Source organism: Durio zibethinus, chromosome 11, assembly GCF_047325235.1.
Source record: "Durio zibethinus cultivar Kanyao isolate XHJ-2024 chromosome 11, ASM4732523v1, whole genome shotgun sequence".
Lineage (NCBI taxonomy): Eukaryota > Viridiplantae > Streptophyta > Magnoliopsida > Malvales > Malvaceae > Durio > Durio zibethinus.
The window spans coordinates 16,085,967-16,158,055 of NC_143172.1; the positions used below are offsets into that span (position 1 = coordinate 16,085,967).

The following is a 72,089-nucleotide window of genomic DNA, read 5'->3' on the forward strand; positions in this document are numbered from 1 at the left end:
TAATAAAAAATATATAAATTTAATAAAAATTAAAATATATATTATATTTTTATGTTAATATGAATTATGATATATAATTTTTATATAAAATTTAATATAATTATATAAATTATTAATATTTTATATAATACAAATTTATAAATTATTAAGATTTTAAATAATAAAAAATACAAATTGAATTGGTTACGACAGGAATCAAAACTAAAAAACAATAAGCAAGTAGTAGAAGTAGCAACGGGAAGTAGGCAAGGAATGTGTGCTCCTTTTACGTATCCGGATGTTTGTTTACGTAAGCATCATCTTTGCCTATGGCGGAAGGTCATGTGATTTTACTAGCACAACTTGTCGACTAAGGCCCAAGATGCCTTTACCTGATTTTTTTTTTTTACACTGAATCATATTTTTGGCCCAAATTTCAATCTTTGTCCATCCTACATATATTCAACTACTAATACTTTTCTATCAAAATAATAATAATGATAACAATAAATATATAGACAGAGTATTTTGTGTTTTAGCGTGTATAACTTTAATATTGTACTTAGGAATTAAACTAAAGTCAGTGATCAAAATTTTAAAATTAGACATTTTTTTTAATTTGATTAAAATATTTATTATTCACTGTGATAAGCAATGTGTTTTTCACTATAGGTAAAATATTCGTATCAGATATTTTTATTTTAAATATATTAACAAAATATTTTATGAAATATTCTGTTCTCATTAATTTTGATTAAACAATTGCTAAAAATGAAAGTACAATAATAAAATTCAATAAAATTAATAAATTTATCCTTTCACAAGGTGTTAAGTGTGTTAAGTGGGATAATTTGAAATCACATAGGTATAAGAATAATATAATCGTTTTTCTCTTGATTGAGAAAGATTAATTAAACTTTTAAATTTGCTTGTCTTAAAATAAGTGATTTCAAATTCGAATAATTTTGATGATTCTTAGTGAGCATTAATCTTGAATATAAAAGATATAACATTGTTTAGTATGAATTGATAGATTATCTACTTCAAAATAATAAAAAAAATTTGTGCCGGCATAATTTGGAATATTTGGGCTGTTTTATTTGGGTGAGATGTCTATTTTCTATGATGCTTCTTTGTAATTTATGAAGGATTTTCAATTGTCCTTCAATAATGTGTAGTACACTTTAACATTTTACATTTTCATCCACACCTTATTGTTTTGATCTATTATCAATTACCATGCCACTCACAAAATTCAAGTACTAACCAGTCACATGATGATCACATACTCAAATTATGAAACATTTTTATGAAAAAAATTTTCAATACTTCTCTTTGTTGCATCAAAATCATATGTTTATTTTGGTCTATATTAAATAATTACATCACTTTATTTATTGCCAATTAAGAAATTTTACTTGATAATAATCTTAAACTCCTATAATGATAAAGATTATTGTCTCCTATAATACTATGTTTCTCATTTAAAAAGATAAAATAATTTATCATTACAAAAATTAATTTTAATATGATTTTTAATTAATTTACCATAAATAAACAAACAATTTGAGATCATATGATCATGAGATCAAAATATACTAGTTAAATGCATTTTTATATGGAAATATTAAAGAGCAGAAAATCTGAATCCAAATGGGAACGGAGTATTCTAGTCAACCAAGCATCAAGCAAAACATTATAAAAAATTTAGGAAAAAGAGAGAACTCAAAGCAAAAAGTACGTGTCATTCTAGTAATTCTGGTTTTATCTAGAAATATCCGAAGAAAATATCTAAGGTAGTTATTGATAACCCCACCTTTCCCATCGTGAATCACACGACACCACAAACGTCAAAAACCGGACATGACTGACATTTCTAACTTAACCCTCGTCTAATTGATGATAACAGAAACACCACCCCTAGCATGTGATCTTATTTCGTGCTAACTACTCCACGTGTCGCTTTTTCAATCGCCCTCGTAATTTCCTACTACTAAACTTGATATACCGGAAGAGCCAGTACACAGAAAACATGGGCGGTGTCTGTACAGTTGAGCAGCAGTCGGTAATGTCCCGGTTCCACGTCTACTATTTTGGCGGCAAAAACATGTGGCTAGTTTGTGATGACGTGGCGCCGTGCATGAACATGAGCCGCAGGGCTTACCCTCAAAATTGGTGAAAGAATAGTCGAGTCGCCTCCAATAAGCATAGGTTGGCTCGGCTTGGAAAATTCTGCTCAGGAAAAGTTGTAGAATTGGGTACGCAGCGAAAGATATAGAGGTGGGACCCAGATAGAGTCAGTAGGTCTAGATTTAGGATTAATTAATTAATAAAGGATACTTTTATTATATTTAAGTTCTGTATATTTCGTAAAAAATAACTTTTAAAAAATAATTTTTTATATTTTTAAATATTTATTTGATAAAAAATTAATTAATTAACAAAAAATAATTTATTAATTAATAAAAAATGAAGTATCTTTTAAAAATTATCTTAAGAATTTAAAAATATATTTTTTAAAAAATAATTATTTATGAATAGAATTATTTATGAATATTTTTTAATATAATTTTAATAAATAATATATTAATAAATATTATACTAATATATTAATATTAATAATAATATACTATTAATAAATAATATTAATATACTAATAAATAATATAAAAAATAATAAATAGTTTTATTTTAAATATTTTATATTAATATAATATTTTAATACTAAATATTATTATTAAAATATAATTATTTTTTAATATTAATAATTTTAATTATAAATAATTCAATATATTTTAATCATAAATAATTTTTAATATTTTAATAATAATATTAATATTATTTGAAAAAAATAAAAATTTCAAAATATAATCGAACAATAAAAAATATTTTTTATTAATTTATTTAAATAATAAATTTTTTAATTTAAAAAATATATAATTATTTTTTACGGAATGTTAAAATTTATAGGTATTATTTGAGTGGTGTAAGGTGATTTTTTCTTTTTTTTAAGAAATTGGGATGTGATAATATTGCGTAGAGATCTAGAGATGGACCCCACTAATTGCAGATCTAAGGATGTACCCACCTAGAGAAGGATGGCACGTAATTCTCTCTGTCTCTCTCACTCTCTCTCTTTGTTTTGTCCTCTAAAATTTCATTGAAATTTCGTTGCCGCATCAGATAAGAAAATTTTGGATTCCAACGTCTTAAAAAATGGCATATCCACTAATTATTAAAAATTTAATTATAATTAAGTTTATGAAGTAAAGTACTTATTTTAAATTGTTAAATGAATTTAAAATTTTAATTATTAAAAATAAAGATTGAATTAATATTCAGTAAATTATTATAATATATTTATTCACAAAATATATTTTTAATCAATTTATATTTATTAAAATAAAATAAATATTCTCAAATAAAAAAAATCCTGAAACGAAGTGCCGGACGTTAAAAAAAAATTTAAAGTTATAGAGCTCATCTACATGGGACTTCGATTTTGATCAGTGTGAAACCTCGAACCAACAATTTTTTTTAAAACCCAAACAGGAAAAAAGAAAAAGATAAAGTTAGTAAATTAGAGCAAAAAATGGCAGCCACCTATTAAAACCTTGAATACCCGGTAACAGTATAAAAAGAAAAAAAAATCCCTTGAACAAGAAAAGAAAGAACAAGTCAAAAAATCAAAGCTTAAAAATGGCCGGCAGCTGCAAATTAAAGAAAGAAAAAGGATAGACTGCAAAAACAAGCAAAGCTCACCCCACTATTTCCCACTCCTCCTAATTCAGTGGGCCCCCTCGCAACGGACTTCAAACTCCTAGATTTAAATTTAGTTAATTTGACAGAAAAGCAAACAAACCCCCAAAAATATAAAATAAAAAAAAGAGAAAAACTAATAGCGGGACAAAGAGACAGAAAAAATAATAAAAAAAAGACAGAGTCCCGTGAATGACTCAACAAAGGGAACCTGACCTTTTTTTGCCTCCGCCCAACACGCGCCCATCTTTATCTAGATTAAATAAATAATTTATAATTTCAATCTCATTTTTCTTTCTATAATAAATGTTAAAAAAAGGTAAAATCAAAATTTGCCCTGTATATATACCCATTCCTTATCTCTCTCCCAGTCACCCAGCATCACGCATTTTCTCTCTGTACACTCTCACTCTCTTAAAATTCCCACTATCTCTCCCTTTTGTTCTTTTTAATTTTTATTTTCTCCCTCTTCTTTTATCTATTTTCTCGCTAGCCAAACGCTCTCTAATACTTGAAAATTTTATACCCTTTTGTACCTTATAAAATCCACCTTCTCTCTCTCTTGTTCTGCTCAATCCTACGACAACTTGCTACATTGAACGCTAAGGTTTTTTCTTTTTTTGATGAAACAGTAAGGTTGTTTTTGTTTTGAAACTGAAGACATTTACCAATGGCAATGGAGGATAACAAAGGCAACAAGAAGAGAGCCCGGGTAGACTCTGAGTATTCTGAGTTAGAGGCTGAAGCCGTCTCCAATTTAAAACTCGCTCGAGTCGACTCGGCCCATGCGGGCCCTAACTGGCCCGAGGCTACCCACGTGGAACCCGACCCCAATAACGGGGACGTTCGGTCGCCGGAGGCAAAGTGTATCCAGGAGGATCTGCTGAACATCCTTGATGATTCGGACCCGGTCATTGGACCTGACCCAATTATTCAAGGACTCGACTCGGTCATCAAAAGCTTCGAAGAAGAGATCCTAGTTCCGGCTCAGGTGCCGGTACCGGTAATGACATCGCATTCCGGCGAGTCCCAGCCGGAGCTAGGATTTCTTTTGGAGGCTTCGGATGATGAATTGGGTTTGCCGCCGAGTTTTTCGTCTCTTGAGGAGGAGCAGAAATTTGGTACCGTTAATGTGGAGGAAGGTGGAGGTTCAGGAGCCGCTGGATGTGGGGAAATGTTGGGGTATGAATTCCCGATTCCGAGTTACGAATCGTTTGAGTTGGAAATCGGAGGTGACTCGGGTACCAACAACAATCATACAAATAGCGTTGATTTTGTGGTGTTAGGAGGCTTATTCGAACCGACGGTAGATATTTCGGAGCTGACATGGCGGTCCGAATCGCTTTCCGCATTGTAGAAAAAAATTGACGAAACAATCGAAACGTTTCAGTGCCGTTTCGTAACGTTTCGAATTGTTGAGATGGAGATAGTATGTTGTAAATTTAGGGTAATTATTAAAGTAGGAAGTAAATTGAAAAGAAAATGCAAAGTAATAGATGTGAAAATTTCTGAATGAAACATAGCAGTTGTTATGCTTAACAAAGTTACTAGCAATTTGTTGGATTTATAAATGATACGAAAGATAATTGAAAATAATTGGATTCTTGGATTTATATTTTTCTTCCCTTGTAAAATTGGAGTTAAATCACCCCAATTAAGAGCAAGGATATGCAACCGTGATGATACGCTATATGAACCCAAAATAAAAGTCTTCGGCCAAATAATTCAAGTCTAAGCCGATGATTGTTAGTGTTATATTTTTTTTCATCAAAGAGAAGAGAGATTCAAATTGGATTTAAAAAAAAATTATAATCTCGATTGTTCATATCGGTTATATATTTTTGTATAATATATAATAAAATAAAATAAGGAAATAAATAAAACTATTTATACATAAAATATGATAATTTGAAAATGAAAGGAGGCATTATGTGCAGTAAGATTTTATTTGAATTTTAAATATGCTCATTTATATTAGACAGTTGAACTAAAGTTTGAATTTAAAAAATTAATTTATGAGTTTTATTGATGATTATTTATTGAAGTCATATTAAATATATAATCTATAATTATTTATTTTAAATTATTAGATATGATATATTTTATTTTAATTTTAAAGATTGAATAATTTATTTATTTTTAAATTTTTTTTAAAAAAAAATTTAAAAATTAATCGAACTTTTAATAAACTAAAATATCTGTACTTTAAAGATGATTACAGTTTTCAGAAATACAAGAACTTGGGCTTCAGACTTGAGAGAGCCCATGGAATTATTAGACCCATGCAAAATATTTTTTTTAGAAACAATTAAAATAATACTAAAATCTTGGTACTAACTGCGAACATTCTTATCCTGTTCATCACTCTCCTCCACTGAAATGGCGCTTGCCATGAGCATCAGCCACGGTAGCAGTAGCAGTAGTACTAGTGGCAGTGGAGTCCGAATCCTCTGTGACAACCCGACAAAACAATTCTACACCCTTCTCCCTCCTCGCCGCTACGTCCTCTTCCCCATCATTTCCAGAAGAATCCTCCACTTAACCCCCGCAGCCAAAAAGTTCTCGTCTCGAACCGGAGGACCACTGTCACAACGAAAGAACAAGATGAGGAACAAGAGCAAAAATGGACGACGGAGATTGAAGAAGAAAATGCAGCTGTTGGGGTTGGCTTAAATAACGTTGGTGGGAGTTCGTCTGAGGTTTCGGCTGATGGGAAACCATTTCCGGAACTTCGTGGTCTTCAGCTGGATTTGTGGGAAGGTCCCCAGTGGGATGTTCTTGGTTTCGTTCTTCAGTATTTGTGGGCTTTTGGCGTCGTTTTCGCGGTGTCTCTCAGTACTCTAACCGGTGCCTTTTAGGATTTTTTCCTTTTTATTGTTCGATTTGATTATGACCATGCCCGGAATGATTCGTTTTTGAATTAATATAAGCGTCTGAAGGATTAGAATTAGTTGGTTTCAATAAAAATGACAAAATTTAAGAAAATGATACTGTTGGTGGCAAGGGTAAATTTCTGCCTGTATTGTTTTCGATAGGACATCCAAATGCTTGGAACTTGACTTTGGGTTTGGAGATTTTAGGTTCAAAATTCATTTCTTGAAGAATTTATGAGCTGAGAAGATGTGTCAATAAACTGGAAATTCTGCTCTGATAGAATCAGATAGCTATGTGATGGAGTTACAAATTGTTTGACAAAGGGAAAAATAAAAAAGCATTGTTCATAGTGAGTTGTTTGGTTTTCATGTTGGATTTGCTCAAAATCTCGCGAGTTACTAACACAATTTTAAACCAAAATTAAAAATGACCTGAATTTGGGATAGAGCTCAATCCTACTTAACCTAGGTCCATGGGAGTGAGGCCGCCAACTTGTGCTTCCCGATGTCACATCCCGAGCTTCGAACAGTGACATGCACAGAGAGATGTAGGGAATTGCACTCTACTTTCAAAAACTGAAGTTATGAAGCTTAGTGTGCTGATTTCATATATATATATATATATATATATATATATATATATATAAAGAGGTTAAAATAGGAACCTCCTATAACATGTCAATTAAAATTGATTCATCTCATTATTAATTTAGATATAAAATTAAATCAAAATCATACTTAATTAAAATTATTGACCTAAGTTCGGATTAATTATTTTGTTAGTACACAATATGAGATAATTGCTATATTTCATAAAAAAAAATTTTTATAAAATAAACACTTCACATCAATATATGTCAGTTTCATTCAACTCTTATCATATAATTTAGTTCCTATTACTACAAACTGCATGTTATTTATAAATGGTGAATATTTATTTGAGACCAATAAATGACTTTTGTAATCAATAGTTGAAAATTTTCAAGAACAAGGTTACGTGGCATAATTTGAATGATATACGCTCACGTGCAGTAACTATCTATTTCATAGAATCCTTTCTCTTAGACCTCTAGGAGGGTACTAAAGGAATGAAGAAAAAGTATAGGTAACCACAAAATAGGCACATCCATAGGATTTTGAGAATTATGATTTGAGAGACTAATATGAAAATTTTTGAAGTTGTTGTTTGAATATGGTTGCACAACAAGGTAGCTAGAACGAAATTTGTGATTTTCTTTTCTCAAATTTACGATGGGAATTAGGGAAGTCGGGTGGAGAGCACAGAGCACCTGGACTTAAAAGCCCAGTTTTGTGCCTTTCGCAAGTAAAGACGTGCTTTCCAAGTTTTGTGAACCATGGAATACAAAGTTTGTTTATGGTTTAAAATTTTACATTAGCTTACACGGAAAAGGAAAGAAATGCCCCTTCCACTCTCTGGCCTAGTATGGAAATTTCGCAGAGTGTTACATCATTTCGTAGAAGGGTAATTGGTAGTCCTCATAGTTTCTTCTATGTAAAATCTTTGGCACATGCTCTGGGAAATATTGATGTGACTCAACAGGACTTGACACAATTGAGATCTGACTTAATGAGCTAAAATTGCTGAAGATTGAAAGTTATATGACAACTTTCTAACCTTACAGTTTATCCTTCTCTTTTCGTAACACGTCTAATTAGATTGGCCATTCTTTCATGATCCACATTACTTGAAAGATGCTTTGAGAAGTTAGGTAGGTGATTGATCTAAGTATCTTGTTCATCACCTGTTGCAGATCAAATTATATATTTCTTTGAAGACAATGGTTGAGAAAGGTCTCTTTCATATGGTTCAAAAACTAAAGTCTAGACAATTAGGTGGAGAAAATTTCTGCTAAAAGATTTTGCTAGTTTATCTATTTAAAAGCCCTTTTGAGAAATAGTGGGAGAATCTAGACCACCAATTTATATCTATTTCTATGCTTGTTAGCTTGTGATTGCTGTATTCTTTGATGAATGACAAGAGGAGTCCTGTTTTTCATAACGATGCCGGAAAGTTCTAACCTGTTGGTACATGTGAAATATTCTGCTTGGCTTCTGCTTTTTATCCAAAATTGCTTTGAAAAGACACTGTTTGATGATCCTTCAATCTGAGGTCTTGCATTCTATTTTATCAGTTAATTGCATGTGGGATTGCTGTGGCTACTTACAACGAAGGGGCAACAGATTTTAAGGAGACGCCTGCGCACAAAGAGTCTATCCTTCAATCTGAGGTCTTGCATTCTATTTTATCAGTTAATTGCATGTGGGATTGCTGTGGCTACTTACAACGAAGGGGCAACAGATTTTAAGGAGACGCCTGCGCACAAAGAGTCTATCCAATCTCGAGAGCTTTTAGAAGCACCTCATGCCTATATTCAGATGTATTTGAATCAAACCCTACTGAAGTTGCACCAAGTTTGGAGTAGTTGCTGTAAAATGAACATAAAAGGTCTTTATATCTGGTTTGATAAACAAATCACTTGTGTGGACACCCCATTTGGTCCAGGGATATTTCGAAATTCATTAGACTTCAAATTTTGATTTTGATTGTGTAATTGGGTTTTAATTGAAAAAGTGAATTTTGGGCTCAATGATTAAATCCTAAATTTTATTTGTATTTTAATTTTTTTTAGTTTAATTTTTGTTTTGTTTAGTTAAAAAAGTCCAAGTCAATTGATAAAAAAATAAAAAATGGTAAAAATAAAAAAAGAAAATTTGAGATTTTGCATGAACGATCTTGGATTCAATTTAACCTTTGAATTCTATCTCAGATTATAACTTTAATGGTTGAAAAATTTTGGAAATATTTGAGACTCAATCTATTGAAAAAGAGAAGATTACACAGAAAATAAAATTTAATGAAAAATTTTAAATTTGATTGAATTAATTTCTTTTAAATCGAAAGTGATTCAATCCCTATATAATGATCTTAAATTTGTGATAAAAAAATGAGCTTATTAATAATTCACTTCAAGATCAAATAGAGATAATTGAAACAAGAGAAAATTTAGACAAAGTTTTGAATCAACAAGGAAAAAGCAACAAGCAAAAAAAAAAAAATTACAAGAAGATCCAATTGGAGTTTTTGGAAAAAAAAAGGTTAAGATTTATACTATAAAAGCATCAGCTTTTGAAAGCTGAAAAATTGTTAAAATCCGTGATCCATTGAGGTAATATTTACTTTTTTTGGTGATTTTTGCATAATTATTATAATATTTAATTGCTTACTCTTATTTTTATATTTATTGCATGGTATTTATTTTTGCATGAATTTGTATGATTAATATTATATTTGCATGATAATTTATTTGCCTAATATTTTTGTTTGCATGATTAATATATTTATTTATGTGATTTATTAATATATTTGTATGATTATATTTAATTTGATTGCATGATTATTAATATATTTATTTGCATAATTATATATTTAATTACATGTTTATTTGCATGATTATATATTTATTTGCATATTTTGCATGGTTTATATATTATTATTTACATGATAGCATGATTTTTATATTATTATTTGCATAATTATATATTTAATTGCATGTTTATTTGTACGGTTTATGTATTTTTATTTACATGATTATATATTTAATTGCATATCTATTTGCATGATTATTAAATTATTTATTTGTGTAATTGTATGATTAATAATATATTTATTTCATGATTATATATTTGCATAGTATTTTATATTATTGCATGATAATATATTTGCATGATATTATATATTTACATGATTATTATTATTGCATGATAATTGATATATTTGCATAACATTTTTGCATGAACAGTTTAGCATGATCTAAGCATGATATTATGATGTTTGATATAATTTACAATATATTTGCATGATAATTTTTGTATGGTATGATTTAATATTTATTGCGTGATTGTTGATATTTTGATAGAATTTTTTTGTATGACCATGTTGTGTAAATAAAAAAGGGGATTGGAATTGTTTGATTTGCATGATAAAACCATATTTGCTTATGGTTTAATTTAGATGACACATAATTAATGTGGTATCAATTTTTGGCGTAAAGAAGTGCTAATACTTTCCCTACATGTAACTGACTCTCGAACTTTAGTTTTGATGATGTAGACTAGAACTTATTCTTTTTAGGGTCTCGTAGTTTACACTTAGAACAACCTTAAAAAGGATAGATAAAAAAGATTAGTGGAGACTCCATGATTTTTATGCATAATGGGTAGGTTTCTCAACCTAAACGTTATAATAGTTTGACGACTCCACTGGGGATATTAAAGAGTGAAGCCATTAGTTAGTTATATATTATCTTAAACCTTACTTTGATAGTTTTTATTATATAATTATTTATGTGAACTAACTTATTTGTTTGTGATTTCTTATTTGTTTTTTTTTACAGATATTATTTTTTATTCACACTTATCTATTTGATTACTCGGCATGTCCCTTTACACACATTACACTTGCATTCATGCATAAGCTGTATACTCGAGCTTTATCCATTATTAAGAGAGAGTAAGTACTTACACTCTCATAAGGTGATAACCTTCATGTGAGCTAACGAAAACTCTCACTCAAATTAAAAATTTTTCATTTGAATTTATAATGGTAGGCGAGGATTGGGTTGCCCTACTAATCTATAATGGACGATGATGTAGGGAACAGTTTGGGAGCCTTTAAATCATTAAACCTTTGAACTCAACATATACATGAACCCTAAGGATCCAAACCTAGGCTAGAACCCTACGCTCCTTTTAATTAAAAAAAATTTAAATAGGACATATGATGGGATAGTTATTATTCTTGTAAATTCTTTGTATATATTTTTGCATATTAACCTTTAATATTTTGCTATTCCTTGTATATATTTTATTATGTTAACTAACCTTTTTTTTTTTTTCTACTTTATTGTGCATGCATGCATCATTAGATTTACATAAAGAGTGATTTTTATAAAACAATCTTAACAAAAAAAATCTTAATTACATCCATAGAGAGCCTATCAAAGTTTCTTATGTGCTTAAGAATAAAGTCCGAGAAAGTTCATCTTAAAGGAGGTGATTGTTTGCCAACTAATTATGTAACTACTCTGTCTGTAAAAATCCATCTCAATCCTAAACGAAATGATCTTAGTGATTTGGTTAGTATTTGGAATCAATGGAGTGTAACTATTAAGTAGACTTTCCAAAAAAAGTTTAGGGAGCTTACATTACTTCTTTCAGTCTTTGTTGATGATCAAAATATTAAGGCCATGGTTTAGTTTTGAGACCCTTCATATCATTGCTTTATGTTTAATGAGGTTGACGTGGTGCCAACTATTGAAGAATATTCAACTCTCCTACATTTGGTTCTCCCCAAACCTATTAAGGTATATTGAAAAAATAAAAAGATTAGTTACTAAAAAAAGGTTGCTCAAAAAATGACCGTAGATGTCCAAATTATTGATAATTAGGTAAAAAAAAGGGTGAAAATGTTGGTATTCCTTAGTCCATTGTTCGTGACTTTATATATAAATATTTTGGCATTGAAAAAGAATAGATTTGATGGCATTGGCTTTATATGGGATGATGATATTTGCAAAAGCAATTGGCTATATTAATGTTGCAGTGGTGGATTTCTTTGATCAACTTGGTTACCAAATCAATCTTATTCTTACAATTTTGGTTAAGACTATTAGATCTTTAAATCATTATTGTCAAAATGGACAGGGGTGTTTTACTTGATGTGCTTAATGGTTAACCATTTGGATGAAAAGTCATATTGAAAATAATGATGGTAAATTTCACAAGCCATATTTCATTACAAGCACTCCCATCAAGGAATTGTGTGAAAATGAATGGCTCACACAAAAATCTAAAGAAGCATGGATCTTATTTCTATGCAAGCTCACTAGCCAAGATGTGATATGAAGAGCTTTTTGGATGCCTTATGGATCAGTGTTGTATGGTTGTGAAGATAAGCTTTGAATTCTTCTCTTAAGCATTTAGGGTGTAATGCGTTATTCTTCCATCATGATGCATAGATAATATGGGTATGAATAGTTTGCTCAGTCACTTCTTGACTTAGTGAAATGAAGTTCTCACATGTTGAAATTAATGTATCCATAAAGATAGCTAAAGCCCTGTAAGCTTAGAATTTACCTCAAAAGAAAGATAGAAATAGATGCTCAAATGAGGTTACCTCTGAGTACTTTGTGTGGCACATTAGGTGAGGTAAAGATATTAAAATCCTTGAAGAAACAACTCCCATAGGCCCAGTCAAATCACCACCTCTTGATCCCCTATAGGTAGTGAGAATCGCTAAAAGAAAAGCTCCAAATTGAAAAAAGATGAATTGAAACTTGAAAACAAAAGGCTAAAAGAGAGTTCAAGAAAAGAATTGTCAAAAATGAAAGAATTTTTTTTTTTTTGATTTCAACATCACACAATCATCTAACAATCATAAGTTATCCTAATTATTGAATAAAAATGGACAATTGTAAGCAAAGAAGCAAGAAAAAGATAAAGCACTCACTGAAGCACTCATTGAAACATAAAAAGACATCCAAATGCTCAATGGGTAGTGGCCGAAATTGGAGCACAAATGGCTAGTGTGAATGAAGAATGTGAGCAAGCAAATGAGGCATATATGAGAAAGCATAACTAGTTGAAGTGCTTCCTTGATCAAATTACCATGACTACTTACAAAACTAAGGACATGCTAGAAAAAGTTGAAGAATGAAAGACAAGGGTGCCACTAGTGGAAGCATATGGCCAAGAACTACTAGATTTTCTTAAGGAAAAATAAGGCCAATATCGATAAATTATGGATTATTTTTCACAATAAACTTTAGACTTTTTATGGATATAATATTAGATTTGGTTATAAATAACTTTCAATTCAATAAAGATTTTCTTTGTTAACAATTGTTATGTGGTAAATTCTCATTATTGCATTCATGCATTCATACTTAAACATCTCTCCAAAGTGCATGATAATAAGTCATCCTAATTCTTAAAATTATGGAAAACGAAGGTTCAAGGATAGCTCAATCTTCAAATAATTTGAGGCACTATAACATTATATATCAAGCAAAGATCATGGAAGAAGAAAATATTATTTGCCTTCAAAAGATAAAAAAAAAAACACAAGAAGAATTGAAAGGGTAGGTGGAAACTATTATTGAGTTGCTAAAGAACATGAATAAGGGAAAGAAAATAGTGAAAGAGGCGGTGATACAAAATGAGATTGATACATTATATCGCCTTGGTTTTAGCCCATATTCAATGCATGCATCTCAAGAGGCCCAGCACCAAATGCCATTCACTGTAAATTATCTTTATTTGTAAACTGACATGTCGATAACTATTGTTACTGCTCTCATTACCCTTGTTCTTGACATCAAGATATCTGATCCTACATAAGTTTCAAATCTTAATGATCTTAAGGAATGAAAAAAGCTGAAGATAGGCTTTGTTGAAAATAAAGAAAGCTTTAGTTCTCAAAAGATATATCTCATAAAAGAGAGGCCTAGAGCAATTAAAAGAACAGACTTTTATAAGTCAATGGATGCTATTAGATTATCCTTGGTTCCTGATATTGTGATTCTACTAAAGTTTAAAGTGCTCAAGTTCAAAAAATATGATAGGACCAAATGCTTTATTACATATGTTATGATGTGTTATCGCAAGATGGCTATATATACTCATAATGAAAAGTTGCCCTTCCATGTTTTCCAAGACAATCCTACTAGTTCAGCTGCTAGGTTGTATATGCAATTGGATAGATATCGCATTTATGGATAGAGAGAAATTGTAAGGGCTTTCATTGCACAATACAAATAAATTATAGATCTGACACCATATCGTATGCCTTAAAAACCATGAAAAAGAAGGATACTGAAAATTTCAAAAAATATGCTAAGAGATGGAGAGATATTGCTACCCAAGTTCAACCACTCTCATTGAAAAGAATAGCATAATCTTGTTTGTCAATACTCTCAAGGCTTCTTACTATAAAAGGATGATTGAAAATACCACTAAAAATTTTAATGATATGGTAATTTTAGAGAGATCATTGAAAATGCCATCAAGAATGAAAAAGTTTAAAGGTGGTGATATAAAGAAAGAAGCTGTGCTAAAATAAAAGAAAGAGATACTCAAGCTATAATTCATGAGGGGCAACAGGTTAGAGGCTTCACCCCATATTATCCTTACCTGATGTACCAACCTTATTACCCAACCATCAACAATGTCTCTCTAAGTTTTTATGCTCATTAACCAATCATACAGTCACTTAACTCTTGGCTAGTTGTTTAACCTAAGAATTAGGTAAAAAGAGAATGAGCTCATATCGATCCAATTCCAATGACATACACTAAACTACTCCTTCAATTCATTGAGAACTATTTGATTGCACCAATTTAGTCAAAACCTATGAAGTCTCACTGCCCTAAATGGTATGATACTAATGCTATTATGGACTATCATCTTGGGATTGCTAGCTATTCTACAGAAACTTATATAGCATTAAAGTATAAAGAGTAAAGTTTAGTCAAAAATGGATTGGCGAATTTTGATCAAGAAACAAGGACATGTGTCATCAAGAGCCCTTTGCTTAACTACATTGAAGCATAATTTTGAAAGAATTTTTATAAATGTCTATTACTTTAGGAACTTTAAAAAATAATGCAAGTTTTGAACATTCAAGAGTCTTTTATGTCAATCTTTTATTTATCTTTCTTCATTTCAATAAAGTGACAGATGTATTTTTGTTACATTTTCTCATTTGTTCCATTGCTTTTATAAACTTGCCTTTCATATTTCACCCATTCTATGTTTTAAATAATGAATGTTTAGACAATCATGACAATAATATAGGATTCGATTTTGAAAGCATCATTTATAGTGATGAAATTAATAAGTTGATACTCTTAATCTGTTGGGATTATTAAAATAAAAGAGGACAAGTTTCATGAAATGAAACTAGCATAAGATTTTGCTCATTCATAAACAGAAGTGATGTAATGTGTGATTTTTTGTGATGGTTCACTCACAAGTTTTCTCTTAGTTAATAAATGTTCTTTATTAAGACTATTTATATTTGAAATGAAAAATGATCATTTTTCTTCTACTATTCACACAAAGAGTAAAATTATCCATTTGCTATCCCATTTGAGCCTATTGAATTTTTCTTGAAAGAAACCCTAACTCAAGATCACCTTTCACACTAGGAGGCAAAGTTTGAAAAAGGCTTGATCACAAAGAGATAAACAAAGAAAAAGGAAAATGAAGGTCTCTAATAATTTTAGGGGAAAAAAAACCTTTTTTGTGCTCATATCTTTCTTGAAAAAGAATGAAAACGGTAAATAAAAAAAAGTAAAAAAAAAGAGAATTAATGAAAAATGGGGCAAAAAACCAAGTTGCTCTATATGATAATAAATGATCTTTTGGTTTATAACCCTTCAAATTAATTTTGGACTTACTTTATCCATTTCTTTCATAACCCCTCACTCTAGTCTACATTACATCCCGTAAAAGTCTATTTTTATCGAATGTGAATGCTCGAAGTGGAGAATCATAAATTGAACTAAGACAAGCCTATAATGGGAATATTAGAAATTTTGATCAAAATGTCACTAATAGATTAAGAAAAAAAAAAGAAATTGAAAAGGAAAAGATGTGAATAAGATGTAAAAAAAAATAAAAAAGTAAAAAAGTAAAAAAAAAAGAGGAAGAAGGAAAACTTAAACTAAAAACCCGAAAGAACGGTTTAAGTAACGAAAAGGAAACTTGAAAAAACAGCCTTGATAAGGATCACCAAGAAATAAAGATTATGCTTGAATTGGTGAAAGATTAAAAATATCAATGAAATGAGCTTTTGAAAAAGAATTTAGAATTAATTTATCTAGAATTGTCTGAATATTCATTATCTTAGATGTGTACCATTCCCAATATTTATCCTGATGATTCATCCTGAAATGATTTATTTACCTATTTATTCTTTATCAAACTTATTCTTATAATGAATACCCTTTCTTTGATTTTTCTTATTCTTCACCATTTATTTCTTTTCATGATAAATTAAAGAAATGTGATAGATTACACTTGGTATTAAATTGAAATGATGATGAATGAATAAATTACTATTATGAAAGATCCTTATGTTATTTCAAAGTGATCGAGGTAAATTAAAAATGAAATGTGAAAGATGAAAGAAGTTTAAAATGATGTTGCCCTTATGGCTTACAAATGAAAAGAAACATTCCAAATGTTGAAATTAAATGATAAAGCTAATGAAGAGAAATTTTGGGTCACAAATCAGTTGATACATTTGCTGATTAGTTTCAAAGAAGTTAAAGAAAAATATGATGACAAGCTGAAAAAAAGACATGAAGAAGAGTCTTTAGATCCCATTGAAAGAAAGAAACTTTGGATTTGAATGATATAATGGATGAGATTACTTGATAATGCATGATAGCTCATGTTGAAAACCACAAGTGCTGATAATTTAAAAATAGTGAGAAGATAAATCAAAAGTTTTGAAAACCCTCTGATTTACCACAATTGAAAAAATAAATGAATTGCTTAGCATACATTGCATTCACCACATACATTATGTTCATGCATCATGCTAAGAATATTGCACTCATTCATGGCATTCATCATGTATATTTGTAAAAGAAAAAAATTTTAAAGTTTGAAATTGGGTTGAAATGTTGAAATTTTGCATTCATTGCATTCATGCATTGTATTTACCACATTCATTACATGTTGCATATATCATCACATTTATTGCACTCATGCACTACATGTTTAGCAAAGAAATATCAAAGTTTAAGTTGTGAAATTAGGCTAGAATTTTGAAAAATCTTTGGCTTATGTATTCATCGTATGCATACATTGTATTCATCGTATGCATACATTGTGTTCATCATATTCATCCCATGCATCATGCATATTTAAAAAGAAGAAAAATTAAAGTTTGAATCTTGAAATTGAATTTGAGAATTGTGGAGAATCTTTTCATCCATTGCATGCATTCATTGCATATGTTTGGAAAGCAAAAAGGAAAAACCAGATGAGAAAATAATTTTGAGAAAAGACATTGGAAAGTAATGAATAATGATTCAGATGAGATAAAAAAACTTAATTTAAGGTAATATTTTTGTAAGTTTTAATGTCTTTATTAGGGATGAGCTTTTTCGAAGGTAAGAATGATCTTATTTTATTTTTCAAAAGTTTCAAAGCCTCAGTTGTGGGGGAGCATTTTATTTTTCAAAGTTTTTTAGTTGTGAGGGACATTTTATTTTAAAAGTTTCACAGCCTCAATTGTGGAGGAGCATTTTTCAAAAATTTCAAAGCCTCAATTATGGGGGAGTATTTTAAAAAAAAGTTTCAAAACTCTAAGGCTGAGCCTTTGCAATTTTCTTTTTCGACTTTTTTTAGGTGTCTTTTATCTTTATACAATTTTTGTTTCATAAAAAATGCACAAAGAGGGGCAACTGTAGACACTCCATTTTATCCAAAGATTTTTCAAAATTCATTGGGTTTCAATTTTTTATTTTGATTGTGCAATTGAGTTTTAATTGAAAAAGTGAATTTTAGGCCCAATGATTAAGCCCAAATTTTATTTGTATTTTAACTTTTTTAGTTTAATTTTTTAGTTTAATTTTTATTTTGTTTAGTCAAAAGAGTCAAAGTCAATTGGTAAAAAAAATAAACAAAAGGGTAAAAATAAAAAAAGAAAAAAGGATTTTGGAAAATGTGGTTGAATAAAAAAAAGAAAAAAAAGGGATTTTGTTTAATTGAAAAATGTGAAATTTTTCATGAAAAATCTTAGATTCAATTCAACTCTTGAATTCTATCTCGGATTTTAATTTTAAATTGTTAAATAATATTGGAAAGATTTGGGGCTCAATTTATTGAAAAAAGGAAAAATACATAGAGAATAAAATTTGAAAGAAATCCTAAATTCGATTGAATTAATTTTTTCCAAATAAAAAAGGATTTAATCCTTATATAAGGACCTTGAATCTGTAATAAAAAATAGAGCCTAATAGCAATTTACTTCAAGATAAAATAGAGATAATTGAAAAGAGAGAAAATTTGGACAAAGTTTTAAATCAATAAAGAAGAAGCAATTAAGCAAAAAAATTTTGCAAGAAGATCTAGTTGGAGTTTTTAAAAACAAGGCTAAGATTTATAGTATGAATCATTAGTTTTTGAAAGGTAACAAGTTGTTGGAACTCGTGATCCATTGAGGTAATGTTTGTTTTTTTTGTGATTTTTGCATAACTTTTATAATATTTAATTGCTTACTCTTATTTTTATATTTATTGCATGATATTTATTTTTGCATGAATTTGCATGATTAATATTATATTTCCATGATAATTTCTTTGCCTAATATATTTATTTGTGTTATTTATTAATATATTTGCATGATTATTAATATATTTATTTGTATGATTATATTTAATTTGATTGCATGATTATTAATAAATTTAATTGCTTGATTATTAATATATATATTTACATGATTATATATTTAATTGCATGTTTATTTGCATGATTATATATTTAATTGCATATTTTGCATAGTTTATATATATTATTATTTACATGATAGCATGATATATTTATTATTATTTGCATGATTATATATTTAATTACATGTCTATTTGCATTATTATTAATTTATTTATTTCTGTGATTGTATAATTATTAATATATTTATTTGCATGGTTATTTATTTAGTTATTATCATTATTGCATGATTTTATATTTATTACATGATATGATATTGTTTGATTAATATTATATTTGAATGATATTTGATTGCATGTTTCTATATTTATTGTGTGCATAATTGCATGATTATATTTAATTACATAATATATTTGTGTGATTATATTTGATTTCATGATTATATATTTGCATGGTATTTTATATTATTGCATGATAATTGATATATTTGAATCACATTCTTGCATGAATACTTTAGCATAATCCAGGCCTAATATTATTATATGATATTTGGTATGATTTTTAATATATTTGCATGATAATTTTTGTATGATATGATTTAATATTTATTGCATGATTGTTGATATTTTGATAGATTTTTTTTGTATGACCATGTGGTGTAAATAAAAAAAGGGATTGGAATTGTTTGATTTGTATGATAAAATCATCTTTGGTTAAGGTTTAATTTATAGATAATAGATAATTAATTTAGTATCAATTTTAGGTGTAAAGAGGTGCTAATACTTTCTCTGCACATAACCGGCTTTCAAACCTTAGTTTTGATTATGTAAACCAAAACTTATTTTTTTTAGGAATCTTTAGTTTACACTTAAAATAATCTTAAAAAAAATAGATTCATACAGGTGATCAATCACATCTAAGTAACAAATATTGATGGCGACTTCATGATTTTTGTATCTAATGGGCAGGTTTTTTAACCTAAACGTTATGATAACTTGAAGTTATTTCTTTTTCCTTGATTTCTAAGCTAATGTATATAATTTAAATTTTGAAAATATTGTATCTTAATGACTTTGAGATGATGTTTCAAATATAGATTTGGGGGCACAGTTGAGACTTCCGTCATAGTCATGCTTTTTCTGAAATAGTTATTCTTACCAAGGTCTTTAGAATTGGGTTTGGGACAACAATTACGTGGTTTGGTGGTATAATGTTGGATTCTTAGTTTTGATAATAAGATTCAATTATGATAACCTCAAATAAAAAAAGGTTTTTAGAGTAACATTTCCCTTTAATGGTAATAGACTTGCTTGGGGCATAGTAGACCCTATTTTTTTTTCAAACATGAAAGTTTAGGATCAAATATCAAAGGATAAGGTTTCGCAGTTTAAGGATTTGAGAGAAGATTTGAAACAACTTCAATTTATGACGAAAAGTTTGTTTCTCACGCTCCAAAGTCCAAATGTGCGAAGCCGGTACACTTTTTTGAAGCAGGCACCCACTGGCCCACTCCCTTCTCTCCCATTGTCTCCTCCAGTCCACCTGTAGCTCTTATGAGTATTATAGAACATTTATATAATCATCTATAAGTTTTCATTATATAAGAATTGCTACTTAGTAATAATGTAAATACCTGGATTAAGGAATCTGATGCAGTGCCATATAGACAACAAAGGTTGTAGAACAAAGTGACAGAAGTGTGGTTTGCTATTTGAAAATTATGATAGTGTATAGATTTAGGTGCACATTCTCCTTTAAATATAGATACTATATTTTCTTTTTCATTTTTTATTTTGCTCAATGACTTACTGATAGAGGATGGCATGTCAAAGCTGCGCAAGGCATATTAAATAGAGAAATTATTTGATACAAGGTTAGTGAAGTTTTTAAACTTCACAAGTAATATTAAGAAATTGACACATATTCTTTTTTAATTAATTTTTTTAATTTTTTAATATATCATAACGGGTATGTATCATCCTACTAACTTTGCTTATGAAGTCTAAGAACTTCAATGTCAGTGTATTTGATGATTTCTCGATTTAAGCCGCTTAATGTTACAATTGTTCTGTTATGCTTGCATCAAACAAACATTAACAATTAAGAAGTTACTGCATATATATCATTCCAAAATAGACAAATATTGTTTGTCTCAATAAATTCTACATGGATGTAGAGGTATTAGTATCCAAAGAAAACAAATCATAGGTAAACCTAAATTAGAGTATAACTGATCCAAAGTGTCTCCAACATCAAATAACAATAACAAGCAACATACCAAAACCATAAACAAAGGCACCTAAGAAATAACATTTTGTTAACCATACTCAATATTGGAGCGCCAGTCTGGAAAACAGAATTCCAGCGACTGTCACCATTGCTAAGAGACCTTGTGTCTTCAATCTTCCGGCATTGATCTGGCCAAACCCCAATCCCATGATGCTTGGTCTTGGTGCCACTGGAACAGTTGGGTTCATCATTGGGTGGAGAAGCTGTGGAAAATTAACAGAGCAAAACTAAAACTTATTGTGACGATTTAATAGCAAATTTAACCAATTTCTGGTCTTTGAGGTCAAAAAGAAAGGCCTTAAAATAATTTGATTACCAGCAACAGAAGAGTTGTGATTTGCTCCTAGAGAAACCTGAGAACCAGATGAACTAGGGGGGGAAGGCACCCCTTGCAAGAACATAATGCAATATTGTCAATTAATAAAATATCTATTAGACTGGAATGAATGTGAGGCATTTGATGGCCATAAAAACAAGAAAAATATAAGGCAGTTAATTCTGAATATCTGAATGGTACCTAAGCAAGCAGAGGTGTTAGCTTGGAGCTTGCAAAAAACAGGCAACTGCATGGCAAGTGTCGTGTTAATAGGAAAAGCACTCAAGGTGGTGTCATTGAGTAAGAGGCAAAGACAACCAGGTTGCAGGCTGTAGAGCTGATTGAGGTTGTTACAGCAGGATTGTGCCAGTCTCTGAGCTGTGCCCTGAACAAATGGCGCACATGGCATCAGTGCTACCAGGCGAGGGCTGCAGTCAGCTGTGGTTGGACCAGGGGTGATAGGGTCCTGAGAAAGGGAAGTGAGAAGAGTGCCAACGAAGAGCAGCGGCATAACAATGGGTGTGAAGGCAATGTGAGAAAGAAAGTGCAAAGCTGCCATGGTGTAATTTCCTTTGTGCAGAACCTAGGGTTCACTAGGAAACTAGTTAAGATGTAAATGCATCGTTTGAGTGTGAGTAGTTACATGCAGGGTATGTGTTATTCTAACATGCAAATTCTGTTCTCACCCTATGGGTCGTAACTGTAATTCTGATGCGCTCAAAGTATGACTCCTCTGTTTAGAATTCCATGCTCTTTTTATTTGGTCTAAAAGAATCGCACGATTTGGAAAATTTAGATGAATTCATATACCAAGTACAGTAAAAATCTTCTTATTCCAACTATATAAATTTTTAATCAATTTGGAAATCCAATTGATCGCTTACATTCAGCTTATAAGTTATTATTAATTTGGTCTAAACAATTTAAACTGATGCATTAATTTTCTTTTTCTTGGCAATTATTTTATCCATTAATTGTTAATTAGATTTAGGCAATATCAAGAAATAATAATAAAAAAAAAACTAGCCATTGTGTCAAATGCCTTGTGGTATGTGATATTATATGTTAATTATCTTGGAATTTATTAAATAATTTTTATTTAATAAATTTTGCTTAAAATTTTATTATCAAAATCTCTTTGATAATTTATTATTAATTTTTTAAAGTGTACTCATGTTTTAGTAGTAAAAAAGTTACTTAGTTTAAATTTGAATTTGATCCCAAATTTTTGGCTTGTTTATTATACCCAAAGTCTAACGCAAATCAAAACTTGGATGTGTTGGAGATCAATGCTTACCACTCTTCAATTTTGATTGCTTTATTTTTTTTTTTTTTCAAATCGATTTAAGCAAATTTGTTTTATCATGCAAGTGTGAAAAAAACAAGACCATTCTTGTTTGGCCTTGGCCCTAGAGCTTTATTGATAATCATAACAAAACAAAGAAGTGTAAAGGACCTATGATCTTTTATTAGAATTTAATAAGAGTTTTATCTTCGAATGTAACATTGACACCATCATTGATCCACACCACAGCACCTAGGCCTTCGAACCTTATTCCTTAACTACCCAAAACACAAATCCCCTTCTCGCAACCCATTAATGGTAGTTTGTGGCCAAATATTCTCCCTGTAACTTCCATTATACACGTCTCATTCCCAATGCCATAGATCTCAATATATTAATCCTGGATGCAAACAACCCTAGACTTTTATCAAGCCGTCATGGCTCAAATACAATTGTTAAACACCCAGGTGGCCATTTAGCAAAGATTACTCTAATAGTACCAACAGGCTACATAACAACCTTTCCAAGAAAAACCTTATCCCAGAAAAAGCTCATCATTTTTCTTCAGGGAACCACCACCACCTTAAAATTTAACTCACCCTAAAGAAACCTACCTACAAACTGTACATGATAGCGCCCACCATCATGATCATACTATACAAAACCCAACACTAGACCTAACGCATGCAAACCCTAACCCAAAAAATTAGATTGCCATGTAAGTTATTGCTTTGTGCAAGGAGTTAGCTAACTTGACAAAAAAGAAAAATAAGGATCTTCAGTGGCTTGAGGATGATCACAACCCTCTTACCTTTATTATCATATAAGCTGACATCCCATTTTCCCTAAAATTACCAAAAGACACCTACAATAAGACCATTGACCCAAAAGATCACTTGAACCACTTTAAAACTTTTATAGACTTGCACAATGCCTTTGATACAATAAAATACTGATTTTTTCCCACTACCTCGTGTGGAAGAGCCATGATATGGTTCTATTATATGGCCTCTATCACTATAAGCAGTTTCGATGCCCTTAGTATGCAATTCTTGGCATATTTCTTATGCAATAAAGCTGTTGTACATTTTTCTTTGCAAGCTTGTTGGTCATAAAGTAGAAACTTGAAGAGACTTTACAACAGTACTTAAAAATGTTAGTATAACCACTTTAGAGATCAAGGATTTTAATGTTTAGCAGGCCATTTAGGCCTTTACCTCTGGGGTGAAGCATGGCCATCTGAGGTACTCATTGATAGAAAATAATCCAGAATATCTGTACCAATAATTCAAAAGGGCCTAGAAGTTTGTTGAGGTCAAAGAGATTAAAGCTATTAAAAAGGTCAAAAGATGTGAATAATATCAAGAATGTTTGCAAGGAAAGAATAAGCTGACTGATATATTGAGCCAATGATTTCATGATAACTATCAAGCCCACAGCTAATAAGGAAAAAGAGACTGACACAACAACAATAACAATAACAACAATAACAAAAACCTTTAAACATAATCTAATCAACACCAAAACCAAAATAGAACCCTAAATGCCATAATAACCAGCCCAATGTCCTACCTAAAGAAATAATTAAGCAAGACCTCTACCCAGACATCCGAAAAACCAACCCTTACCAAAGAGACATTGCATTTACCATGAAATTGAGAGGTATTCCATTGATGAGTACATAGCTTTCCAAAAAGAAATTGAAAGGTTGAAGAGCATGATAAACACCCAACCAACCCTTGAAGTGACAAACCCCAACTTATCAAAATCGTGAAGCATCTAGCCACTAGTATGGTGAGAGCCTATCCTACCAAACGAAGAAGGCTCATCAGGAGAAAGCTGTGAGCAAATGCCCAATTTAAGGTATTATTCATGTCATCGTAGGGGCCCATTGAAGATTGGATGAATAGTAAATCCAAGCACAAGTCACATTTTACACAGTGTAATGGCCATTGACATTGCACTTAAGAAACAAAAAGTTAAGGACTGGCAAGTGCAATTCTCAAAAGATGATACTGACATCTTGGTTGATAATGGTAATAACCCTATAGTGGTCACAACAATGATAGCCAACTACTAAATGCAGCAAATACTAGTTGATAGTGGTAGTACAGTTGATTTAGTTTAGTATCAAACTTTCAAACAGATAAAGTTTACAAATGGAGATTTGAGGTTGTTAAGGCCTATCTTTGGGTTTACTAATCAACCTATTGCAAAAATGGGGTCTATTACTTAACCAGTTATGATGGGGGATGGTGAGCACATATTGAAAACAATGGCAAACTTTTTGGTGCTCTATCAACCTTCTACTTGCAACATCATTTTTTATAAGCCATTGATGAAAAAGGCTAAGAGGATGATTATCATTTATTAGTTAAAGGTTAAATTTTTTACAACTATTAGAATAGGATATATGAAAATGAATTAGGTAATAGCTTGCCAATACCACTTTTTGAGCCTACAACTAACCTAAAAAAAAGATCAAACCACCAACTAACCTTTCATCTTTACCTATAAAGACCTCAAAACACACATCTCTTTATCTATCCATATCATAAAAGCATCATTGGCCCAAACTTTGAGTATTGATAGCTTGGATGCACGAGATGAAACTAGAGAATACAAGGCTTGCACTATTGAGCAAACTATACCAGTCCAACTTTACCCTTCGAACCCAAACATTATCACTCAAATGGGTTTTTTGCTAAATGCTAAGGCAAGGGTATGCTGCATAGATTCTTGTACAAGAATGCTGATTTTTTATGTGGTTTGTAGTAGACATCACTGGCATTAATGAGCATGTTTTCGCACATCACTTGAATGTAGATGTAGTTACAAAACTGGTTAAATAGAAAAAAAAAAGTTTACCCATAAATGAATCTAAGTAGTTAGAGAAGAAGATGATAAGTTATTGACAGTTGGATGTATTAAGGAAGCTAAATACCTTGACTAACTTGGTAATGTAGTTTTGGTGAATAAGGCTAATAATAAATGAAGAATATTATAGACTTCATTGATCTAAATAAGACTTGCCTAAAGGATAGTTTTCATTTACCTTCAGTTGACAGATTAGTGGACTCTCTTATGGGCCATAAGTATTTGAGTTTCATGGATACATTCTCGGGGTATAATAAAATTAAGTTAGCAAGGATAGATTAGGAGAAAACATCCTTCATCACTGAGGATGGTTTATTTTGCTACACAGTGATGCTTTTGGATTGAAAAACACAAAGGGCCACCAACTAGAGACTAGTGAATAAGATTTTTAAGAAATAGATTAGTCGATCTTTAGAGGTATATGTGGATGATATGTTGGTTAAAAGTCCTCCGTTGGAACAACATATTTGAGATTTAGCAGAAGCCTTTACCATTTTAAAAAAGTAACATGAAGTTGAATCCTACCTAGTGTACATTTGGTATGGAGGTAAGAAAGTTTTTAGGTTTCATTGTTTCTAACAAAGGTATAAAGGTAAACCCCGAGAAGGTGACAGCCATCTTGGGCTTAAACCTTTCAAAAATTACTAAGAAAATGTAGAGATTGACAAGGCAAGTGGCAGCTCTTAATAGATTTGTGTCCAAGCTAATAGATAATTGTTTGCCATACTATAAGGTTTTTTGAAGCATAACAAGATTTAAATGGGATGAGCAATGTCAAAAACCTTTGAAAAACTTAAGCAGTATCTTCACTCATCACCTTTGCTTACTAGCCTTGTTCTTGGTAAGCTTTTATATGTATACCTGATAGCTTTTTAATGAAATAGTGGCAATAATGCTAGTGAAAGAAGCCAATGGGAGCCAAATACTAGTGTATTACTCCAGTAGGGCTTTATAGAATAAGGAGGTTAATTACACAAGGTTAAAAAAGATAGCTTTTGTACTGGTCATAGTAGCTTACCAATTAAGGTCGTATTTCAAAGCATACATCATAATTATGCTAATAGACCAATTGCTTAAAGAAGTTCTGCACAAAACATAAACATTTTAGGGAAAATGATGAAGTGAAGTGTTGAGCTTAGTGAATTCCACATTATATAAAACCAAGGAAGGCCATCAAGGCCTAGGCTTTAACAAACTTCCTTATGAAGTGTTCTTTCACACATGAGGTAGGAACTTAATAGTAAAATATTATAAAATCTCTCCAGTCTCAAATTCAACCCTTACCCATAAATTCAAAATCTCAAATCCAATAAACCCAAATAGAACAACAAAAAATAGTAGAGATAGATCAATCAATTAAGTCTCCACTCCATCCTTAGATTATCTAATGTCCTCCTGTGGCGGGTTCTCTACCAGAGTACACATGGTTGTTATATGTGGATGATTCATCAGGAAAAGATAACTTTGGTGTAGGAATTTTGTTACTAAGCCCAAGAGGGAAAGAGATAGTATAGATTATCTGTGGGTTTCTTTGTCTTTTATAACATAGCTAAGAATGAAGCTTTAGCTGCAAGACTTAAATTAGTAACAAGTTTGAATGTCAAAGACTTAATCATCTATGTAGACTCATAGTTAGTTGCTCACCAAGTGAATGGCAAGTATGAAGTCAGAGACCCCATGCTCACCAAGTGTCATGCCATCATTCGCCAACGGAGTCAATCTTTCACCTTAATCACCTTGCAATAGGTCCCTCATACTAGCAACACCAGGGCTAACTCCTTGTCCAAATTGACTACAGCTATTGAAATTAAGTAGTGTGGAAAGATTTTATTAAAGTATGTGCCTACACTTAAGTACCTACAAGCTCCACCTATTTTGTGCATACAAGAAAAGAATAGTTGGATTACCCTTATTAAGGCATACCTCAAAGGGGAGTAACCTTTGACCTTACAGAGTGTAAAAAAAAAAAAGTATGATTTATAGTAGTGGGAGACAGTTTATACAAGAAAGTCTTTTTAGCCTCATTCTTTAAATGTGTCTTCCTATCTAAAGCAAAATATATTTTAAGAGAAATTCATGAAAGAGTGTGTGGCCACCATGTAGGGGCAAGTCTTAACACAAAAAGCATTAAGACAAGGTTATTATTGGTTTACGATGAAAAAAGATGTAGTGGAGCTAGTTAAAAAATGTGATAAGTACCAAAAGTTTGCAAAATTTTCTAAGTAACGAGCAAAGGTTCTTAATTAGATTTTTAGTCTATTGCCATTTGCATAGCGCGATATTGATATTCTGGGACCATTTTTTATAATGATCGTCTAAAGGAAATTCATGATAATAGCCTATGACAGTTTCACGAAGTGGGTAGAGGCAAAACTAGTTACCAACATCACGGTCAAAATAGTAAAAAACTTTTGTTTGGAAGTATATTGTGTATAGGTTCAGTCTTCTTCACACCATTGTGGCAGATAATGAAACACAGTTTCAAGTATGACAGATATAGCTACACCCCTTATGATAGAATCAAATTCTAAAACTAAAAAAAGAACTCCAATAAATTAACCTATAGTTCAACCATGATTCCTTTTCATTCTAAAAAAAAAATTCTTGTCATTGTTGCCTTTTAACATCAACTTTTCTCTATTGTTTCAAACACCCCGTTATTTGTATTCCTAAGAAAATGCCTCTTGTAGGCTTTATGATGAAATGGTAAGTTCTACCTTCCACTAGCAACACCTTCCATTAATGATAATTGAATTTCCCTTTTAATGTTTTATTTTTTTAATCATCTCCACTTATATTAATTTTCTGTGCAAACACGCATGCACGACCAATTTTGTTGCATGGTAATGAAGATCAACAATGACTTCAATAGTGTTAGCAGTTGAAGTTACCAAGCATGACCGCAACATTATTCTAGTATATACAAATAAAACAACACAACGAAAAAGGTAAAGAATCTAAACTATTAGCAATCAATATATACTTTCGATTTAGTTTGATATCAATAAATGAAATTATAAAAAAACAAAAATATTGATATAATAACAAAAACATAAAATTGGAGTATTTTTTTCTTATTTATAATTTTTTTATTGAACATCTTTTTTAATCGCTTACTCGTCCCATATTTTAAAGTCCATTTGGATGAGCGATAAGATTTGTTTCAATGAAATTAAAAATATTGGTAGAGATAAAATTATTTACTGTAACGATAAAATTAAAATTAATGGTGGGATATGTGTTTGTATAAAAAAATAATAGTAGCAATAAAGTAAATTGTAGTGAAAAGAAAAAAAATGACCATTAAAGATATTAGACTAAAAATTATATATAATAAAAATTTTACATTATTTAATATTTAAAAACTTAATAAATAATTAAAAAATAAAAAATTATTTTTATGTTAAATAATTATTTTAAAAATAATTAATTAAAATTTATTTATTACATAATAATATATTTATAATTTTATAATTTTAAATAAAAATAAAAAATAAAAAAAGAAAGTTAAGTTGTAGGGATATATTTGTTTCTACAACTTAACTTAAAAGATAAAAAAAAAAAAAAAAAAAACACAACAAAACAAAATAAAAGCTACATTGAGAATTTATTAGAGGAAAAATCAACATTAATTGGTCGGAAGTATTCATGTTGCCTTGGAGATTTGTTTAGATCTTAACTGGTCAGTTGGCATAAAATGAATGGCAATTGAGTGGTCTTAAGAAATCAAATCTAGTATATAATTAATGGACAATAAGCTATAGCTACACCCCATATGATAGAATTAGATTTTAAAACTACAAAAAAAAAAAAAAACTCTAATAAATTAGCATGCAGTTCAACCATAATTCTTTGTCATTCTAAAAAAATTCCTATCATTGTTACCTTTTAACATCAACTTTTCTCTGTTGTTCAAAACATCATGTTATTTGGATTCTTGAGAAAAACACCTCCTACAGGCTTCATGACGAAATGTTCTATCTTCCACCATTAACACCTTTTATTGATGATAAATGAATTTCCCTTTTGATTTTTTTTTCAACCATTTCCACTTATATTAATTTTCTTTGCAAACATGTATGCATGACCAATTTTGTTGCATGGTAATGAGGATTAACAATGATTGTAACAATGTTAACAGTTGAAGCAACCAAGTATGGCATTTCTATTGCTGTAACTTGTTCTAATTTTTTGTATTAGTTTATTAGAATTTAAGTAGCATGATGTATATGTTTGTGGTGATCCATAAAATTTGGCAAACAACTTATGTAGTAGTTAAAAGTTGTTAACCAAACTTTTGTATTTTTAAAATTTATAAATAATGAAATGTAGCTTATGCTTTGTGTGAGGCCTTTATAGAAATTTAGAGTCAATTTCTTCATTTTCTTGTTAGTTCTTTATACACTTTATATCCTTCAATTGGTATCAAAGCCTTTATAAAGTTTTAAAAGGCTTGTAAGCTATTGATTTTTAGAGTAAAAATCATTAAACACATACCAACTAGCTTTTGTCGAACTTCAAATGGCCTCAAGTAGCTGCTCTTTGCCTCCATCTCCAGTTTTCTCTAGTAAAAATTACTAGATATAGGCTGTAAAAATGAAAACCTATCTGTGTGCCTTTGATTATGAGATGTGGTCAATAATGAGAAGGAACCACCTCACTTGCCAACAAATCCAACTATAAACCAAATGAAGAATAATAGTAAAGAGAAAGCAAAAATGTACAAGGCTAATATTTACATTGAGTCATTAGTTTTTGATGAAATTTTTGTCAAAATTATGACCTATGAAACTGTAAAACAAGCTTGGGATATTCTTAAAAAAGAATTCCAAGGCAATGACAAGATAAAACAAATGCAAGTGCTAAACCTTATGAGAGAATATGAAGTTTTAAAGATGAAAAAGTCTAAAAGCCTAAAGAAGTACAACGATAGACTCATAAAGACAGTAAGCAAGATCAAACTACTTGGTGAAGATTTGTCAGACAAAAAAATTATGAAAAAGGTTCTTGTCAGCTTACTAAAGAGGTTTGAGTCAAATATTTCATCCCTTGAAGACTCTAAGGATCTGACCAAGATAACTTCAACAATGTTATTTAATACTTTACAAGCTCAAGTGTAAAGAAGGGCTATCAGATAAAAAGATTCAACAAAATATCCTTTTACAGCTAAAGAGAAAGGTAAGATGCAAATAAAAGGTAAAGACAAAAAATAAAGAGATCAAAAAAATAAAGGTTCTGGAAATAATTGAAAGAAAAAAAAGTTTCCACCTTACTCTCATTGTAAAAAGATCACTCACTTAGAGAAATATTACTGGTATATACCTAACATATAATGTAGGTACTATAAGTAGCTTGGTCACATAGAGAAGGTATGTAAAAACAAAAACCAACAGTAATAAGGTCAACAAACCAAAATTTCTAACAACCAATAATAGCAAAAAGAGTAAAATTTTGTTACAACTTGCTATACAACTAAAACCTCTTCATGTATATGGCTAATTGACAGTGAAAGCACACACCATATGGCATTTGATATCAACATGTTCAAAGAACTACATAAGATTTGTACCTTTAAAGTCAAAATAGATAATGGTGATTTCATAAAAGTCAAAGAAAATGAGTAGTGGCTGTTGAGACACCAACAAGTACCAAACTTATTTTAGATGTTCTATATGTGCTTAAAATAGATAGAAAAAACTTATTAAATGTAGGATAGTTGCTAAAAAAAACTACTCTTTAGTTTTCAAATATAAGGTATGCATAATTTATGATACCACTAGCTATGAACTATTTATTGTTAACATGAAAAGAAAATGTTTTTCTTTAGATTGGCATGAAACAAGCTCCTCTGTTTATGCTAGTTCACATGATGAATTTGCTTTATGACATAAAAAGATAAGACATTTCAATTACAATGTATAAAAATGATCTTGTGTTAAACATCCTTATTGTTGATGTTTATGTTGAAGTGTGCAAAGTCTGTTAGCTAAAAAATAAAGCTACCATTCATAATTAACAAAGCATGAAGGGTAATTGAAAAATTATAACTTAATCATATTTATGTTTGTAGTCATATGAGAACTTTATCCTTGAATAGCAATAGATATTTTGTTACCTTTATAGCTAATTTTACCAGAATGTGTTGGATATATTTCATGAAATAAAAATTTGAAGATATAGTTGTGTTTTGGAAGTTCAAGGCTTGGATTAAGAATCAAAATGGCTATAAAATTAAGATTATAAAGTTAAACAATGGTATCAAGTACAAACTTGACAAATTTAATAAGTTTTGTGAAGTTGCAAAAATTGAACACCAACTCAAAGCAACTTACACTCCACAACAGAATAAAGTTAGTGAAAAAAAGAATAGAATAGCCATGGAGATGGCAAGATGCATGCTATTTGAGAAGAAACTTCTCAAGAAGTTATGGGCAGAGGTAATCAATACCTCTATTTACTTGCTCAACAGGCTGCCTATAAAAGCTTTAAAATGAAAAACTCATTTTGAAGCATGGTATGGAAGCAAACCATCATTGCAACATTTTAGAGTTTTTGGTAACATTTGTTATGTGTTTGTTCCTGGAATCAAAAGAGACAAACTTGATCAAAAAGTAAAAATTTGTATTTTTCTAGGCTATGTAACATCACCAAAGGCTATTGGACGTATAATCCACTTACAAGTAAAGTGATTATAAGTAGAAATATAAAGTTCAATGAGCAAGCAGCTTGGAATTGGGACAAGTCAAAGGCAAAGTTAGTCAAGCAAACTTTAATAGACATGGTGAATTTACAAAAAGGTTACATGTTTAAAAATGAAACCATTAATCATGAACTAGTGAAAGGAATTAGACCATTCACATATATTTATCAAAGATCAAACATTGCCATTCTTGAACCTATAAAGTTTGAAGGAGCTGTCAAATTTTTAGAATAAAGGAATACCATAAAAAAAAGATTCATATAATTAAGAAGAATGAAACTTAGATGCTGGTTAACAAACCAAGCAACAAAAACATCATTGGTGTTAAATGGATCTTTAGAACAAAGTTAAATGTAAATGGTTCCATCAACAAACCTAAAGTAATATTGGTTGCTAAAGGCTACTCCTAACAGCCTGGTGTTAATTTTTTAAAGACATTTGCTCCAATTGCAAGGTTAGACACCACAAGGCTACTATTAGCCTTAACAGCTTAAAAAAGTTAGAAAATATACCAACTTGATATCAAATCTACCTTTTTAAATGGATATCTTGATGAGGAGATTTACATTGAACAACTTAAAAGTTTTGTTGCTAAGAAAGATAAGGACAAAGTTTATCTACTCAATAAGGCTTTTATGGACTGATAAAGTTGTAAGAGCTTGGAATTACAGAAATAATGATCATTTGCTAAAGTTAAAATTCAAGAAAAACCTTAATAAAGCAAAATTTTACCTTAAGGTTACTAACAGCAATGATCTATTAATTGTTTCTTTGTATCTTGATGATCTCCTAGTGATAAGTAGTAAATTAGCTATTATGGAAGATCTTAAATATCAAATGAAAAAGTTTTTAAAATGATAGATATAGAGGTAATCTCTTATTTTCTTGGAATGAAAATTCATCAAAACCAATAAGGAATTTTCATTGGTTAAAGCAAATATGCAAATGAAATCCTGAATAAGTTCAGAATGGAAAATTGTAAACCAGTCAACACCCTTTTAGTTCAAAATGAAAAACTTATTAAGGAAGATAGAGTTGACAAAATTGATGGTTCTATTTATAGAAGGCTAGTTGGTTGCTTATTGTATTTGATAGTAGTAAGGCTAGACATCATGTATGCTACAAATTTACACTTTAGGTTCATGCAAAGTCCTAGTGAGTTGTATTTCAAGGCTACTAAAAGGGTGTTGAGATATGTCAAAGGATCTAATGAACTTAGAATTTAGTTCAAAAAGAATGAAAGTTTAAAATTGGTTAGATTCATAAATAGTGACTAGGCTGACTTTCATTAAAACATGAAAAACATTTCAAGTTATGTGTTTTACATTGGATTAAATATGTTCAATTAGAACTCAAAGAAAAAAAAAAAAACTATGACCTAATTGATAATAGAAACAAAGTACATAGGCGCTACAATTGCTACTAATCAAGCATTTGGCTAAAGAGAATTTTAATGAATTTGAGTCAAAAGTAAAATGATCCAACAAATTTTTTTACAATAATCAATTATTAATTGCAATGGTCAAGAACCTTGTGTTTTATGGAAGAACTAAGTACATTAAGATCAAGTATCACTTTATTAGAGAAATTGAATTTGAGAATGAAGGGAAGCTAGTGCATTACAAGTTAAGAGATCAAATTATAGATATTCTGACCAAGACTTCACCAAAGGCGATGTTTGAAACACTAAGGATAAGACTTGGTGTTTTTCGCATAAATGCCAAAGAGGAATGTTAGCAATTAAAGCAACCAAGTATAGCATTTCTGCTGCTACAACTTGCTCTAATTTTTTGTGTTAGTTTATTAGACTTTAGGTAGCATGGTGTATATGTTTGCGGTGATCCATAAAATTTGGCAGATAACTAATGTAGTAGTTAAAAGTTATTAACCAAACTTTTGCATTTTTAAAGTTTATAAATGATTAAATGCATCCTATACTCTATGTCAAGCTTTTACAGCAATTTAGAGTCAGTTTTTCATTTTTTTTTTTTTAGTTCTTCATACACTTCATATCTTTTAAACAGCTTATAGAAAAGAAAAAAGATCCAGCCCTTCTTGATATTTAAGGTCAACTCAAATATCCAAGGACGTCATTTTGCTTTTCTCAAATTTTTGATGTGTTTATGTTATATATTTTTGAAAGAATAATGCAAAGTTGGATACACATTTGATAAAAAAGAAGCAATGTAGGGTAAACATTTGTGGAAATTATCCCGTAAAACATAGCCATCAAAATAAGGAAAAAAACAAATCGTAGAGTGGAGATATTGGAAATATAAGAATTTAGCATCAATAATGAACAAAGTCTTGAAGAAAAGCCATTGATGATTTGTTCTTCTTAGAATCTTGAATCCAACTAAAATCAAATTGCAACTTGTACATATAACCATATGCATGAAAATTAATTAAGATAATGTGATAGTTGGTACATCAAGTGAGAATTCATATGTAACAATCTGATTAATCAAGATGATATGATGTAACAATTTGAGGTTAGTCAACTCACTCTCATTATAACTTTAGGGTTTTCTATATTGAAAAAAAAGCCTTCTAAATGTTTGAAAATTAGAGAATAAAGCAAGAAAAGTAAAATGGTTAATTTTGATGCATTTAGTTTGTTTCGTTTAAGGTTTAATATACCTCTAGAATACGATAAAATACTCAATGCTTCAAGGAGTATAATGAAAATGATTCTATAAAAAGTTCTTTGTATGCTTAATGAAAACATATATTTCCACGAGATAAATTTTATGAAATATAATATTTTATAAATGATTAAAGATAATTCTTAGTAAACAAACACAACTTTTTAATTTATGAAAACTAACTAGAATAATTTGTCACTAACATTACGTACTTGGCCTAATAGTATTCTAAACTACCAATACTAAGTACGTTAAAGGGGAAGGATCAAGTTACACCAAAAAAGTATTACATCTTTTTATACTTTTTTCTAAACATCGATTTTAATAGATCCAACAGATGAGAGAGACAAGTCAAAAAAGAAAATACGGTTTAATCTCATTCTTTGAATCTATTAAAATCAATGGTTAGAAAAAAATGTAAAATTTAAAAGTTTTACAATAGTGTAAGTTTATCCTTTTTCCACACATTAAACAATATATATGAGAAGGACCTTTTTTCATGCATTAAACAATATATATGAGAAGGAATTCCATTGGTGTTAAATTAAGGAGTTTCACACCTCTCTTTTTTAAGGTTTCTTCTCTTTGTCCCTGTTTTATTGTTCTTCTTAATTATCTTCCTTCAAAACTCAAATATGAAGCTTAAAGACTTTTTTCATCCCTTTATCGAACTTATTTTTCCTATATCTAGTTACTTTGCTCTTCCTTTCCACTCCAATAACTCAACTTCGATCTAAAGGTTTTTTTTTTCCAAAAACTCAACATCTTAGTTTAACTAGTTTTTTAGGAACTTCCCTTTAAGTCTCAAACTTTCTTGGTCCAAATAAGAAAAACCATGTTCATCACAGATTCTATTTTAATGTTTTAATAATCTTTTCATAGATTTTATTTTTTTTTTTTGGTTTTTTTATGGATGCTATTTTGGGATATAAACCTATGTCAATAACTACCTCAATTTAGCAAAAGAGTAACCTTGGTGAAAAGGCAAGACAAAACTCTTTGAATTGAGTAGTGCTTATTGCAATTTTAAAATGCCTATGTGTAAAAGACCTATTTCAGATTTGTTTATTTGGAATTATTTGACATTAGGGCAATTTTCAATAAGGTGTGCTTACTTTGTGGCTCAACAATTATGGGTTGTAATGTTATTGATGTGAATCAAGGGAAACCAATCTAAAGGAATGTTTAGTAGGTTGAGGTTATGCCTAAAGTAAGGTTTTTCATGTGGAGGTTATTTCATGATATATTACCTACAACATGGTCTTGAATTTCATTCTTTTCATTTACTTTTTCTTTTTTTTTTCTTTTTTTTTCCCTAAATGCATCATTTAAAAGTGCCTAAAAAAAGTAATTTTTTTTCTTTTCACTTTCTTCTTTTCTTTCCTTTCTCATCTTCTCTCTAAAGTCCCAAAAATCCCAAGAATAACTACCCACCAACCTAAATTTTGACTATTTGTTGCTATACCATTTGTAGTCTAAAACCGTCAGAATTTTACAAAAATTTACCCAAAGATTCCTCTCAACCTCTTATTTAACATTTTTCAATTAGATTTTTCAAACATTAAATAGAAAAGCCTAAACCTATCCTTAGAACCTATAACTTTAACAAAAAAAAAAATTCTTCCATTTGTCACTCTAATCACTTTTGCTTCTCAGTACATGTTTCCCTTCAACCTATCTTTCTTCTTCACCCAATTTGAAGCTTTAAAACCTTAGAACGTGAAAACTTGAAACCCTAAGAAAGATTTTTTTCCCTCTATTTTGGTTAGTTTTTACTATTATTTTTATTTTTGTGTTGTTTCCCTTCAAGGATGATGGTGAAAGCTAGGTTTTCTTTTTCTATTTTTAGGGTTAGGTTTTTTTGGAAAAATAGAATTTTTATTGGGTGGCAATGTGGTGGTTTGGTAAAATAAGATTTAATTATTCTTTTTTTCTAATATTATTTCTTTTTGTGGGTTTTTTATGTTGATTTTTTTATTTTGATGATTTTATAATTTCATGCTTGATAATTGTCGTAACGGTTTTGAGACCGCCGGACGTAAAAGATGATGTTTTAAAATCGAGAAAAATAAATAAAAAGTGTGAGTCACCACCAATCTTTGTTAGGGTGTGATTGGCCACCCAAAAGCTTATTCTTTTAATAAAACTATAAAAAAGGGTTTAAAGTTTATCAAAAAGATAAATTTCGGTCTACGAAAAATCAGGTTAGGTCTGGGAGTCGGTTACGCGTGGGAAATGATTAACACCCCCACAACGCCCATAAATTGGTACCATTTAATTACGCGCTATTTTCGGTGTTGGATAAAAATGGTTTTAATTTGAAATTTAACACTAATTTCCTTCATTTGAAAAAAATAAAATTTTGATAAAATATTTATTTAGAACTATTGAGAAAATCTTTAAGTTAAAGAATTATTTTAAAATTCTCCATCATCTAGGCAAAATTTGAAATAACTCTTTTCGCTTAAGATTTAACACAACAATCCTTAAAATGAAATAACACTCTTTATAGAAAATCGTTGGTGACTCTCCAACATCTAGGCAGAGTACCAAGAATTATTTTTTTGGAATGTTATTTTTATTTTATCTTGTAATATCACAAAAAGAGATTTTTTTTTAGTATTATTCTTTTTTTATTATAAAATATTTTATCATTGAACAGTAAATTAAATGGAGAATAATGCAATCAATTATCGATGATAACATGCTAACATATATCATGCTAATGAATGTCATATAAAATGAGATGCAATTTAAGAGTTGGATTCTTAAATATAATAAGATCACCCCGACTCTCCAACATCTAGGCAGAGCTTAGGTACGACTATTTATATTTAAGATATCAATTTTATTATACCTTTATTTATTAATCTTATTATTAATGTAAATTACGAACTCGTGTGAAAAGACTTAACAAAGTAAAATTTCCTAAATATCCCATCATCTAGGTAGCATTCGGGAACAGATTGCCTCAAATAGAATTTTCACACGTGTCTTTAGGATTTTTAAGACTTTGAATTTTAAGAGGTTTTGAATTTTAGGGGATTTTGAATTTTTAGGAGTTTTTAAAAAACCTTAGGATTTTGAAAATTAAAAAATTAGAGTTTAAGGTTTCGTTTTTTTTAAGAAAATATGAACATCTCTAAAAATCCCCAACATCTAGGCGGATTTTTGAAGCAAGTTCGATTTTAATGATTTTTGAAAATTAATTTAAAATTTTCTTATATATTTCTTTTTATGAAAATTTATTAATAATAATTCTCCAACATCTAGGCGAAATTATTTATTTGAAAAATATTTTTTTTATTCCCTCTATTATCTAGGCAGGGAAAATAAAAAGCTTATTTTATTATTATTATTAAACATTTTTAAAATATATTATTTTTTAGTTATTATTTTATATTGTTTTCATTTATTTATCATTAATAACAATTAGATATTTATCCTAATAAATTTAAACATTTATCATACACAAATATAAAAATAAAAAATAATAATAATATAAAAAAATTTAGAAAAAAGAAAAAAAATAAAAATAATATTTTTTACCTGAACTGGACCGGTCAACGGTCCGATCAACGCTGATTCGGGCGATCAGACTAGTTCGGCGGTTGGATCGACGGTTTGGGCGACCAGTGGTTTAGATCGGTTCACTGACAATTCGTCTGAACTAGTTCAAGGTCGGTTGAAACGGGTTGTCGGGTCGGGTTACGCAGATCTCGGGTCGTGTTTGGTCCACGCGCAGATCCTTTATGCTTGAAACGACGTCGTTTTGGTCCTATGTTTTCTATAAAAGTCAAAAAAAAAAATTTTTTTCTCAGTCTGTTCGTTCGACAAAAAAAAAAAGCTCTGGGGGGTTCTATGGCTCGCCAAAATCCGAGCTGACCGCTGTGCGGGTCATCGCCGACGGTGGCCAAAAATTTGAAAAGTGACCAGGAGGTTTCATTCAACCTCTTCAGCTCAGATCTAGTGTTCTTTTCATCGAAAACGACCTTGATTCACGTAGATTGAGTTTTGAAGTTTTCGGTATACTTTTCTTTCTTTTTTTTTTTGTTTTTTTGGCAAAACTGATTATTTCTTTGGTTTTACAGGGAGCTTGGTGCTGAGGTTCCTCCCTACGGGGAGGACTGTGTTGTTTTCTTTTTTTTTTTTGGTTAGATCTATTTTTGTTCTCGGTTTGGGTATTTTGGGGAGTATTTGAAGTTTGGTTTTTCTTTTTGCGTCGGAATGGGGTCTGTCTGAGGGTGTTGAGGGTGTTTTGAGGGGAAGAGTTCGTCTGAGAATGGGTTTTCTTTTTTTTTTGGTAGAGAGCCGAGAAACCCCGAATGAGGAAGATGGTTGGAGATTTTAAAGGGTTTCGATTTAGGGGGATCTAGATGGCTATAGGGTAGTTAGTTGGTGGCTGTAGGGTGGCTGGTCGAGAAGCTGGTCGGGTAGTTGTTCGGGGAGTTGGTCGGGCCAGCTCGGCGTCGTACCAACCCCTTGACTTTTGTCTTATTTCTTTTTTTTTATTTTTTAATTAATTTTTTTTTTATTATTATTATTAATATACTTAAAATGGAAATCGTACATTCGGACAAAATTGATGTTTACAATAATGTTTCATGATGATTTAAAAATGTTGGTTAGATTTAAGGTTAGTAAGCGTAATTTGTTTTATTGATGGTTTAAGTCTAGTTTTTTAAGGTTTTTTTAATTTTGTAATTGTGGAAATTTGGTTTGATTTTTTGTATTGATATTTTATTCATGATTAATTAATTAATTAATCAATCTTTAATCTTTTAGGTTTTTTAATTATATTAATTTTTATTTTGATTAAAAATAATTTTCTTCTCTTGTTCTATCCATTTCAACAGATCATGAGGCAAATCATAGTCTTCTGAATCAATCATTATCAAGCTCGTTAATGTGAGTCAAATTTTCAAAATCAAACCCGATGTTATTGCCTTGGTCATCCATAATGTTCATTATTAGAAAACCTGAAAATGGGTATAATCACAAAGAAATATATATTGATCTTGGCAAGGGCAAAGAGAATGGTAATGAAAGAAAAGAAAAATGAAAATAGAGAACACGATACGAGTGAAATGCATTGCATTCATCATTTTATTAAGACAATGAAAATAAGCCTATACACTTAACCTTCGCTTGCTATTGGGCAGAAGCAATTGGAATTTTTAAGTTTAAAGGTTCAAGGACAACAAAATCGGTAAACCATTCTTTGAGTTTCCTAAAAAGGAAAAAAGATCTCTTTATTTTGCGTGACTCCTTCATCCGCTTCCACTTGAAGTCGTGAGAAAGCTTCCTCTAATCCCATTACCAGTCCTCCTTGTTCAACTCCTGTCGACCCAGGATAGATATGCCCAACTGAACAAAAGGTTTCATACAAATAAGGGAACACCATTTTCCCATCAATCAAATCTTGTCCTTTAAGGCGTGCCATTCTCTTTTCTTTTTTCTCCAGCATTACATTCTTCTTATCAGCAGCTGTAGGCTTATAGCCTAACTTCCATATTTTTTTATTTTCAATCGGGCATGGTACTCTTGTGATCCCTTGTAGAGCTTTCCCTAAGCCTTGTTCGACTCGCCAACCCTTACCAGTAGTCTGCTTAATTACTATATTTGTAGCTTTTGATAATTGAGGGATCGACATCCTTGACCCTTTTCTTACATAAGTAGCGTTTGCTACTTCAAAAGCTCTGAAAGAACATTCAATTACTTTTTCTGCTGTCTCAACGTAAGGAGTTGTTAAGGTCTTTGTTATCAATAAGTCTTCTTCACCATCCACACAGACTTGTTTTCCTTCTATGATAAATTTTACCTTCTGATGAAGGTATAGCTCCAATTGTGTGAATCTAAGGCCTCCCAAGTAGACAACTATATGCTGGAGTTATGTCCATTACTTAAAATGTGACATTGAAGGTACAAGGATCAATCTGTAATGGGATTTCTATATCGCCAATTACCTCTCTCCATACCCCGTCAAACGTTCTTACAATCATATGACTATTCCGTATATAAGAGAGATTCACTGGAAGCTTTGATAATATCGTCAGAGGTATAACATGAATAGACGACCCATTGTCAATCATCACTTTGGCCATAATGTGAGACTTACACTTGACAGTAACATGTAAGGCCTTAACGCTACCACGTCCTTCCGGAGGTATTTCATCATTATTGAAGGTGATAAAATTTGGGGCTAGAATATTTCCAACCATGTGGTCTACCTTCTCAACAAAAATGTTATGCTTGACATAAGCTTGGTTGAGCATTTTTAGCAAAGTATTTCTATGTGACTCAGAATTCAGTAGTAGTGACAGTAAGGAAATACGAGCTGATAGTTTATTTAATTGATCCACCACACTATACTCACTGTGTTTGATGATTTTTAAAAACTCGCAAGCTTTTTTTTCTGATACTGATTTGTTAACTTGCACTTTCAAGCTTACCACCGGTTGAGAATCTTGGCTTTCCCTTGCGTCTTCTTCTCTTATCTTGCCTTTCCTTTTCCTGGCCCTTTCTGACATTTCAGGGGTATAAATTTGACCACTTCGGGTCATTCTTCCTATTCCCGCTATGTTGGTGGTATTCTCTGCGCTTGGATTATTCGAGGTCATATTAGGCCCTCGCATCACCACATCATAATCATATCGTCATGGGACTGCTTTATTGGTTTGATAAGGGAATGGGCTAGAGACATAAATGGTTATTAGTGTCCTAGAAGAGAAGATAGTTTCCTCAGTTAGGGGCTCTGGTTTCTCATCATAGTAAATAGTGAGGGGTTTGGGGATAAAAGACTTGCTAGGGCGCTCGTCACCCACTGTATTCACACTATTTCCACCATATTCATCATAGAATTCAATGATGGCATCATCCATCAAGCTCTGTAATGTTTGCTTAAAGACCTCACAATTTTGGATCGAATATCCAATTGTTCTCCCATGATATTTACAAAAATGGTTAGGGTATTCATAACTGCCATTATCATCCAAAAATAATGGTTGAATCATGCCCATCTCATATAAATAGTTATACATCTATTCAAAAAGGGTCTTCACTTCATCCGTGCATCTTTTGATCTTCATATATTTTTCTTTACCCACCATATTGATTTTTCCTTCAATGTGATCCGACAAAGGGTTTCCATTGATATTTGGCTTGAATTTAGTATCAAAAGATAAAAGCCCATCATTTATCAAACCTTGCACCTTGTGTTTAAATGCCATGCAATTTTCAGTAGAATGTCTTATAACTCCGTAATGATAATCGCACTTGGCATTAGGGTCATACCAACTTGGGTAAGGTGGTCTTAATGGTTTCGTATAAATAGGAGCGACAAGGTGGCCTCTCATTAACTGAGGGTACAAATCGGTATAAGACATGAGAATTGGGTCAAAATGAGGTCTTTCTCGATTGTTATTATTCTGTGGGTTTCTTTGATTACTATTTGGGTAGATTGGTCGAGTAAATGATCGAGCTGGAGGTGTAGGAGTGTAATTGGATGGTTGAGGGCTAAAACTTGGTCTGGATAGCGGCTATTGGGGTGCTCGATAATGGTATGATTGTTGAGAAATTTGGTTTGTGGCAGGGTAGTAAGGGGGTATGGATTATGCGGGATAAAAAGATGGTGTGGAGGATTTCTGTGAGTGACAACATGTGTCTCCTGCTCTTTCTTCCTTAAAGTAGCTGTCTTCTTTTCAGACCCTTCAATTTTATCACTTTTGATAGCGTTCTCTATCATCTCCCCTGAGATTACCATGTCAGAGAAGTTTTTCGTGGTATTTCCCACCAATCTGTCATAATATGGGGCCTTCAGTGTATTGACGAATAGCACAATTATCTCTTTTTCAGTCAGTGGTGGTTGGACTTGGGCCACTGTTCTCTCCATCGATGTGCGTATTCTTTGAAGGTTTTCATCGACTTTTTCTCCATATTTTGTAATGGCAGCCTATTAGGGGCTGTATCTAAGACGTACTTGTACTAGACAAGAAAAATTTTGGCCAAGTCTTTCCACGAACGAATCTTACTCCGATCTAACTGTATGTACCATTTAATTGCTGAACCAGTCAAACTATCTTGAAAACTGTGTATCAATAGTTTGTCGTTATAGGCATGACCTGTCATCTTTCTACAAAACATAGTGATATGAGCAGAAAGACACTTTATCCTATCGTATTTCTCAAAATTTGGGGTCTTAAATTTTAGTGGGATAACCAAGTCAGGTACTAGGTTGAGCTCATTGGCATCAATAACCTCATAAATGTCATTACCTTTAACTGCTTTGAGCCTCTCTTCGAGTTGGTCGTACTTATCTTGAATTTTTGAATTTATAACAGGTTTTGACATTTCATGAAACTTCTCTTGTTTAACAGGGTCATCAAGATTTGGTACCATGATGAGATCGACTGGGATAGGTCCCGAATTGGTATTTAAGTGGGTCGGTTGTTGATTTGCAGAATGATTGACATAGGGGTATGGCTGTGCATTGGGTGGTTGTATGTGTATACCCCGAGGAACTTGAACCTAGACGTGAGGTGGAGTGAATCCCGGAGGGTATAATGGCTCTTCTATATTAACCTCATTTCCTGTCCTTGAGGTGCCAGTGACTCTTTTTCCTTTCATTGATCCAATCAACAATTGTCTTAATTCAGCCATTTGTGCTTCAATGCTTTGTTGTATTTCCATCACTTTTTCTTGTATCTCTTCTTGTCCCCTTTCAACCCTTTCAAATCTAGCTATATTCTCTTCTTTCATGGCTCGAGTCTGAGAGCGAGTATTATATCTATGCGAAATTGTCAGATTTTGGTTCCTTGGCTTTGCTATCCTTGAACCTTAGTTTATTAACCATGAATTAGATCGCATGATATAATGTCGTTGATATTATTGTTAGTATGAAAATGCATGCATGAAATGAATGAAATGCAAATTAAGGTATTGTCTTGGATCGATCGAAACAAAAAGAAACTTTCATTAACCATGGGAGTTTTTGTACATCATCCTATCATTCTTGCATTAAAGCCATAAAAACTTTTGATTTGATCATATTGCTCCTTAGCTTAATACAAAAAGTGTAGTAATCTTTGACTATGGCCTTGGGTTGGTGCAATCTCTCGTTCCAGTGTTTCTGCCTTTTCAACCATGTTACTTGCTTTCCGGACAGCCTTGTAGATTTGAGCAGTCAGGTGTTCGATGTATTGCTGCCTCCCTAAACTTTTCACTCTCTATATCTCTCGAGCATCTACCTCCATATTGCAAATGCAGCCCAATAATCTTCTTTATCTTGCCATTCAGTAAAAATCTTATCTATGTGACTCTGATTGCTTGTCAATTGAAGCTTTAAACTCATTAATTCATGCTCTAAGGCTTTTTTCTTACTTTACAAATTGGAGTTTTTGCTTTGTTCCCTCTTTAGTTCAGCTTTTAGCTTTTCACTTTCTCTTTAGTGCCTTACTACCTTTTCAGAAGCTCCTGAAAGTTTTTCTTTCCATTCATGCTGTTCTTTAGTGAGTGTGGAGATCATTTCTTTGTTCTCTCAAGCTCTGTTCTTTCAATATTCCACCATGTCCCGTAGTTCTTCCATATCTTTCTTGGATCCCTTCAAAGGTCTACTATCCAATCTTAATTTTTTATTTTCTTGATGCGGATTTTACAGCTCTTCTTTCAATACTTTTCGTTCTTTAGTCAACTTTTATACTGCATCATCTCTCATCATCAAATCATATCTTAATTGGTTAACTTGATCCATCATAGTCATCTTTTTTTTCTCTAACCTTTTTTTTTCAATCTCAAACTCTCATTGAACGATCTCAAGAGTCGACAATACTAGTACTGAAACAGGAATGACAACTTCTCTGAAACATTATCTGGTAGAGGCCTAATTTCGTTAACCTTTTTCATCTTCCACGCAAGGTAACCTTCAGCAACATTATCTGTGAATCTAGCTGGACTCATTCGATTAACCTGCTTTCATGCTTTGATGATTTCTCGAACCCTTTTCACATAACCGGGTGTTCCATAATCAAACTCAAGTGAACCGAGCTTATGAGTCATAGGGATGAACTGTCGCAAATCATATTATCTTTGAACCATAAGGGGCGCGTAACTCACTGCCCCCCATATTTCTAACAAAGGTACCCATGACTCATTTCCACAACTATACAAGATAGCCATCAGAAGCATCCATGGTGCTCTCCAAGTTACATCCTCACTCGTGAGCTTCAGAAAGAATGCCAACCACTGATCTTTTGTCCAATCTTTTCTCCATTCATTAGCAATAAACTCTTTGATAGGACTGAAATGCACGAAGAATGGCCGAAATGATGTCTTTTCTTTCCTCCAAAAATGGCTTCTGAGCCAGACAAAAAGTAACTGAGCATACCTCATAAATTATCATTCACCCTTTCTTCGACAAAAATTAAGTTATCTAATAGTTTTCACCAAAATAGTTGATGAAAGGCTTATACATTTATATAATTACTCAAAGAAATCAACCATCGATGCTTCTATATGTCCTAAAACCTTAGGGAATATCATTAGTCTATAGATGGCTAATGCAAATACATCTAACCCCTGATCAGCATCAATATACTTTTTTATGTACTCGAGTAGAAAAACTGATGGAATGATCTCAACTCTATTTTTTTCTTTCTTATGCTTGTCTATCTCTTCAACCTCCACTTGCATGATCTTGGCTAATTTCTTTCTATATTCGGTATTCTTATGCTCTTTCCAATAGATCTTATCTTGATTGGTAGACTTTATCCGGAGTAAAAAAGAATATTCTTCGATTGTGGGGGCTAAGTCTTCTTGGTTGAATACAAAGCATCGATAAGATGGATCCCATAACTGTATTGCAGCCCTCATCAACTGTTCATCAACTTTCACTGACATAAACAGTGTCACATCCCCGTATTTCTTGGAAAAAAATTATTTTCTCTCTGTTCTCCACTATTTCCAAATGGCTTCCAATTCTAATATATTACTCTGACTGAGATCCATATGCACTGACTGTGGTAACACTGATATGTGACCATCTACTAAGCAATCTCTTTCTTTTCTCTGAGTACTTTTTGAATGGCTCTTGACCTCTATGTAGCTCTTACACATAAACGACATCCTTTAGGTTTTTTAAAAATTTTTCTTGTTGAAGATTGGTCTAAAACAATACCTTCTAAAAATATGGTACCTATATGATGCATGCAACAAAATTGAAGACAATAAAACAAATCAATAATGTAAATAAAAACAAAAATAATAAAACTGAGTAAATGAATGAACAAGCATAACAGAATATACATAGTGTCCTAATTTAGGTAATTTTCTCGAAGAAAGGATAATATGGCTCTATCCTAAAGTTGGACCTTACGGCTCACTATATGCCAGGTTAAGATTTACACGTCTAAAGGTTCCCATACTATTCCTCACATCATCGTCCATTATAGACTAGTAAGGCTCCCCGATTCTCACCCATTACAGGCTGCTAATGGAAAGGGTTCAATCTGAGTGGAAGTATTTCATTAGCAAATGCGGAGGTTATCACCTCACGAGAGCATAGCTACTTCACTTCCTCCTAAAAGGGATAGAGCTCGGGTTTAGAGCTCATGCATGAATATGTAGAGTGTGTGCAAAATAATGTACTAATTAAAATACCAGAAACACAAAATTAAAATAAAATGACAACTAACATACAATTTAGCTTATTCAATAACATATATTTTTGGAAAATGAAAATAAAGGAGATTAAATGAAATGTCAAATAAAACCAATTAAATCCAACGATTCTTAATGGCGCATGATTAAAAATTTTGGCTTGACTCTCAAATAATGTCTCCAGCGGAGTCGTCAAGCTGTCGTAACGGTTTTGGGACGTCAGACGTAAAAGATGATGTTTTAAAATCGAGAAAAATAAATAAAAAGTGAGAGTCACCACCAATCTTTGTTAGGGTGTGATTGGCCACCCAAAAGCTTATCCTTTTAATAAAACTATAAAAACGGGTTTAAAGTTTATCAAAAAGATAAATTTCGATCTACGAAAAATCAAGTTAGGTCCGGGAGTCGATACGCGTGGGGAAGGATTAGCACCCCTACAACGCCCATAAATTGGTACCATTTAATTACGCACTATTTTCGGTGTTGGATAAAAATGGTTTTAATTTAAAATTTAACACTAATTTCCTTCATTTGAAAAAAATAAAATTTTGATAAAATATTTATTTAGAACTATTGAAAAAATCTTTAAGTTAAAAAATTATCTTAAAATTCTCCATCATCTAGGCATAATTTGAAATAACTCTTTTCGCTTAAGATTTAACACAACAATCCTTAAAATGAAATAACACTTTTTATAGAAAATTATTGGTGACTCTCCAAAATCTAGGCAGAGTACCAAAAATTATTTTTTTGGAATGTTATTTTATTTTATTTTGTAATATCACAAAAAGAGATTTTTTTTGTATTATTCTTTTTTTATTATAAAATATTTTATCATTGAACAGTAAATTAAATGGAGAATAATGCAAATAATTATCGATGATAACATGCTAACATATATCATGCTAATGAATATCACGTAAAATGAGATGCAATTTAAGAGTTGGATTCTTAAATATAATGAGACCACCCCAACTCTCCAACATCTAGGCAGAGCTTAGGTGCGACTATTTATATTTAAGATTCTAATTTTATTATATCTTTATTTATTAATCTTATTATTAATGTAAATTACGAACTCGTGTGAAAAAACTTAACGAAGTAAAATTTCCTAAATACCCCATCATCTAGGCAGCATTTGAGAACAGATTACATCAAATAGAATTTTCACACGTGTCCTTAGGATTTTTAAGACTTTGAATTTTAAGAGGTTTTGAATTTTAGGGGATTTTGAATTTTTATGGGTTTTTAAAAAAAACTTAGGATTTTGAAAATTAAAAAATTAGTGTTTAAGGTTTCGTTTTTTTTAAGAAAATATGAACATCTCTAAAAATCCCCAACATTTAGGCGGATTTTCGAAGCAAGTTCGATTTTAATGATTTTTGAAAATTAATTTAAAATTTTCTTATATATTTCTTTTTATGAAAATTTATTAATAATAATTTCTCAACATCTAGGCGAAATTATTTATTTGAAAATTATTTTTTTTATTCCCTCCAACATCTAGGCAGGGAAAATAAAAAGCTTATTTCATTATTATTATTTAAACATTTTAAAAATATATTATTTTTTAGTTATTATTTTATATTATTTTCGTTTATTTATCATTAATAACAATTAGATATTTATCCTAATAAATTTAAACATTTATCATACATAAATATAAAAATAAAAAAATAATAATGTAAAAAAAATTTAGAAAAAATAAAAAAAATAAAAAAATTTTTTTTACCTGAATCGAACCGGTCAAAGCTGATCCGAGCGATTCGGGCGGTCGGACCAGTTCGATAGTTGGATCGACGGTTTGGATGACCAGCGATTTAGACCGGTTCACTGACGGTTCGTTTGAACCGGTTCAAGGTAGCTGAAACGGGTCGTCGGGTCGGGTTGCACAGATCTCGGGTCGAGTTCGATCCACGCGCGGATCCTCTACGCTTGAAGCGACGTCGTTTTGGTCCAATGTTCAAAACGACGTAGTTTTGGTCCTATGTTTTCTATAAAAGTCAGAAAAAATTTTTTTTCTCAATCTGTTTGTTCGACAGAAAAAAAAAGTTCTGGGGGGTTCTCTGGCTCGTCGGAATCCGAGCCAATCGCTATGCCGGTCACTGTGCGGGTCATCGTCGATGGGGCTAGAAATTTGAAAAGTGACCAGGAGGTTCCGTTCAACCTCTTGAGCTCAGATCTGGTGCTCTTTTCACCGAAAACGACCTTGATTCGCGTAGATCGGGTTTTGAAGTTTTTGGTATACTTTTCTTTTTCTTTTTTTTTGTTTTTTTGGCGAAACTGATGATTTCTTTGGTTTTGCATGGAGCTTGGTGCTGAGGTTCCTCCTGAAGGGGAGGACTGTGTTGTTTTCTTTTTTTTTTTTGTTAGATCTATTTTTGTTCTCGGTTTGGGTATTTTGGGGAGTATTTGAAGTTTGGTTTTTCTTTTTGCGTCGGAATGGGGTCTGTCTGAAGGTGTTGAGGGTGTTTTAAGGGGAAAGAGTTCGTCTGAGAATGGGTTTTCTTCTTTTTTTGTTAAAGAGCCGAGAGACCTTGAATGAGGAAGATGGTTGAGGATTTTAAAGGGTTTCGATTTAAGGGGATCTAGGTGGCTATAAGGTAGTTAATTGGTAGCTGTAGGTTGGCTGGTCGAGAGGCTGGTCGGGGAGTTGGTCGGGCCAGCTCAACGCCGTACCAACCCCTTGACTTTTATCTTATTTCTCTTTTTTAATTTTTAATTAATATATATTTTATTATTATTATTATTATTATTATTATTAGTATTAATATACTTAAAATGAAAACCGTAGATCCGGATAAAATTAGTATCTACAATAATGTTTCGTGATGATTTAAAAATGTTGGTTAGATTTAAGGTTAGTAAGCATAATTTGTTTTATTGATGGTTTAAGTCTAGTTTTTTAGGGTTTTTTTTAATTTTGTAATTGTAGAAATTTGGTTTGATTTTTTGTATTGATATTTTATTCATGATTAATTAATTAATTAATCAATCTTTAATCTTTTAGGTTTTTTAATTATGTTAATTTTTATTTTGATTAAAATGTAAAACGGTTATTTTATAATATTAAGCAAATGTCAACCATTAATTTTTTTAAAATTCTTTTAATCTATAGTTATAAATATGTATAATTGGCATAAAGATAGATATATTTTATCCTCTGTAATTTATATTGAAAATTACTATCCTTTATTTTAAATTGAATGTACATTATATTACTTTAGAATGTTTCAAAACAATGTCAAGTATCTTAAATGGAATATATTTTTCAATATTGTCTTTTAAGTGAAATATTAATTACAGATAGATTGGATCATTCTAAATTTTACAATTGTTAGAGGCAATAATAGTTGTAAAGTAAAGAGCAAAATACTTCTTAAAATATTGTGATATTTGAATAGTCGCAACCCAACCCGGCTCGATCCAATCTCATAATGTTGGATTTTTCTTTTAAAAAAATCGAGTTTTTGGTCGAGTTGGGTTGGGTAATAGTAGAAAAATATCAAGGTCGGGTCGGAGTCGGGTTTTAGGCAAATTCAATCTGACCTAACGCGATATATATAAAAAATTATTTTTTAATTATTTATATATTTATATAATTTTATATTTATATTAAAAAAATATTTTATTAATTCCAGTTCAAGTCGAGTCAAGTCAGGTACAATTTATGAAATATCGAATTAGATCTATTCAGATATGAAAAAATAATAAAAACCTCAGATCGAGTCGAGTTCAAGGCGAACAAAACTCTATCCCAATCTGACCTATTGCCATCCTTATTTTTGAAAGTAAACATTCAATTTTAATTTTTAAACTAAAGTACTATAATTTATCAATATTAGTATTAACATTTTTATAAAAATAATATTAAAAAATGTTAAACTCAAAAGCGAAGTCAAATTAAAACCAGATAAATTTTAATCCTTTTTAAAAGAATATACTATTAAGCAAAAAGATAACAAGAACATATCTCTTAACAATTAATCAATCAAAATTTGGAATTATATAAAATTTATTTAAATATTATGTAAAATTCATATTTATAAGTGATGAATCATTACATAATTTTTTATTATGATTGAATAATTATATAATTATAATAAAAAAATTATAGATGAAATACTGTTATCAAAGAGAACATATACATAAAACTTTTTTTACTATAATGTTATGGTTATTTAATCATAATAAAAAATTATATATGAGTCCACCACGGCACCATTTATAAATATGAATTGATTAATTATAATCAATGACAGATTTACGTTTAATGCTAGGGCGTTCATGGGCAAAAAAAAAAAAAAAAAATGAAAATATGAAAGTTTGAAGAAAATTTTTTATTAAACATCCTTAAAATTTTTCAATGAGCATCTCAAAAATTTTAAAATTTAAAAATTTAAAAGGAAATTTTTAAGTAAATACCTCCAAAATTTTTTGATGGACAATTTAAAGATTTAGAAATGAGAAAATTAAAGAATTTCCATTGAACACTTTATAATTTTTTTATGAACATTTTTTTGTCAACAAAATTAGTAAATTTCATGATAAATTCATACATATATTTTTATATATATTATAAATGAAAAAAAAAATCTGTTACTGATTATAATAATTATAAATGATTCCAAGTGATGCGCTAGAAATGGATCAAGATTTTGAAAGGTCTCTTGTTACTTCGGCTCCAACGCTGGACGGTTTGGTCTGCTCGCCTCTGCGGGTCCCAGTGTTTGTTAGATCGATTCGTACTTCTCATTCAACGGCGTCGTATCTTCTTTACTGTACTCTCCTTTCAACCGTCTCCACATCCTCTCCTAGTTTTTAGTCCCTTTAATTAATGCAGTTTAAATCCAACAAATTATTACAGTTAAAAAAAAGTCTCTCCAGATTCATATTTATCAACTGCACGTCAAAAAAAGAAGTTTCTGGTCCTCAATGGCTGCCAAGCTGGGTTCGTTTAGGTACTCTCTTCTAGAGAAAAGAGAGAGAACAAAGGGGTATTCAGTATTGGGATTCACCAACGAAGAAGAAGAACAACAAGGACGGAGATGCTTTTCTTACAGATTCATAAGCAACAAAGTAAATGGGTTCCTAAAGGAGATTCAACATGTTTCAGTCAAGGCATGGCAGATGGGCAAATCCGATCCCAGAAAGATTATTTTCTCCGCCAAGATGGGTCTTACCTTAATGCTTCTTTCCTTGCTTATTTTCTTGAAAGAAGAACCCATCAAGGAGCTAAGTCAATACTCTGTTTGGGCTATTCTCACTGTTGTTGTCGTCTTTGAATTCAGTATAGGTAATTTGGTTGGTTTTCACTTTGGGTTTCTTTCACTAATAATTTTCTTATGTCTTCTTTAATGATTTTCCTTCCCCTTTGGGTTGGTTTAGAGGTTTTGATTGGATTTTTTGCTTTTATTATATTTGTTTTCGCTTCTTAAAAACTAGAAGAAGAATAATAGTTGATTAAAAAAAAAAAAAATTGCAACTCTGATATGAATGTTTTATATATTAAAAGTAAAAGAATGTATTTTGTTCTAAAAAAATGCAACTACAGTTTTTTAATTCTACAAAATTATTGCTATTAGTATTTTACTTCTGCATGGAAATGTACCTTTTTACTTCTTAAAGCAAGAAGCAACGAAAAAATAAAAAAAGAGTCTAAAATTTATCATGTGGTACTCTTTGTTTTATTGTTTTAAAGTGCTAGTACACCTCATAAGAAATTTGGTTCTTGCGAGGGTTCATCTTCTTTTGGTTTTGTTTTAATTCTTCTTTCTATGGCTGAGCTCATTTTCACTTTTATGTTCACGTGTGTATTTATGAATGTGTTTTATGTATGTGTGTTTGAGTTGTTTTTGAATCTAGGGAAGGCCACAATGTTATAGCTTTATCACAAGATTAAATGAAGTTTCAAATGATTTTTGTGCAATAATATCGCTTACTAGAGTAAATGAAAACATGTTCACCATTCGATTCCTTTCTTATAAAGTCGTGAATAATGTATTCATGAATGTGTTTTATGTATGTGTGTTTGAGTTGTTTTTGAATCTAGGGAAGGCCACAATGTTATAGCTTTATCACAAGATTAAATGAAGTTTCAAATGATTTTTGTGCAATAATATCGCTTACTAGAGTAAATGAAAACATGTTCACCATTCGATTCCTTTCTTATAAAGTCGTGAATAATGTATTCATGAATGTGTTTTATGTATGTGTGTTTGAGTTGTTTTTGAATCTAGGGAAGGCCACAATGTTATAGCTTTATCACAAGATTAAATGAAGTTTCAAATGATTTTTGTGCAATAATATCGCTTACTAGAGTAAATGAAAACATGTTCACCATTCGATTCCTTTCTTATAAAGTCGTGAATAACTTCATTTTCCCAAGGCCTGAACCGAATAGATGGTCTTATTTATCCTATCAAACCAGTAATAACGAACAGATGGTCTTTTTTGTTATTACATCCTTCCTTTTCCTGTTAAAGCTTTCCTTGGCAGGAAGGATGGAAGGCAATAAGGATGAAAAATTTATTCATCCAATGACTAGGTTTCTTTACAATATAAAAACTTTTTGCTTGCTAAGAAGGATAGAAAGGGGTAAGGCTTACCTGTTTAAAATTCTTTACATTTATTCTCATTAGCCTAAAGGAACCAGTGTGTTCTTTTCTTTACAACTTTAATGGTCACTTTTTTTCTTCAGGAGCTACTCTTAGCAAAGGATTTAACCGTGGGCTGGGGACACTATCGGCTGGAGGGCTCGCCCTGGGTATGGCCGAATTGTCGCAGTTGGCTGGACAATGGGAAGAAGTTGTTATTGTTATTAGCATCTTTATCATAGGTCTGGTTTTCTGGTCATGATTTTTATCTCATGTATTATATTATTAATTAGTAGTCTTGTTAAGAGTTGCTACTGGGTTCTCTGATGTGCCATCTATTGCCAGGATTCTTTTCAACTTATGCAAAACTATATCCAACGATGAAGCCTTATGAGTATGGATTCCGAGTGTTCGTGTTGACATATTGTTTCATAACAGTATCTGGGTATAGAACAGGGGAATTCTTCCATACGGCTGTGACACGATTTTTGCTAATAGCACTTGGTGCCAGTGTTTCTTTAGTTGTTAATGTATGTATTTACCCTATCTGGGCTGGCGAGGATCTACACAACTTGGTGGCAAAAAATTTTATGAGTGTGGCAAATTCTTTAGAAGGTTAAAATATGCACCTAATGTTTATTGATTTATCTCATTAAATTTTGTAAGTAATGGCATCCTCATGCTTTTCTCCTTCCACTTTTGATCAGGATGTGTTAAGGGCTACCTTAACTGTGTTGAATATGAAAGGGTCCCTTCCAAAATTTTAACTTATCAAGCTTCAGATGACCCAGTTTACAGTGGCTACAGATCAGCTGTAGAATCTAGAAGTCAAGAGGAAGCTCTGGTAATTTTTATTGCACTTTTGTTACATCTTCCACCTGGTGCCTGAAATGATCCCTTTGTTTTCCCTTCTTTTCTTTTCCAATGCAAAGATGGGCTTTGCCATCTGGGAGCCACCTCATGGTCCTTACAGGTCAATTGGTTATCCATGGAAGAATTATGCCAAAGTAAGTGGAGCACTAAGGCATTGTGCATTCATGGTTATGGCATTGCATGGCTGTATACTTTCAGAAATACAGGTAGTTTTTCTTTCCTATCTCTAACGTATGCAATTGATCGTCAACTTTCCATTTTTCATGTTTTGTTTGTTCCATGGCAGTATAGCACTAGGATCCGAGTTATTGGTTTTCCCTTTTTCATTTGGCAGTGGTTCCTTGTAAATTATTATTTGTGCTTTGCACTAACAGAAAGTTACTACTACTATTTCTTTTCATCCACAATTTCATTTTTAGCTGTTTTTTTAGGAACAACAGGTTTATTGTTCCACTAAAAATATTCTATTAGGTCTTTTCGGTGCTTTGTTTGTCATGGCACTGATTGAATAATAGTATTCTCTGGCCTTAGGAAACTGTGCTTTTGATGCAACTTATGTAATTACTTTCTCTGATCTAAACTTCTTGTTGGCCATGACACAAATTTTCCTAATGCATCTTCTCTGTTCATAACTGTACCGTAGACATAGTTCAACCCATGCCTAATTACCCTCTTATCTAAATTTTTTAATATACTTTTAGGAATAGGACTTTTTGAATTGAAATATTGAATCATAGAAATAACCTTCTAGGAAGTGACTACATGCCGCATGAAATTGCTCTGCAACAGGAATTCACAATTACAATTTACTGATTGATGATTATCCTTTCTAATGCTACCCCCCATTGAAATGTGCCTATCATTGCAAGTGCGGCTTCTTTTTTTTTTTTTTTTTTTCCCAATGAGATGGGCTTGCAGTTTTTCTTAAACTTCATGTATTTCAAATTATAATATTTGTATGTGTAGGCTCCACCTGAAAGGAGACAAGTCTTTCGTGATGAACTTCAGAGGGTAGGTGCTGCAGGTGCTAGAGTGCTGCGTGAGCTTGGGAACAAAGTTAAAAAGATGGAGAAATTAGGTCCTGTTGACATACTATTTGAAGTACATGAGGCTGCAGAAGAGTTGCAAAACAAAGTTGACCGAAAATCATACCTTCTTGTTAATGCTGAGAGTTGGGAAATTGGAAATCGAGCACATAGTGTAGCAGAGCCTCAAGATTTACTGAACTTCGATAGTGAAGAACACAAAGTCCTGGGTTATAAGTCCCTCAGTGAAGCAGTACTTGATCTTAGGTCAGTTACCATACCAAAAAGTTGGGATGATCTGAAGAATAATGTAGGTGTCAACCCCATAGTCCCTCCTGGAGCACCCTCTGAAGACTTACTTAAGAAGCAGATATCGTGGCCAGCGCCTACTTTATTTACTGCTGATGCAGTGCCACATTTGGAAGAGTCAAAAACATATGAGAATGCAAGTGCATTGTCATTGGCAACATTTACTTCGCTTTTGATTGAATTCGTTGCAAGGCTGCAAAATGTGGTCGACTCATTTGAAGAGTTGAGCCAGAAAGCAAACTTTAAGGAAGCTGATGAGCTACCAACGGCAGCAAGAGAGCCCACTGGCCTTTGGTCCAGATTGCTTAGATGTCTTAAGTTTTAGAAAGATTAGAAAAATACAAAAATGGAATTGGTCAGAGCCTAAATCAAGAATAATGGCTTAAGATGTGGTCTCAACAAGTTCGGGAAGATGGCAAAAATATTTCTGCATTAATGGGATGCTTTATAACTTGATGAGAATGATCTGATGAAATGGTAAGTGAAAATTGCTGTCATGGCAGAAGTTTCCTCTTTGCTTCCATCCGGTAAAAATTTCACACCTGCATAGCAATGTAAATGCTCGCCTTCTCAAATCTGTAGCAATAGTAATACCTAAATAGTGTAGGCTTGAATGGGTGCAGCATCGGCAATAGGATTTGGATCAATAGCGGGCTTGATCAAGTTTTAGTAGTGCATAACCCCACGATTTGCGTCGGAGCCTATAATTAAATTTTAAATCATTTTAAAATTTTATTTATATAAAGTTTAAATATTTGTATTAACAGCATACCGAAATATATATTCAAGTATGTAAACAATGTTTTGAATATTTTACTTTGTATGATAAATATACGAGAGGAATATTACAAAATAAAATATGGATAACGAATGCTTGCTCCCAATTTTAAGTGTGAGACCTCTTCAACCACACCGAGGAACAAATTAAAATAATACAACTCTACTAGAAAGTTAAAACGATCATAACTACTTTAGTTTATCACTAACCTGTTAAGAGAACTAAACTTATATAACAACTTTACAATGGTGGACAAATGAATGAATTGGGAAAAATTTTCCACCATTTCTAATTAGATAGTCTCCTCAACAATAAAACCAAAGGTTCAACAAAATAGGAAACTACACCTCTTTAACTTCAGTCATTTATGTTGAGTTAACAAGTTAGCAGCAATCAGTTGTCCTTTATTTTTGCATTTCTGTATTTTATGAAGGTCATAATTTAGTAGTGCTTAGCATAATATGGTAATACACTTAAAGTTAGTGATAATATCTGATTCTTGAAATAATCATGTGCCTAAAAATTTGAAGTATATAACCAAATGCAACAGATTTTGTAGTTCTGGAAATACTTACGAAGATTAAATGCTCATGATTTCGAGACCCAAGGTGCATGCTAAAAACAAACATTAAGACTATATCAAAAATGACAAACCTCTCGTTCTTGACACAATGGTATGGTCATAAAATATGAAATAATCAAATGTAATAAATTTGCTTTTCCATTAAATGCTTGCGATTTCAAGCACCCAAGATGTAAAATTACAAATTCCCATAAATTAAACTCAAAACTAAACTAAAACTTTGTGGGAAAAAAGAACTACTAACACCAATCAAATAACAAATACTCAGATTATAACCTTTCAAAAAAATCCAAAATTTACCAAAATCGAGTAAAAGAGAATAATGTGAAGCAAATCCATAAAATAAAATAAAAAAAAGAGTATGAGAGAAAGGGAACATACAATTTGCCATATGCATCTTAATGAGCTTAAATGATTTCCTTCGTTTATTCCATCTTCAAAATACAATAAATTCTGAATAAATACTCGACAAATATATTAAGGGCATAAAAGTAAGATACACAAATCAAATAATTTCAAGAAATAAATCATTTTTAAAACTTTTTTTACAGTATATTCAGAAAATGTAAAAAAAAAAAATCTATCAAATACAATAATGAGTAATTAATAATCGGAAAGTCAAATTGTCCGAAAGATGAGTTTGTTGAAACTGTGTCAATAATAATACTTAAACTAAATTGATTAAAAAAAAACATGGCCTTTTTTTTTTTTTCATAAATTTAACATTTTCTTTTGCATTCTTTAAAGTTTCTCTTTACAAGAAACCTTCCTCTCGAGCACTCCACAATCCTCGATCCATTATCTACTTTCATTAAATAAATAAGAACTTTAACATAAAATGAATAGTTAAAAAGCATAGATCTAAAGGCTAATAGAAATAGTAATTGAATACAACGTTAGTCAATAAAAATGAACACCCTAGAAAACGTAAGCAACTAAAACATGAACTAACAGCAAATGTCAATATGATTAATTTTGAAGATCAATCAACCAATCAAAGTAACATGCAAGAACTTTCCTATCTCAATTATATTACGAAGAAGGGAGACCAGTTTAATTGAGAGTGATAATTTTGCATCAAAATTTCAGAAAACTGCCACAAAAGATATATAGGTAGAATTTTTCTTACCTCACAAGATCCTGACATTGAACGCAATAATAGATTAGAATAAAAGAAAATATAATAGCAAAGATGAATACTGAAAGTAATTGAACAAACTTCTTCCTATTTTCATTTCCCTTCCACTTTTATATGATTCTTTTCCTATTTTTCCCCGATTATCCTTCTCTGATCGCTAGCACTTGCTTTTTATCTCTGCCTTCATTCTCCTTTTTACCGTTTTTCTTCGTTATCTTCTTCTTTCATCTCATATTTTTTCTGTTTAGATCAATCTTTTTTCTCTTCATCTCTTTATGCTTTTCCGATTCCATTTTTTAGGGAGTAGAAAGGCAAGCTTTATCTATTTTTTCTTTCAGATTTTTTTTTCTCTCTCCAATCTTTAGAACTTTTTTTGCATTTAAAATTTTTGATAAAAAAAACTAATAATTATTATTTATATATTTTATTTAACAAATTTGAAGTTGAATATTTTTAAAAAAATTAATTAATTGAATATCAATATTCTTTTAATTTTAAACATTATTGCACATATATTTTATTTTTTAATTTTAAAAGAGCATGATTCATTTTAAACTCTTGCTGAATGATAATTATTTGTATCAATATTATTTAAAGATCTAAGTTTGAATATTATCAATTAAAAATAATAATTGAAATTATTAACAGCTTGGAACAATGTATGATTGAAACCAATTTGTTCAATGTCTTTTCGTTCAACCGTTTTAGCATACATAGCATAATAACTTTTCCAGTCCAACCTTGAGACATCACAAATCAAGCAAATCCAAACAGACAATAGCAAAGTTGCAGAATAGCTGTTAATTCTCTTTTTTAATATTATGTAACAGCCATAGAGATACGTGAATATTTCACCTCATCGTCCTTGTGATTTGCGGAAAGAACAGTAAATGTTGACAACATTATAGAAACCAGAGAAGAAATACATTTTCACGCTTAAAACTAACTTTCATTTCAAAATTAGCCATGAAATTTTTTTAAAGACATTGTCGAGGTGGACATCAAATCTAAAATAGGAAACTGCTTTTATTTATTGTTGTAGATTTAATTTAAATAATAAATGATATTGATATGAAAAGAGGATAGCAAGCCAAGAACCTCTATTATCAAGATTCCTACTGATTCTTTCTCGAGTGCTTCTATTAGGTCTACCTGGGCCTATCATACATGAAACAGTATTTTTTTTTTTCATTTATAGATATATGATCATGTAAAACTTAAATACTACGTTTATAATTCTAGAAATTCAATCTTTGGTCTTTGTAATATCAATTAAAGATAACGTTTTAAATTTAAAAAATATAATTTTTTATTTTTTTAATTAACGAATTTCATTTATACTTCTAGAAACATAGTTTTTGTTTTTTGTTTTTTATAAATATCAATTAAGACTGTTTTTATTGTAGATTTTTTTCAATTAGACATCACATTCTTGATTTTTAGAAAACTTAATTTTTGATAAATTTTTTAATTAATGATTATGTTTATATTTTAAAAAATGTAATTATTATAAAATATTTTTTTTATAAACATCAACTAAAAACTCATTTTAAATTGTAATTTTTTTAATTATACATTACGTTTTTTATTTGATTATATATTATTTTATTCTCATACTTTCTGCCTGTTAATTCTTTTTAAATTGTTGAATAGTTGTCTTCCCAAATTAGTGTTTGAAAAGTTACAAGGACAACTTTAATAGATGGGTAGGTGTGTTAAGATGTTGAGGATTTTTTAGATAAGAAATGGATATGGGGAGATGAGGAGAAAAAGAAATGAGGATTTGATTTATAATGATGTGAAAAGTGACGAGACTGAAAGATGGGGTGTTGAAGAAAGAAAAAGAAATAAAAAAGATGAAAAGTTAAAAAGTTAAATAAAAAAGTTAAAACGTAAAAGTGATGTTTTAAATAAAAAAAAGACAAAAATAAAAAAAAAGAGAGAGAATACCATGTGTCACTCCCAATAAAGAGAATTGTGTTTCATACACGAGCAAAACGTATTCTGGATTTTTTGCCTGAACTTTGCTTGTAAAAGCAATAAAGCTATTCAACTTTGGCTTGAGTTACCTTGATTATTATCGATTCAAAAGAATTCTGGACATCAATTGAGTTTTTTTTTTTTTTCATTTGAGATTATTAGAGATTACACTTTTATCACTAAAATTAAAAATAAAAAGGTCAAAAGGATTGGTAAAGCATTTTTCATCCCAATTCCTTATTGTTTACATTGTATTCATCTTTATATCAATACCTAACAAAAATTTTAAAATTATACTCATCCATATCTCATATGAATATTTAATAAATGCAGATAATTTTTATACTCTTAATCCCTTTTTTTTTAATATTTTAAAACATTTAAAATAAAAATATTATTATCATAATTAACGTATTTTTTATTAATATCAAATATTAAAATAGTAATATTTATTATTCAAATATTAAAAATATTTATAATATTAAAGTAGTAATATTTTATATTAAAAATATTTATTAGTAAATCATAAAAAAAGGTATTATTTATATTTTTTATGAAAATTGTAACATAAAAACATTTGTCAAAAAAATATTAAACGTATATTTTTAATTTAAAAATATTAAGTTTGGCTAACTTAAGATAAAATCATAACCTATTAAACCTAACATATTTATATTTTTTTTCAATTTAAATATATTTATTAAATATATTTAAATTTACCAATATCATAATATATAAATCTGTGAATCTATCGCTCGATATAGACTTTAAATAGTCACCATTAATCTTTTTTATTAATATGCAATTAGCTACCTGATAGAATCTATCTCATTTTTAAAAAATCTCAAAATTAACTTAAATATATTTAAATAGTATATTCTAGTCTACTAAACTAGATTTAGGTTTGAGAGTGTAGTTACATGTGAAGAAGGTTATAACACCCTTATAGTGTCCATCAAATGTTGGTGCCAATTTGATTTTAAATTATCAAAGTCTTAAACATATGTATGATTTATCAAAATATTTAATATTAAAAATTAATCTTAACATTATTCCAAAGGGGCATTTGATTTACGAAATCTTAGATTCTGAAGAAAAAGTGCGATACCCAAGGTTTTCTTCCATTTTTAAGGCATCTTATGTTTAAATTCACTCATTTGGTTAGAAAACATTTACGTATATTAATTCTTAAATAATTATCATAATCTATTTGACATATATGATAATAACTTTTTATTATCTTTTATTAATAATAAATACCCAAATGACAAATGATGTTTTTAGCAACAAAAGAAAATAAATATTTTTATGATTGCTATTTTTATTTATAAAATATCATCAATAAAAAAATCTTAGAGATTATTTAAGGCATTTTTGATTAAAAATGAATTAAATAATCTCTTTTATTATTTTGAAGGGATTATTTAAGATATTTTTCAATAAAAAAAGATCTTAAATAATCCTCAATATTTTTTAAAAAATGAAAGAGATTATTGAAGTCATTTCTAAACCAAAAACACCTTAAATAATCCTTTTCATTTTTTAAAGAGCATTATTTAAGGCGATTTTGAACTAAAAACACCTTAAATAATACATTTTAAAAAAATGAATGAGATTATTTAAGGCTTTTTTGTCTAGAAACGCCTTAAATAGTCTTCTTATTTTTTTAAAGGATATTATTTAAGATATTTTTAGACAAAAATGCCTTATCTAAAAACATCTTAAATAATGCTCTTTAAAAAAAATAAAAGGAACTATTTAAGGTGATTTTTGTCTAAAAATACCTTAAATCCTTTAAAAAAAAAAGATTATTTAAGGCATTTTCATACCAAAAATGCCTTAAATAATTTTTGTTAAAAAATATCAAGAGATTATTTAAAGGTTTTTTTAAGCAAAAAGCCTTAAATAATATCTTTTAAAAAAATTTGTGATATTATTTAAGGCATTTTTAATCCAAAAACATCGTAAAAATGTTGATATATTTGTTAAAAGGCATTATTTAAGACATTTTTTTGTCCAAAAATGCCTTAAATAATTTTCTTTAAAAAATAAAAGGGACAATTTAAGGCTTTTTTTTTTTTTTTCTAGAAATGCCTTAAATAGTTTCCTCTAAAAAATGAGGAGATTATTTAAAACATTTTTATACAAAAACATCTTAAACAATCTATTTGTAAAAATATAAAATGATTATTTAAAGTGTTTTTTGTATACAAATGCCTTAAATAATCTTTATATAAAAATATTAACCTTAAACTCTAAAATATAAAATGATTATTTAAAGTGTTTTTTGTATACAAATGCCTTAAATAATCTTTATATAAAAATATTAACCTTAAACTCTAAAATATAAAATGATTATTTAAGGCGTTTTCTATACAAAAATACCTTAAATAATCCTTTTATAAAAATATTAACCCCAAATGCTAAAATGTAATAAGATTATTTAAGGCATTTTTTGTACAAAAATACCTTAAATAATTCATTTACAAAAATATAAAAGGATTATTTAAGGTATTTCTTCATGTTAAACACCTTAATTGCAATATAAAAAGTTTTTTCTGTATAAAAACCTACAACTGAGTTCCAGTCACTTTTAGTCATGTTTTTTAAAAGGGTAATGGCTATTTCGTAATTTTTTATTTAGATCAAATTTGAAAATAAAGCAACTCCTCCTCGAAATCCTACAATATCATAAAAAGATGTGAGTTTTTGACTTCGAGACTTTGAGTACTATTGGGAATCTATCACTTTTTCTCATAACTAGATTATCCTAAATTAAATTTAAGAATCAAAATCAAATACCCACCATCAAGATTCTAGGGAAAAAATTTATGGATTCCCTTGAACCAAATGCCACCCAATAGTTTGGTAGCAATTTAAGATAATTTTCTCATCTCAAGAGTATTCATGAAGACTAATGTTCTACTCTGAAGAGGCTTCATCATCATATATTCATTTGATTTTTTTATAAAAACTTTTTTTTATGAAAACGAGGTTTAGAACCTTGATACCAAAAAATTCTTATCCAAATTCTCCAATATGTTGGTAAAATTTAGAAAAGATCCACTCACATAAAAATTTACATAAATATTGCTATTTGCAATGCTTTTAGTAATTTTATCATTGGAGATTCAAAATCTAATTTTTAAAAAAATGATTTATTTTCAAAAATATCCTTCAATATATTGTTAAGATTTTTGTCAAAAATTACTCTCTAATCTATTGGTAGGAATTTTTTAAAAAATTCATTAAGTCCTCCAATAGTTTAGTAAGACTTAATTTAAGATTTAAATTCTCTAGTAATTTGGTAAGATTGACAAATATTTTTTTATTTTGAAAAACCCTTTTTTTTTTAATTTGAAAGGAAAGAAAATCAATTAATAAAAATCATCATGTAAATAATACCGTGCAATATCATACAATAATATAGTATATCAATTACCATGCGATTAATATAAATTATCATGCAATTAATTAATAATCATACAAAATAATAATAATAATAATAATATTATTATTAATAAAAATAAATAAATAAATAAAGCATCATTACCAAATTTTCTCTTTTTTTTTTCATCCCTTAATTTAATTAGCAATAATAATAATAATAATGATGATGATGATGATGATGATAATAATGTAACATATAAAAATAAAATAAAATGAAAATAAATAAAGAGAAAAAAATAAAAAAAAAGAAAACATGCGATCGGATAAGATTTGAAGCTAGGTTGCGCATGGATCTTTTTCAGGTTACATGCGAGTCTGGGCATATTCCAAACAGCATCGTATGGAATTGATATAAATATTAGCCTTTAGTTTTTCGTTTTTACATCTCAGACCTTTTTACTTTCTCTCTACAACTTTCTCTCTACCTTCTCTCTAAAAAATAAAGAACATAAAAAACAGCAATCTTCTTTTCCAGATTTTGGTTGAACTTCATCGTATTGCTGCCACACACCGTTGTCAATTGCTACCAGTTGACCAAGATCTCGTTGTGAAATTCAACCTGAACCTAATAAAACCCAAATTTTCCATAAATTCAAGATCCAATTTTTCAAACAAATGCCATAAAAAAGATTAGATTTCAAACCCAGAAATTTCAAAGAAATAATCAAACCAATTCATAAACCCAGAAATTTAAAGTTTCAATAAGAATCAAACTAGAATCCTTGAGTAGACTTCTATGAATTTATGGAAACTTCAAGAATCAAACTTAAATTAAAAACAAAAAAAAAACAAAACCAAAATTTGAACTTAATTCAAGAATTCTTAAATCATGTTCCTAGCAACCAAGAACCAACCCGGAACCAAAACCTCTTACTCGAATAATCTCTTACACTCCATTTAATTCCTTCCACTTTGTATGTGTAATTGTTCTATCTTACAGAGATTAAATCTCTTTAATTTTGGAAAAAATCAACAAATTAATTTCCTTGATTTTTGGAATTTGATTTCCAAAATCCATTAATCTCCAAATTTGATAATTTCTCAAACGTGATTTTTTCTTTTCTTTTTTGTTTATCATTATTATGATTTTTTAAAAAACAAATAAAATTAAACAAAAATAAATAATTAAAACTAATTAAATCAAATTAAAACTAAAAATTTTCCTATTAGGCCTAAAGTTTCACAATCAGGCCCAATTTATGACCGAAATTAGATTTTAATTCTAGATAGGTTCCTGGATAAAATAAGATATCTATAGTTACCTTTTTTTACATAGTTTCTATGAAACAGGAATTGCATAAAAATATAAGACATCCATTTTGTTCGAGTCAACTTAAGGACCCTTTATACAGAGGTATACAATTTTTAAAAAAAATAAATTAAGAAATGGGCTTCTCTAAATAGAGTCAAATAACTTTAAAATAAGTGACTGGAACTAAATCGCAAAGTCAAAAAAATAAATGACCTAAACTGGGTCAAAGTCAAAGATGAAAATGATCAAGTTGTACAAAAAAAAAAGTGATCAACACTAAGCCGTAAGTCAAAAAATTAAATAACCTAGACTAAGCGAAGGCCAAAATGAGTGATAGAGACTGAACCGTAAGCTAGAAAAATAAATGATTTGGATTGAACTAAGGTCGAAAATAAGTGACCGGGATTGAACCACAAGTTAGAAAAATAAATGAACTAGATTGAACCAAGATCGAAGATGAGTGACCAAGATTAAACTACAGATCGAAAAAATAAATAACTTAGATTGAACCAAGATCAAAAATAATTGATCGAGATTGAATCGTAGGTTAAAAAAATAAATGATTTAGACTAAATTAAAATCGAAAATGAATGACTGAGATTGAATCGTAGGTTAAAAAAATAAATGATTTGGACTGAACCAATATCAAAGATGAGTGACTGGGATTGAATCGCAGGTCAAAAAAATAAAATTCAAAAGTTTTAGCTTGAAATCCAAAGATTCACAATTTGAAATTTCAAGGGTTTGTGTCAAAGATTCGTAAGGTTCCAAAACAAAAATTGAAAGATTCCAAGACTCTAAGTTTCACAAAAAAACACAAAGATTTCAAAATTCACAAAAAGTCAAGATTCGTAAAAGTTTACAAAAATACCAAGTTTTGCAAGAAAAATTGGAAAGATTTCAAAATTCACAAAAAGTCAAGATTGCAAAAGTTCTAGATTCACAAAGATTCCAAGTTTCACATCCAAATTCGTTAGAATTTCATATTTTTAAGAATTTCAAGCTCACAAGAATTTTAGTTTCATAAAAATAGAAAATTCAAAAAAAATTTTGATTCATAATAGTTTTAGGTTTGCAACAATTTTCATCATTGTAAAGACTTGCAAATTGTAATGCAAGATTTAAAAATTCACATTCAAAGGATTTTTGTTAGTGATTCATATCCAGAAATTAAATTTTCATATTTGAAAATTTTATGGATTCACATCAAAGGTTTTAAGGTTCACATCCAAACTTCAAAGATTCTTGTTCGAAAAAAAATTTAAGATTTCACATCTAAAATTTCATTCAAAAAAAGTTTAGAGATTCACATCCAAAGTTTTAAATATTCATATTAAAAATTTTTTAATATTTTAGAACCAAAATTTCAAAGATTCTCATTCAAAAAAATTTTTGATTTAACATCCAAAATTTCAAATATTCATATTCAAAAAGCTCCTTTAAACAAAAGCTCTATAACTTTAAAAGTTTGGAAAGTTTTCCTTGTAAAAAAAATCTTATCATGAAATATCTTCCTCATTCGAAGAATTAAAAGTCAAACATTTTCTCCCATCAAAGTCAAATTTTGTATACAATAAATGTCAATGCAAATGTTTCCTACATGTTATAAATGTAAGAATCCATATTTTCAATAAATGATGCAAATACATGTCTTAAACAATAATGCAAATGTCAATTTATGATTTAAATGTTCTCTACATGATGCAAATGCATACCTCAATCATGATGCAATTGCAATTAAGTATTCATTAAATTATATATGTATAATGTAAACACAATGTAAACGTAAGTTATATCGACCAATCCATCACTGTTGTTGATCATTGGGTCATCTCATTTGCTCTTTTCAAATCATTTTCTCAAGCTTTTTTCACTTCTTTCATCTCAGATTTCTTTCAAAAAAAAAGAAAAAATCTTTTACAAATATTGTCATTTATTTATCATCATTTCAATTTATAAGACACATGATACATTTTTTCAATTCATTTAGGGGATGCAAACAAGAAAAATGGGTATTTATTATTAAAAGAAAGTCAGGCTAATAGCAAATTAAAGGTGAATAAAAGCAAAATACTATGGAAATAGGGTATTAATATCTAGAATAATGACTGTTTAAATAATTCTAAACTCTAACTCAGAATTCTTTTTCAAAACACATTCCATCGATATTCTAAATCTTTGAGCCAATCATCATCCATATTCTTGGGATCCTCAAATAAAGCTATTTTTCTGAATCTCTATTTTTACTTAAACCACCATTTTGGGTTTTCAGTTTAGGTCTTCCTTTTTTTTTTCTTTTTTGTTTTTTATTTTTTGTTTTTTTTTTTCACATCTTTTTCTCATCTTTTGTTCTCATTTCTCTTTCTCCTTTATCCATTAGTGATACTTTCATCAAAATCTCAAACCATCGAATTGTAAACCTACCTTGGTTTAATTCATGATTCTTCAATTCGAGTATTTATATTCGATCAAAATGAACTTTTAAAGGACAGAATGTAAGCTATGGTGAAGGGTTATGAAAGAAATGGATAAAATAAACCTAAAATATATTTGAAAGGTAATAAAATCAAGGATCGTTTCCTTTCATGTAGAGCGCCATGATATTTTGCCCCATCAATTTCATTTTTTTTTCTTTTTCTAATTTTTTTCACCTTTCATTAATTTTCAACAAGGATTTAAGCACAAAAGGGCTTTGCCCCTGAAATCAATAAGGATCTCCACTTTTCAAGTTTTTTAAACTTTACCCTTAGTGTGGAGTGATCCTTGGCTAGGGTTTTTTGAAAAAAAAATTCAACAGGCTTTAATGAGGTACAAGGGATAATTTTACTCTTTTTGTGAAAGGTAGAAAAAAAATGACAATTTATCATTTCCAACATGAATACTTTTATTGGAGAACACTAATTATGAATGAACCATTACAAAAATCGTATCACTTTCAAAATTTTTTATTAGATTTATCTTTTTTAATTTAGCAATCCTAATGAATCAACAATCTCAATTTATCAATCAGATCATCATAAATGATGTTTTCAAAATCGAATCTTAAATTCATGTCATGACTGTCTAAACATTCATTATTTGGAATCAAAGAATGGATATGAAAAAAGATATGATAAGGTAAAAGTATATAATGGTGATTCACACAAAATAGAAAATGTCATGAAAATGCATCAAATTTACCACTTTTATTAAAATGGTGAAAAATAAAATGAATTCTATGTACATAAAAGAGATCTATATTCTCAAAAAATTCTAAAATGATAAATAGTTTCAATAAGTCTTCTCAAAATCATGCCTTTAGGTGATTGGGTAAAGAGTCTTATTGACATTTAGTTCCCATGACTCGTTGAAGCTCATCGAGCTTGCTTGGATCAAATTTTGTACCTTGTGCTTAAAATCAGGGCATATTTTTATGGAGTGATCCACATTCGCATTATGATAGTCACTTATGGCATTAATATTATATCATTTAGGATATGGTAGCTTCAATGGCTTTAAAAGGATTGGGGATATTGAGTCATTCTTAACTAATTTTAAAAATAGCTCAATATAGATTATAGGGATAAAATCAATATGAGTTCTCTCTTGGTTACCTATAGATCTTCTCAAACTACTCGCTTGATTCTACTACTTTAAAACTAGTGTACTAACAAAACTAGTCACATATACAAGTGCTTGCAAAGTTGGTTGATAAGGACTTTAAGCGATGTTGTTCATGGCTGGGCAATAAGGTTGGTAAGTGACTTATGCAATATTATTGGCTATCGGGTAGTAAACATACTGAATATATGGTAAATATGGAGTATAACTTCTAAATTATTACCCTTTAAAACTCACTGCTTGGGCTTCAACTTTTTCGTTCTTAGGCATCCCACCTTGCTTGGCACTGTTGGCTTTTTTTTTTTCAAGCTTGTCACTCTTGATGGTATTTTCAATAATCTCTCCTGAGATCACCATGTTAGTAAAGTTTTTTGTTGCATTCCTTATCATTTTCTTGTAATATAGTGTTTTTAGGGTGCTAACAAACAATATTGTTATTTCTTTCTTAGTCAGAAGAGGTTGAACTTGAACAGTCATATCCCTCTATTGTTGGGCATATTTTTTTAAGATTCTGTTGCTTTCTTCTTTATACTTTGTAAAGAAAAGTAATTAAGGGCCAAGTCTATGATGTGGTAGTACTGATTAATAAATACCTGAGCAAGTTCATTCCAAGAATGGATACGGGTTTGATCTAACTAAATATACCACATTGCAGTTGAAATAATAAAGCTATCTTGAAACATATGCATCAATAGCTTTTCATCACTAGTGTAGGCAACCTTTTTTTGACAATACATAGTGACATGTATGATTGGATACTTAATACCATTATACTTCTCAAACTCATGGACCTTGAAACTTGGTGGGATTACAACATTTAGGAATAAGCAGAGGCTAGTTGTATCTATGAAGCCATAAAATTCTATACCTTTGATGGTTCATAATCTCTCCTTTAATAAGTTCATCTTATGTTCAGACTTAAGTCCCTTAAACTTTCAATTGCATCTAATTTTGGCTTTTTATTCTCTTTGAGGTCATCTAAGTTGGGAACTAAGATTAACTCTATTGCCTTTTCAGTGAATACAGGATTAGCAAAACTTTGAAATTATCTTTGAGTTGGTGCAGATAATATTCCTATGTAACTGTACTTTGCACGAAATGTAAACTATTATAGTGATGTATCTTGAGTGAATTGGGCCTGATATGGGCTGTAGCTAAGAAGATACAAAGGGTTAACAACATCTTGCAATGGATGGTCTTTAGGTCTAGCCCATTCTTTTATTGTCTTCCCTTTGTTCACCTTGCTTAGTTCTTTCAAAATTTTGTTCAATTCTTTTTTGAACTCTTTTTGAGCCCTTTCCAATACGACTTGCATTATCTTACTCCATTCCTTTGGCTTGTGCTTAAGTGTTATTCTAGTGATGAGTTGGTCAAGTTATCCTTGAACCTTGCTATATCATAATTAGAGTGCATGTTTAAAGTGATATTTATGAAACCATCCAATTATGCATGAGATTGAATGCCAAAATGCATGAATGCAATAAGAAAGATTTAATGATATGAATGCATGCATATATAATAAAAGAAAAAGAGTTAGTAAACATAGTATATACAAAGATCAATATAATATATACAAAAAACAATGTAAAGGATTAGTATGTAAATAATATATACAAAGAAAAATATATAAATTTACAAGCAAAATAAGTGTCCCATCATGTGTCTTATTTCTAACACAAGAGAAGGCATGGCTCTAACTTAGGTTTGGACCCTTAGGGTTTATTTACATGCTAAGTTCAAAAGTTTGACAGTCTATGGGTTCTCAAATCATTCCTTACATCATTGTCCATTATAGACTAGTAAAGCATCCCAAACCTCACCCATTATAAGCTACAAACGAAAATGGTTCAATTTGAGTGAGAGTTTTTCGCTAGCCTATACGAAGACATGAAATCTCATGAAGATGTAGGTACTTTACTCCTTCCTAAGGGACAGACTCAGGTGTAGAGCTCATGTTATGCATGTACAAATGAATAACATATATATATAAAATGAATAAATAAATAAATAAAATAAATAAAATACAAACAAGAAAGAAAAAAATCTCAAATTTATTAAATTAGGCTTGGATAACAATAAATCATTTATTGGCCTAACTTTCGATGTCCTCAGTGAAGTCACCAAACTATTGTAACATATAAATATGTGGACTTACCGCTAGACATAGACTTTAAGGAATTGCCACCAATCATTTTTGTTAAGGTGAGATTGGCCACCTAACAAAATCTATTCCATGTAAAGAAGAATCCTAAGATTAACTTAGGTATCTTTAAATAGTAGATTCTAGTCTATTAAATTAGATTTAAGTTCGAAATGGTTACGTATTTGAAAAGTTATAGTACCCTCACAGCACATATCTAAAAGATAGTACCAGCTTGATTTCAAATTATTCAAGCTTTAACCATATTTATGATTTACCAAAATATTTAATATTAAAAATTGATCTTAAAATTGCTCCAATAGTTGGGTAGTAATTTAAAATAATTTTCTCACCTTATGAGTATTCATGAAGACTAGTGTCCCACTCTAAAAAGGTCGTCGTTAGATTCATTTGATTTTCTTATAAGAACTTTTGTTTGTGAAAACGAGGTTTAGAACCTTGGTATCAAAAAATTCTAATTTAAATTCTCTAATAGGTTTATAAAATTTAGAAAAGATCCTTACATCTAAGAATTCACATAAAGATTACTATTTCTAATGCTTTTAGTAATTCTATCATCGGAGATTCAAAACCAAATTAAAAAAAAATGATTTATTTTTAGAAATATCCTCCAATATGTTGATAAAATTTTTTGTCAAAAATTATCCTCAAATTTGTTGGTAAGATTTTTCTAAAAGAATATTTTTTAAGAAAGTTCATTAAGTCTTTCAATAGTTTGGTAAGACTTAATTTAAGATTTAAATCCTCCAATAGTTTGTTAGGATTGAAAAACATTTTTTTTTGTCTTAAAAAACCTTTTTTTTTTTAAATTTAAAAGGAAAGAAAATCAATAAAAAAAATCATCATGTAAATAATACCATGCAATATCATACAATAATATAGTATATCAATCACCATGCAATTAATTAATAATCATACAAAAAATAATAATATTATTAAAAATAAATAAATAAAGCATCATTACCAAATTTTCTTTTTCTTTTCTTCATCCTTTAATTTAATTAGTAATGATGATGATGATGATGATGATGATGATGATGATGATGATGTAACATATAAAAAATAAATAAAATGGAAATAAATAAAGAGAAAAAATCAAAATAAAAAACTAAAAAGCAAAAAAAAATGAAAAAAGAAAAACCTACGATCAAGTTGGGTTTGAAGCCAGGTTGTATGCGGATCTTATTTGAATTACATGTTGGTTTCGGCCTATTCCAAAACGACGCCATATGGAGTTGATATAAATATTAGCCTTCAACCTTTTGTCTTTAGATCTCAAACCTTTATATTCTCTCTCTACAACTTTCTCTCTACCTTCTCTCTAGAAAATGAAGAACACGAAGATCAGCAACCATTCTTTCTAGATTTCAGTTGAACTCTGCCATGTTGCCATCACGTGCCGTTACCAATCGCTGTCAGCTGACCACAAAAAACTTTAAAATCTCGCCATGAAATTCAACTTGAACCCAGTACAACCTAGATTTCCC

At 30.1% G+C, this 72,089-nt stretch overlaps 3 protein-coding genes and 1 pseudogene across 3 annotated transcripts; 3 read left to right on the plus strand and 1 right to left on the minus strand.

Moving 5' to 3' along the window:
- Nucleotides 1–4,094: 4,094 nt before the first annotated feature.
- On the plus strand, nucleotides 4,095–5,350 carry LOC111289749 (uncharacterized). Its single transcript, XM_022881028.2, has one exon. The coding sequence runs from the start codon at nucleotides 4,408–4,410 to the stop codon at nucleotides 5,092–5,094; it is 687 nt and encodes a 228-aa protein (XP_022736763.2). The 5' UTR covers nucleotides 4,095–4,407; the 3' UTR covers nucleotides 5,095–5,350.
- A 591-nt stretch (nucleotides 5,351–5,941) lies between these two features.
- On the plus strand, nucleotides 5,942–9,291 carry LOC111290206 (uncharacterized; annotated as a pseudogene).
- A 12,011-nt stretch (nucleotides 9,292–21,302) lies between these two features.
- LOC111291494 (non-specific lipid transfer protein GPI-anchored 10-like) lies at nucleotides 21,303–22,291 on the minus strand. The gene is made up of 3 exons (XM_089768792.1): nucleotides 21,900–22,291; nucleotides 21,691–21,770; nucleotides 21,303–21,576 (listed from the first exon to the last, which is right to left on the minus strand). Exons 1-3 carry the CDS (start codon nucleotides 22,255–22,257, stop codon nucleotides 21,421–21,423), a joined length of 594 nt encoding a protein of 197 aa, XP_089624918.1. The 5' UTR covers nucleotides 22,258–22,291; the 3' UTR covers nucleotides 21,303–21,420.
- Nucleotides 22,292–51,698: 29,407 nt separating this feature from the next.
- Nucleotides 51,699–56,471, plus strand: LOC111290803 (aluminum-activated malate transporter 9). Its single transcript, XM_022882283.2, has 6 exons — nucleotides 51,699–52,153; nucleotides 53,558–53,695; nucleotides 53,799–54,068; nucleotides 54,161–54,297; nucleotides 54,386–54,532; nucleotides 55,293–56,471. Exons 1-6 carry the CDS (start codon nucleotides 51,793–51,795, stop codon nucleotides 55,983–55,985), a joined length of 1,746 nt encoding a protein of 581 aa, XP_022738018.2. The 5' UTR covers nucleotides 51,699–51,792; the 3' UTR covers nucleotides 55,986–56,471.
- Nucleotides 56,472–72,089: the final 15,618 nt, after the last annotated feature.

Coding starts and splice junctions, on each gene's coding strand:
- LOC111291494 (XM_089768792.1), bottom strand. CDS start 22,257: ATGGCAGCTTTGCACTTTCTTTCTCACATTGCCTTCACACCCATTGTT. Junction 21,771..21,899: donor TAACACCTCTGCTTGCTTAG/GTACCATTCAGA, acceptor TGTTCTTGCAAG/GGGTGCCTTCCCCCCCTAGT. Junction 21,577..21,690: donor CTTCTGTTGCTGGTAATCAA/ATTATTTTAAGG, acceptor CAGCTTCTCCAC/CCAATGATGAACCCAACTGT.
- LOC111289749 (XM_022881028.2), top strand. CDS start 4,408: ATGGCAATGGAGGATAACAAAGGCAACAAGAAGAGAGCCCGGGTAGAC.
- LOC111290803 (XM_022882283.2), top strand. CDS start 51,793: ATGGCTGCCAAGCTGGGTTCGTTTAGGTACTCTCTTCTAGAGAAAAGA. Junction 52,154..53,557: donor CGTCTTTGAATTCAGTATAG/GTAATTTGGTTG, acceptor TTTTTTCTTCAG/GAGCTACTCTTAGCAAAGGA. Junction 54,298..54,385: donor GAAGTCAAGAGGAAGCTCTG/GTAATTTTTATT, acceptor TCCAATGCAAAG/ATGGGCTTTGCCATCTGGGA.